Source organism: Trifolium pratense, linkage group LG1 (genome assembly GCF_020283565.1).
Source record: "Trifolium pratense cultivar HEN17-A07 linkage group LG1, ARS_RC_1.1, whole genome shotgun sequence".
NCBI classification, from domain to species: domain Eukaryota; kingdom Viridiplantae; phylum Streptophyta; class Magnoliopsida; order Fabales; family Fabaceae; genus Trifolium; species Trifolium pratense.
Genome location: NC_060059.1, coordinates 49,817,792 through 49,889,880, shown reverse-complemented (window position 1 = coordinate 49,889,880; position 72,089 = coordinate 49,817,792). Strand labels below are relative to the sequence as shown.

At 32.9% G+C, this 72,089-nt stretch overlaps 6 protein-coding genes across 11 annotated transcripts; 2 read left to right on the top strand and 4 right to left on the bottom strand.

Annotated features, from left to right (window-relative positions):
• Positions 1-7,765: 7,765 nt before the first annotated feature.
• On the top strand, positions 7,766-9,519 carry LOC123902547 (isoleucine N-monooxygenase 2-like). The gene is made up of 2 exons (XM_045952306.1): positions 7,766-8,722; positions 8,844-9,519. Exons 1-2 carry the CDS (start codon positions 7,766-7,768, stop codon positions 9,474-9,476), a joined length of 1,590 nt encoding a protein of 529 aa, XP_045808262.1. The 3' UTR covers positions 9,477-9,519.
• An 8,634-nt stretch (positions 9,520-18,153) lies between these two features.
• Positions 18,154-20,109, bottom strand: LOC123895780 (protein MAINTENANCE OF MERISTEMS-like). The gene is made up of 5 exons (XM_045946267.1): positions 19,993-20,109; positions 19,724-19,930; positions 19,129-19,641; positions 18,937-19,029; positions 18,154-18,846 (listed from the first exon to the last, which is right to left on the bottom strand). Exons 1-5 carry the CDS (start codon positions 20,107-20,109, stop codon positions 18,154-18,156), a joined length of 1,623 nt encoding a protein of 540 aa, XP_045802223.1.
• Positions 20,110-27,790: 7,681 nt separating this feature from the next.
• On the bottom strand, positions 27,791-29,971 carry LOC123924815 (protein RGF1 INDUCIBLE TRANSCRIPTION FACTOR 1-like). Of its 2 annotated transcripts, none has more exons than XM_045977792.1 (4): positions 29,665-29,806; positions 29,406-29,585; positions 29,054-29,269; positions 27,791-28,555 (listed from the first exon to the last, which is right to left on the bottom strand). In XM_045977792.1, the coding sequence occupies exons 1-4, from the start codon at positions 29,665-29,667 to the stop codon at positions 28,352-28,354; spliced, it is 603 nt and encodes a 200-aa protein (XP_045833748.1). In that variant the 5' UTR covers positions 29,668-29,806; the 3' UTR covers positions 27,791-28,351. The 2 variants fall into 2 exon arrangements, with proteins under 2 accessions (XP_045833748.1, XP_045833756.1); XM_045977800.1 differs by lacking the exon at positions 29,665-29,806 and adding an exon at positions 29,899-29,971 and having other exon boundaries at positions 27,824-28,555.
• Positions 29,972-41,999: 12,028 nt separating this feature from the next.
• LOC123924828 (nucleosome assembly protein 1;2-like) lies at positions 42,000-47,162 on the bottom strand. 4 transcript variants are annotated; one of them, XM_045977820.1, is made up of 10 exons: positions 47,017-47,162; positions 46,779-46,820; positions 45,997-46,065; positions 45,683-45,788; positions 45,541-45,596; positions 45,279-45,428; positions 45,068-45,185; positions 44,934-44,977; positions 44,645-44,773; positions 42,000-42,217 (listed from the first exon to the last, which is right to left on the bottom strand). In XM_045977820.1, exons 1-7 carry the CDS (start codon positions 47,116-47,118, stop codon positions 45,141-45,143), a joined length of 570 nt encoding a protein of 189 aa, XP_045833776.1. In that variant the 5' UTR covers positions 47,119-47,162; the 3' UTR covers positions 42,000-42,217; positions 44,645-44,773; positions 44,934-44,977; positions 45,068-45,140. The 4 variants fall into 4 exon arrangements, with proteins under 4 accessions (XP_045833776.1, XP_045833768.1, XP_045833766.1 ...); XM_045977812.1 differs by having other exon boundaries at positions 42,001-42,171; XM_045977810.1 differs by lacking the exon at positions 42,000-42,217 and having other exon boundaries at positions 44,431-44,773.
• Positions 47,163-48,388: 1,226 nt separating this feature from the next.
• Positions 48,389-50,678, bottom strand: LOC123924800 (dnaJ homolog subfamily C member 28-like). Of its 2 annotated transcripts, none has more exons than XM_045977772.1 (3): positions 50,386-50,678; positions 48,907-49,237; positions 48,389-48,760 (listed from the first exon to the last, which is right to left on the bottom strand). In XM_045977772.1, exons 1-3 carry the CDS (start codon positions 50,631-50,633, stop codon positions 48,674-48,676), a joined length of 666 nt encoding a protein of 221 aa, XP_045833728.1. In that variant the 5' UTR covers positions 50,634-50,678; the 3' UTR covers positions 48,389-48,673. The 2 variants fall into 2 exon arrangements, with proteins under 2 accessions (XP_045833728.1, XP_045833736.1); XM_045977780.1 differs by having other exon boundaries at positions 48,907-49,201.
• Positions 50,679-60,546: 9,868 nt separating this feature from the next.
• On the top strand, positions 60,547-63,801 carry LOC123895767. The gene has a single exon (XM_045946257.1). It carries the CDS (start codon positions 60,547-60,549, stop codon positions 63,799-63,801), a length of 3,255 nt encoding a protein of 1,084 aa, XP_045802213.1.
• Positions 63,802-72,089: the final 8,288 nt, after the last annotated feature.

Below are 72,089 nucleotides of genomic sequence, written 5' to 3'. Positions count from 1 at the left end.
GTTGTCTAGTGTTAGAGAAAGATCTTGGTTTGGAATAATAACCTTTTTGAAACCTTTTCTTTTGAAATCTGTTATTATTCCAGGATTTGGATTGTTTATGATTCCAGGGTTTGTATTTATCACCAATCCCATGTTCTGATTGATTATATTTACTGACTCTAGAATCATAAATAATCTGAGTCCTGTACTTCATCTGAGATTTGGAATTTGAATTTTTTCTTTTAAAAACTTCTGATCCTTTAGATTGACTAGCTTCAGGTACTGAAGTTCCTTTGGATCCAGAATTTGAAGTCTCAGATGTTGAAGCTTTCAGAACATCTGAACTAATGTTCTCAAGTTCTGAACAACTTCTATCTTCTGAACTTTTCTTTCCAGATCCTGAGGCACTTGGTTCCTCTGAGCTGTCAACTTCTAAATCACTCAGATCATCATTGTCATTTTCAACAATACCAGGATTCTTTCCCTCTTCACTTGGTGGAACAACATAATAAACCCAAGATTTTCCAACCTTTTTGGCAAAGGTCTTCAGCTTTGAATATGTTCTACCATATTCATAGCCAAGTCCTTCTCCTCTATGTCTCAAAACATTATAAATTCTATTAGCAGCTTTGCTCTTCCCAAGGTTGAGATGCACAAACTGTTGAAGAGCTATTTCCTGCTCATCAATAGGTTTGTGACAAACAGCACAACCCTTTTTAAAATCATTTACTTTATTCAGAGTTTCTTGATAAAGACCTTGAAAATGTTCTGCTTGTTCAGTCAGAGTGTTAAGCTTTTCTTGTAAAACTTTTTGTTTACTTAACACTCTGAGATGTTTCTCAATGACCTTGTTAAGTGCAGTTATAAGTTGAGATTTAGAACAGTCAGAAAATACCTCATCTGTTACTTCTGAATCTGATTCTGATTCATCCTCTGAGTCTGCATCTAAGTCAGTTGAAGCCATCAGGGCTAGATTTGCCTCTTCTTCTTCCTCAACTTCTTCCTCAGATGATAGCTCTTCAAAAGTAGCCATCAGACTCTTTTTCAATTTGCTCTTGAATTGTTGCTTCTTTGAGCTGTATCTTTTGTTTTTGTCTTTGGCAGACATTTCTGGACAGTCAGCAATAAAGTGTCCTGACTTCTTACAGTTGAAGCAGTTCTTCTGATCATCCTTTTTGCTGACAAAATTTCTGGAGCTGTTGCCTCTGAAGTTTCTTTTGTTAAATCTGTTCCATTGCTGAAACTTGGTGAATAAAACAAACTCATCTTCACCCATTTCCTCCTCTTGACCATCTGCAGAAGATTCCTCTTCAATGTCAAGAAGCTGAGTCTTAAGAGCTTTAGAAGGAGTCCTAGTTGACTGTAAAGCCACAGACTTGGACTTCTTCTTAGCTTCTGAATCAGCATTCAGAACCATCTCATGGCTTCTGAGATTGCTTATCAGAGCCTCAAGACTCAGAGTCTTGAGATTTTGAGCTTCCTCTATTGCAGTGACCTTAGGTCTCCAAGCAATAGGAAGACTTCTCAAAATCTTCTGAACATGGTCATAGGTGGAATAACTTCTCTTAAGAGCTTTAAGACCAGATACAAGGATTTGAAACCTTGTAAACATAGTCTCAATGTTTTCATCTTGTTGCATAGTGAATAGTTCATATTGCCTTATCAAGAGACTAGCCTTAGCCTCTTGAACCTTTTCATTACCATCATAGGTAGCACACATAGAATCAAAGATAGATTTAGCAGTAGACTTGTTCTCTATTCTGACATAATCTTCATGTCTAATAGCACCAACAACAATGTCCTTTACTCTATGATGCTTAGTGTAGGTTTTTAAGTTAGCTGGTGTGAGTTACTTTCTATGCTCAATGGACAATCTTCCATGTTCATTTAAGTTTTCAAAAGTTACTCCCAGCTCAACCAAATCCCACAACTCATGATCAATAGCAGTAATATTGCTATACAGTCTTTCCTTCCACCACTCAAATAATGATGCATCACCATTGAATATAGGGGCTTTCCTATTGCCACTGTGTTCATGTGATTCATTACTTAAGTAGTCAAAACCAAAAGCATTTCTAGGACCACCACCAACACCACTGGCATCACTGGGTTCACCAGTTGTTCTAGTGCTACTATCGTCTCCTCCAGACATAGTGTTCTCACAAGATCTTTACTGTCTCACTATTAAGTGAAAGTAACAGACCAGAGCTCTAGATACCAATTGAAGGTGTGAAAACACAAGAAGGGGGGTTGAATTGTGTTTTAGTCAAGTTTAAAACTTTTTCAAGTTCTTAACTTAACTACAACAGCAGCGGATAAATAACACAATAAAACAAGTTAAGAGAGAGAGAGAGATCACACAAGCAATTTATACTGGTTCCTCTCACAAAACGAGAGTAGTCCAGTCCCCTTGCACTTCCAAGGGATTTCACTATAATCACACAAGATTACAACTGCTCAAGCACACAAGCAAGAGACTTCTCAACAATGCTCAAGCACACAAGCTTAAGACTTCACACTTAAGCACACAAGCTTAAGTTATCTCAAGTACTAGATGTAGTAAAGTAATGGAAAGTATACAATAGCTCTTAGTCAGAACCTAGGAGAACAAATACTAAATATTTGAACTAAAAGTGCAACAACACAGTTCAGAGGTTCAGAGCTTTGTATGAGGAATTCAGAGTTTGTTCGTGCGTGATAGTAATCCTTAACCAATAATTGTTTTATACAACTGATTCCTTTAGTATATATACGACTAGAAAAGAGTCGTTGCAAAGAAGACCGTTGAAGTAGATAACCTTTTGTCTTCAAGCAGCCTGTCTTGATGCAGTTTGGTTGTATCCAAAACTAAGTAAGAGTTTCAGGTACTTTGACTACTGCAGAGAAGACTTTCCTTATTCAGCTAACACAACTGATGACCCACGTTCTCAAAAGAGAACAGACAGAAAGAGATTAGCTGTTCTGATCAGGCTTGAAAGGTCCTTTTCTTCATTGGTAGAAGAGTTGACTTGCAAAAGAGAATCTTTACAAACTTCAAGAAGATCATCAGAGTTTGATGAAGCTAAGACCTTAAGAGGTTCTGAAGACTCCATCGTCTGAAGAGTACAACTTCTGAGTCTCTCGATCTTCTGAGCGCTTACGAACATCTGAAGTCCTTATCTTCTGATCATTAATCAGAGCTTAATTGAATCTAAGTCCTGCACACTTAAATTAAATTTTTAGTCCTTCCAATTGTTTATTAATACTTTGTTATCATCAAAACCTTAATAGATTTAGGGGCAAATATTTTTAAATCAATTTTGTTCCAACATACGACAAAGAGGTATGATTAGGTCTAAGTTTGGGGGAAAACTGGATTACTTGATTGTAGGATCATGGCTAGATTAAATGATGGGATACTACACAAAAAAAATAAAAATAGAATAAGTTCCTCTGCCCGAAACTGGAGGAACAATAATGAATATGTTGAGTTCCTGTGCCTAAAACTGGAGGAACAAATGCTGTGTAGGGTGCTCTATTCGGAGTAACAGGTTGGACTCATTACAAGTGAGATCCCGTCAGGTGAAAAGGTAGAGTAGCACCTAAAGCATAACTAAAATGAACTTAAGTAGTATCCCTGCGTATAAAAATCAAAAAGCCTGTGAGAACAAGAAAAGAATAGCTTCCCCTCAAGCTGAAATCTAAACTCAAACTCTAAGTTGTAGGAAAGAAAAGGTAGCTTAGTATCTTGACTGTGTAGTTTTTGAGAAGGATCATGTCATGACTCTGGTTGACAATAATAGGCAGTATACACACACGCTTTATTATTATTGACGGTTGATATACAGGAGTTATGCCAATCTTTGAAATACAATCCATGGTTTGAACTTGAATCTTAGAATGTGTTGATTGCATATGACGTTGTATCATGCTTTGTTATCTCTTAAAAAAAAAGTTTTACTTGAGTCTTTAAACTTGAGTTTTGCTCAGGAGAGCAAAATAATAAGTGTGGGGGATTTTGATCGGTGCATTTTGGCACATATTTTATGGCTTTGTACTTTGACACATTGGAAGCTTTTCTAACCTAATATTAACTTTTTACCATGTTTCTAAACTTTGGGTCATAATTGAGCTCTAATGTATTTCTTTGATTAATTTTCGGATTTAATTGCATGTTGATCCTTTTCAGTCCGCAGGTGATAACTTGAGGTACGAGTATCGGATTGAGGTGTGCGAATATGCGTTGGAAAGATAAGAGAAATAGCTACAACTTTCATGTTAAGGCCAGAACCCAGTTCGGAGTGCAAAGCAGTAAAATATTTACGTTTATGTTCCAGACTTGGAATTTTTTTTTCTACCCCTACATTTATATATCTACCCCAACAAATAAAAATAATTTCCTATTTTACCCTTTTTATTATATGGTTTTACCCTCACAAAAATTATTACGGTATGTAAAAATTTCCCGTAATCAAAATTGCAAACCGGAATACTTCATGAAATATTTCTGGAACACTTCTTTTATCTTTTTCGGTGTACAATTTTTTTTTTCACGGAACACTTATCAAAAGAGTTTCGGTTTGTTATCGCTCATCAAGGAAACCACTAATCTTAAGCAAGGGAAAAAGGTTGGCCTCACTTAAAAATCTTTTCTAAGCCAATCAAATTTCTTCTTATCACAATTTTAAGTACTATTCATTGAAATTTTGTTTTGCTTATGTCATCTTCATCAAATACTTGTTCCATTCAAATTATACTCTGTTGTTGTTACAGAAAATTGCTATCTATAAGCTTCAATAGCTACACACAAACAAAAATTCAACCAAAAACAATTGAAGGAAAACTCAAATCAACGTCACAAAAAGAAAGGAAAAAAAACCATGAATAAAAGATCAAAATTTTGATCAATTATGCAATATTCAACACTATTGCACAGTTCAATGATTCATGGGTGTTTCAAATTTCTTCTCTTTTCCACTTTAATTGTGTTTTGCAATTCAATTTCAACTCAAAATGCAATTATTGTGTTGTGATTTGGAAGTAAAGGTAGATGAACCCAACAAAGGGAAAATGTTTAACCCTCATCTTTCCAAACATTCAGAAACTGAGCAGTTTAGATGAAACAATAAGTGATGTCAAACTGAAATCTTGTTTATGAGTGTTCCGATGAAAGAGTGGAAACTTTTGTATACCGGAAAATATAAAATAAGTGTTCAGGAAGAATGTTTTTTGTGGGGGTGAAGTCAAAGGGTAAAATTGGAAATTAATTTTATTTGTTGGGGTAAAAGTATAAATGTAGGGGTAGAAAAAAATATTTTCTCCAGACTTTATGAAAATAATGTAATTTCTGGTCAAACTTATGTTTTTCGACCCGTAGCTTTTTAAGCCCAATTTTCTCTGAGTACTTAAGCAAAAACACAGCTAGAGTTTCATGAATTCTGATTCACGCAAAAATAGAGGCTGCTGCATTCTCATGGAAAACTAGCAACCCTAGGTTGATCCATTGGTGTACGGGAACATCGTTCATGACTTCTTGAGGTTCAATTCTTAATAGTAATTCAGTTTATTTATTTATTGTCTTCTCTTATCAATTCATGCTCTTTATTTATTTATGAAACTCGAATATAGTGATGCTTAATCTCTGTTTCGAGTTATATATTGTGAGACTTTTCGGATTGATTCATCGCTTGTATGATTAGTTCGAATAGGAATTGATATAGGTTTTTTCGCGCTTAGCAAAAAAGGGTTGGTCGAATTCTGTCATGATACAAACCGTGTTCTAAGTGACGCTTGTTCACTACCCATGGTTACTAAGTGACGCTTGTTCACTACCCATGGTTAGTTGAACACATTCTTTGCTTAATCGAATGAATTCATATAAAACTTTTTCTCGCTTGTATAATCGGTCTTATAAACATCCAATGCATGAATATATAAACAATATTTTATGTGAACCGAGGATAGAATCATAAACGAAGTTTTCCTAAAACCAATGGATTGATCGTCTTTTTATCAATTGAATTTATAATACTCTTTCGATCTAAACAAACTCAAAACCCCATATTTAATTGAGTTATTCATCATTCTTATTTTTACTAATTATCATATCAGAGGTCCTTGTGAGACGACAAAGGTTTAACTACCTTGTTACTACGTTTTATAATTATAATACTTATTTTTGACCGCACACGACAACGATCAAATTGGCACTGTTGCCGGGGATCTCTGATTATAACATCACTAACATTTGTTTTGAGTTTTTGGTGTGTTACAGGTTCTGACGTTGAATTTTGCATTGAAGCCGAACAAAATTCTGTTTTTGGTCAACTGTTCAGATTGGCCCGAAATTTGGTCACAAAATCAGAAACAAATCGAGGAATAATACTTTCGTATCAAAGATACGAAATTTCAGGCTGAAAATCCAGAATTCCTTCGTTTAGACCGCTTTATTATTTTTTTTTATTTTCCATTTATTTAAAAAAATCCGAAAAAATTATATTTAGATTTGTTTGATTTTTAGAAATTTTAGGTGGTACTTTATTTTTTTTAGATTTTAATTGACACGGTTTTTAATTTTTCTCTTCATTTTTTTTAACAAAAAGAAAAAAACCTAAATAAAAAAAAAAATTATAAACATGGGTAGCTCATTGGAGGAATTGGCATACCTTGTTAATTTGATGGAAGCAAGCGAACAACAAGCATGCATTCAAAACCATATCTCACTTGCGATTTGTACTATTTGCTCTTCAAATTTTCATCGTATTGATGCATGTCCTATGTTGTATACTAATTTTTGTGGTGAGACTCAATTTGTAGGTAATTTTCAAGAACAATATTGCGAACATAATTCATTTCTTGAAGAACAGCCTATTTGGCCACATCAACAGTTTCAACAAAATGAATCGTTGGGGGCTGAAACACGATCCTATTGGGAAGATTATATCAAGCAGATGGTTGAAAGTAATTTGCAATTTCAACATGTCCAATCTTCTCTTCAAGATATAGCAATCCAAGTTCAGCAATTAGTCTCCACCGCCCATCAAATTCAAGCGAACAAGATAATTTGAGTCGGTCAAAATAATTTGTTCACAAATTTTCTATGGTTTTAATTTAGAAATTAAAGATTATCTTTTGAGTCAGTCAAAATAATTTGTTCACAATTAAATATTTAATATTTTAATTTAATCAAAAGTAAATTCAATAAAAAAAAATTGATTTTTTTGACTAATATTATCATTTGGTCAAAATAATTAAAAGCAGTCATTATTTTTTTTTTACTATATTTTTTTTAAGGTCAAATTACTTTTATGCACTCCACAATATTTAAAAATTTTGTTAATGGAAGAAATGGAAATAATTAAAAATGGAGAGGATTCCAACTCTTGGGACGAGTCAGTCAAAATTATCTTTTTAGTCAGTCAAAATAATTTGTTCACAAATTTTACATGGTTTTAATTTAGAAATTAAAGATTATCTTTTGAGTTAGTCAAAATAATTGTTCACAATTAAATATTTAATATTTTAATTTAATCATAAGTAAATTCAATAGAAAAAAATTAATTGAGTTTTTTGACTAATATTGTCATTTGGTCAAAATAATTAAAAGCATTTATTATTTATTTTAAAACAAAGAATGCACTGAATTGATTCATCATATCCAACAAAGAATGCACTGAATTGATAAATCATAGTATTTTAAAAACAGTCATTAAATATCTAGTATATATATAAAACAAAGAATGCACTGAATTATATCCAACAAAAAAGCAAATAAAACCTAGTAGCTTTAACAAAATTGCTGAGTCTCATGGAATCTTTTATTGTTTCAGACCAATTGTTGCCATCATTTTGGTGTCTCATACTCGTTTTTCTTGTTTCTACACTCCTCATCAAACATCAAAGTTGCAACCAAAAATCTGAAAAACCCAAACTCCCTCCTGGTCCCACACCTTGGCCTATAGTAGGCAACCTCCCTGAAATGCTTGCAAATAGGCCAACATTTAGATGGATACAAAAAATGATGAATGACATGAACACGCAAATTGCGTGCATCCGTTTAGGTAATGTTCATGTCATTACAGTGACTGATCCTGAAATTGCACGTGAAATATGTATAAAACAAGATGCAATTTTTGCTTCAAGACCGAGTAGTTGGTCCAATGAATATGTTACTACTGGATATCTGACCACTGCACTCACTCCCTTTGGAGAACAATGGAAGAAAATTAAGAAATTAATTAGCAATGAATTAGTTTCCCCTCTTAGACACCAATGGCTTCATGATAAAAGGGTGGAAGAGGCCGATAACATTGTACGGTATGTCTACAACCAATGTACGAAAATTGGTGGTGATGGAATTGTGAATGTGAGTGTTACTGCAAAACATTATACAGGGAATGTTATTAGGAGGTTGCTTTTGAATACCAGGTATTTTGGAAATGGTAGCGAAGATTTTGGACCGAGCTTTAAGGAAGTAGAATATGTTGAAGCGGTTTTTACTGTTTTGCAATACCTTTTTGCTTTCTCTGTTTCTGATTTCATGCCATGTCTGAGGGGTCTAGACTTGGATGGTCATGAGAAGAATATTAAGAAGGCTTGTAAGATCATGAAGAAATATCATGACCCTATAATTGAGGATAGAATTCGGCAATGGAAGAATGGGAAAAAGACGCATAAAGAAGATTTGCTTGATGTTCTCATTTCACTAAAAGATGCTCACAACAACGACCTTTTGACAGAGCAGGAGATTAAGTCTAATGTTTTGGTATGAGTATGACAAAGTATTTTAAATAAGTGTTTACAAAAATTTGTCCTGATCGTCAGATTAAGTTATTTTGATATTTGCATTATTGTCTTGAAAATGATTGTGGAGTTAAATTTTACAGGAATTGACACTTGCAGCTGTTGATAATCCATCAAATGCACTTGAATGGGGACTTGCTGAAATGATTAATCAGCCTGAGCTACTTAAAAAGGCTACCGAAGAATTAGACAGTGTTGTTGGAAAAGAAAGGCTGGTGCAAGAATATGATTTTCCCAAACTCAACTATGTGAAAGCTTGTGCAAGAGAAGCTTTTCGCCGCCATCCAATTTGTGATTTCAACCTTCCCCACGTCGCGATGAAAGACACAGTTGTTGCTAATTACTTTATCCCAAAAGGTAGCCATGTCTATTTAAGGAGACAAGGACTTGGCCTAAATCCTAAAGTATGGAAAGAACCACTGAAGTTCAAGCCAGAACGGCATCTTAAGATAGATGGGTATAATGTGAGTTTGACAGATCCGAGTTTGGAATTGGTAACATTTGGTACCGGAAGGCGTGGGTGTTCAGGCATCATGCTTGGATCTTCAATGACTATTATGTTATTTGCAAGGTTGCTCCATGGATTCACTTGGAGTGCACCACCCAACTGTTCTAGCATTGATCTCTCTGAATCTCATGGAGGTACCACAAAAGCTAAGCCACTTGTGGCAGTGGCAAAGCCAAGATTACCAATAGAGACTTATCGATTATATTAAGTTACCGAGAATGATATGTTTGCTGAAAAATAATTTAAGTAGGATACTACGGTACTCATTTCCTCGTTTATGTACGTAGTTGTCCTTTATTTTGCTCTCTTCTGATGATGTTGCATGTTGTAGGATTTTATCTTCCCTGATGTGTTTCCCATTATGTTATTTTGCACCAGCCTGGATGCATTTAGACAAAAGAGTACTATCTTTGTCTCAAATTAATAAATTATGTTCCATTCTATCAAAACATATTTGTGTCAAATTATAAGTCGTTTCCCCGCATCTCCACAATTTGGAAATTTTTTAATATTTATTTATGAGATATAGGCAAAGGAATGAGGGTGAAGTCTTTGCTGAGCAAAAAAAAGAGTTTAATTGATATGCACTGACAGTATAAAATAGTTTTACACGATCGTCTAATAAACAACCATCATTTTGTCATGTCAAGAAAGTGGGGTGATGTGGCGGAAAACATGGTTGGTATTGGTTGATTGTGTAAAATTATTTTACACCGTCAGTGCATATCAATTAATTAAAAAAAAACAATATCAATAAAATATTAATGTTCATTTGACCATTATACATTATTTATTTAGGGCTTATGCATTATTTAGGGCTCGTTTGAATTAAGTTATTTTTGAGGTTATGCTAAATAATTTAAATAAATAAGATTTTATGTATTATTATAACTTCGAGGGTATAAATGAAAGAAAAAAAATTGCCAATAGAGACTTATCGATTATATTAAGTTACCGAGAATGATATGTTTGCTGAAAAATAATTTAAGGACGGTCGTAAAATAATAATTTCTACTTCTAGTTATGAAAACAAATGTTTGGTAAGTACTTTTGGTCAAAGTTTTTTGTTAATTAGTCTCTTTGGTTTCAAAATATTCTTCACTTTAAAATTTAGTTAGCATATAGAGATGACAATAAGTATGTGTTAGTTTTCGGTTTTGAAAATCGATTAAAAATAGCAACAAAGAAATTACTGGCCGAGTCGCGGTTCGATACGCTTTCTTTAAGACGTTTCACGGCACTACCGAAATTGTGCAAGGTAGACTAGCAACCGTGAAGTCCCCAGGATAAAACAGTCAGTTCACTGAAAATACCGTTCTCTACTGCACTGTAGAAAACGGGCAGAAAAACACCTTCCATGGTCGTACAACAACCAGTCTAATATTGATAATCGAATTATCAATTCGAAGTGGCAACAACCACTTTCTTTGAAACAACGAAAAATAAATTTTTAAGTAAGAAGGAAGAAGCGAGAGAGAAGAATGAAGATTTCGGGTTGTGAAATCGGAATATCAAAAGGAGGAAAAAGTGGGAGCCAACAAAGACTTGGTCGAAGCACATAAAACATGTGCGAATTAATTTTGAAACGGTCACATTAGCACACGAAAAATAATTAATTTTTTCTTTCTGGGTATTAAAAAATAATATATCACCAAGCCCAAGCCCGACCCGACGGATGGCGGCGCGCGTGTGATATTTAGCATGGTGTGTCCCGTTTACAAAACTGGGTACCCATTGGGCATACCCCAAGTAGTGACCTTCTAGTATATAAACACTACTAAAGTGTGTGTCCTAACCAATGTGGGACTCAATGTGAACTTTTTCAAATTCACACAATCTAGCTCTTTCACTTGTATTTATTTCAATATCAAGTTCATCATACAAGTTGTTTACTTGTTCCAACAATCCCCCATGATCAGTGCATTTTGGCACATATTTTATGGCTTTGTACTTTGACATATTGGAATCTTTTCTAGCCTAATATTAACTTTTTACCATGTTTCTAAACTTTGGGTCATAATTGAGCTCTAATGTATTTCTTTGATTAATTTTCGGATTTAATTGCATATTGATTCTTCTTAGTCCGTAGGTGATAACTTGAGCTACGAGTATTGGATTGAGGTGTGCAAATATACGTTGGAAAGATAAGAGAAATAGCTACAACTTTCATGTTAAGGCCAGAACCCAGTTCGGAGCGCAAAGCAGTCAAATACTATACGTTTATGTTCCAGACTTTATGAAAATAATGTAATTTCGGGTCAAACTTATGTTTTTCGACCCGTAGCTTTTTAAGCCCAATTTTCTCTGAGTACTTAAGCAAAAACACAGCTAGGGTTTCATGAATAATTATTCACGCAAAAATAGAGGCTCCTACATTCTCATGGAAAACTAGCAACCCTAGGTTGATCCATTGGTATACGGGAACATCGTTCATGACTTCTTGAGGTTCAATTCTTAATAGTAATTCAGTTTAGTTATTTATTGTTTTCTCTTATCAATTCATGCTCTTTATTTATTTATGAAACTCAAATATAGTGATGCTTAATCTCTGTTTCGAGTTATAAAGAAGAAGAAACACAATTTTAATTCCCATTAAATCATTTTAAAAATAATAATGCTATTGTCCCTTGTAATTAAATGGTTTAAAGGGTGGTGAAGTTGAGAAGAGTTGGTATACTCATACAAACAAAAGAAAACAAACATAAAAAATATAGTGCTAGTGGGTGAGAGAAAAGAGAAATAGCTCATGGGAGAGTGAATAGAAGCAAAGGAAGGAAAAGTTTAACCTCAATTTAGGGAGTTCACTGCAATCCATGTAAGGGAGCTTTATACTCTTGAAACTCTGAATTCAATAGGCATACTTGTTGTGTTTTAAGTTGTTGGTCTGATACTTCCTTTTTCCTATGTTGTTTTACGTGTTGTTATTTATGTTGATGTTGTGGTGTGTTGTTTGTTTGATTAAATCAGAATTCTTGTGCCTTATTATTAAGTGGTTGAATTGGTGTGATGTTGTTAAACTAAATTCGTGATTGTCATTGAGGATAGATGAATTTCTGAATTCATCAATGAGTAGTTTGGAGTTTTCCTTTTTGAAATAAAAGTAAATAAAACGGATTTTTTTTAACTCTAATAGATTAAAAGAGGTGTTGTTATGATGTTGTAAGGTCCTAGGATAATTAGGACGGATTTTTGGAATGTTTATGAGTCAAAAGAATATCAAATATCGAAGCTTTCAAACAACTTCAATGGAGTTTTTATCAAGAACTCGTATGAACCTTTGTCGTATTTAAAACGTTCGTTTCGATGAGCGAATATTAAAACTAATACCATATATCCTTTCTAAATCGAATGACGATCAAAACGATATATAATACGTCGAGTTTCGATGAATATTGAGGGAGAACGTGTCGGGTCAAACCACGGGTCGCACGACCCGTTCTGCAGAAAAACGGGTTAAAGAGATGATGAACAGTGCGCGAGTGGCATCGCCCACTCGCAGCACTGGCGCGTGAGGGCGCGTGAGGGGTCATAGGGACTCCAATTGTTTTAAATGTTTTTATATAAAAATAGTAATAATTTTCTTGAAATTTTGGTACCTCTTTGATAATTTTTGGACACTCGTAGCTATTTTTAGTTAATTATTTGGAGTAAAAAGGTGATTAAAAATATTATAATTTCGTGAAAATTTCCCAAAATTTTATGTAGGGTATTTTGAATATTTTGGAACCCTCTGGTGTATCTCACTCTCCCTGGTTTTATATAATATTAAGGATTTGAATTTATTTCACAATTATTATTAATTAAATTGATTTAAAATTCATATCTTTCGTTGATAAACTAAACCGAGTTAAATTGGGTTAAAGGTTCTGTTAAGATGAGTAATAAGTTGTTGTCATGAGAGGAGTGAATGACTAATTGAGTTATTAAATTTTAGTTGACGTTGTAATCGAAGTTACTAATAATTGTTGTGTATCGATGTTGTTTTAAGCCGTTGTTCGTTTGTAGTAATTGTGTTGTCGAATTGTTGTTTTGCTGAATAGTGATGTTGAATTATTTGGTTATAACGATGTTGAATTATCTAGTTTAATGATGTTGTAATAGTTGTTGTTCTTGTAGTTATTTATCGACGTTATTTATTGATGTTGTTATAATGATGATGAAGTTGTCTATTGAAGTTGTTAAATGATGTTGCCTATTGATGTTGCTTATTATAACATGCATTCATTCATGTGTTCAATGACGTTGCTTATTGGAGTTGTATATATGATGTTGAAAATGACGTTGCTTAATGAAGTTGAAAATGACGTTGCTTATAATGATGTTGATCCTCCATGATGTAAAACCGGAAATGACGTTGTTATTGGTACCACATGCATTTAGCAAGTCTAGGCGCATTGCATGCATTTTAATTATATTTGCTCATTTAAATGTTGTTGTTTATTTCTCTTTATTTAATTGTTGATTGATGATTATGGTTGACTGATGAATGTGCGTGGCCATCCGCTTAGGTGGTCTTGTTGTTGTTTATGATGTTGCAAGTTATGATGTTGTTTTAATTCAGTTATTTTCTTGATGTATTGTCGCTCACCTTTACATTCCCCCTTCTGGCTTGGCCCTACGGTGTGCAACCGTAGATTTTCAGGTAGGTGATGAGTCATATAGCTGATGCGTTCGGATAGTTGTTGCTTTGCTATTTATTTGGAGTCGCTCTGTTAGGATGTTGTTGGGAGAAATTTTTATTTAATTATGTTGTTAAATTTTTATAACAATTGAGCTATGTCACTTGATTCAGTATTTTCAACTCGGACTTTGAAACTTATATTATTTTTGTAATTTCCGCTGCATGATTTTTAATCATTTGAGGAATTAGTTAATTGGAGTAAGTGTGACATCCTTATTAAATAAATGAAATTAACTTTTTCGAAAATAAAATAAAGGGGTAAATTAAGGGTGTTACAAAAACCGTGCATCCAATTGCACGTGTATATATGTATTTTCAGTCATTTACCTTCTTGTCCTTTACTTTATTGTCATTTACTTTTATGCAAAACTCTCTCAAACAAACAAAGTGAATGCAAAACAACTTTAGTTTCTAAATTCCTAAGCGAAACTGGTAATTTTGGCACAATCCCTGTGGAGAACGATAACTTATCACTTTATTACTTGGGTGCGACTCTGTGCACTTGCAGAGCCATCATTACCCCCGAACCTGATTAAATTGGTGGTGAAAGCCAAAAACTAAGTTATTCAATTCATACCGGTGATGACAACCAATTATATGACGTTTTTAGTAGTAGATTAGAGTAGTTTCTATAGTAAATAAAGACCAAAAGCAAGTAAATATCGAGAAAAGTGAAGACACAAGAACCAGAAGCAAGAAAAGTAGAAAAAACAGCAAAAAGGGCAAAAAATGGAATAAAGAAGCGCACCATCGTACCCATGATGAATCTGGGCTTGGCATCGAAACCAATAAAAAAAAAATTAAATAAAATTATTATGAAGAAATGTAATATAATGTATTATAAGTTTTTGTGTCAAAAAATATATTATGGGTTTTGTTCAACCATACTCGCTCATATTACTATTAAAAGTTTTTTTATTGTGCTTGTAAAATATTAGTATTGGGAGATTAAACTTAAGCAGAGGTGTATGCAGTTCGGTTGAACTAATTTTAGCCAAATCCCTTATTGGATCTGATCAAAAAATTTATTTTTGATCATTGAAATTAATGTTTGTCATTGAAATGAAACATCTAATTTTTATTTTTAAGGACTAAAATTAAAATTTACTATAATTGTAGGGATAAAAAACTTATTTAAATTTTTTTATAAAAATAAAAGTCATTATATTAGTTATTTTGAAGATTTTTTCTTTTTTAAAGAATTTGGAAGAGATTTATGAAAATTAAAAAAATAGCAAAGATAAATAAATTTGTATACAAATCAACCATGCTCCAAAAAAAAAAACCATTAGTTTTTGACCCTTTAAAAAAAACCATTAGTTTTTTTTTACGGAAAAACCATTATTAGTTTTTGGAAGCAAGTTTATTAAAATAATGAAAATATTTTTTTTTAAGAAAACCCTATAAATAACAATTGCGTTGCAGGCTGTAATTTTTTTTTTTTTTTTGACTAAATAAAAGATATTCATTCATTCAAATTGATAAGAGTACATCGATGCAATACAAATCAAAATCGCTAAAAACAAAAAGGATGAATCTGCGAACAAACTCACAGCATCCGTGTTAATAGCATCAAACGGCATATTGCAAAAGCCTACATATTTGACTATATTGAAGTTTCCGGAACATTCATGTCGCCGGATCTGTAGCGTTGATGGTACAAAAGTCATTGATTGGATCTGCACTGGATCAACCTTAATCTTCAAACCTGAAACAAATGAACACCGCACTAAGACAGGACAACAATACTCCGCACTAAGACGGGACAACAATACTCCGCACTAAGACGGGACAACAATACTGAAAATCAAAACAAAGGATAAAATCGCAAAGATGAAAACAAAACTATAAGACTTAAACTATGTGAAAATCACTTATTTGTATTAAAAAGCAAGAAGAAAAAAATGTAAAGGGGTGATTTTAGGCCAAAAATTGACCTAAAACCACCCCTCTATGGGTGAGAGAAGAAGAAGAAAATCAAAAAGAGTTTTAGGGCCGGCGGTGGTTAAAGAAGGTTTTTTTAAGGATAGATATTTAACTTCTTTTATTCTTTGTTGGAATTTGGAACATTGGGAATTAAATCTGTCAAAAAAAAAAAGGGAATTAAATCATTGGGAACCTCCGTTTCTTAAATACATATGGGGTGAATCTATAATTATGGAAAATTATATTACCACAATTAAAAACTAACAATTTTTTAAATGACATTTTAATTAACCACTATATGTAACACACCTAGGATGGGTTGTCCAGCCCAATTTCATGAAATAGGTAGGCAAGTTGTCACCTAAAAATTAATTCATAGGACGCTTATTATATTGACTTAAAGTGAGGTAACAGAAGGCATGATACAATTGTAAACCCTAATCGCTTGTCAATTGCTCATATATAATTAAAAATAAAATATAAGTAGTAGAGTAGGGGGGGTGTTTAAATCTAACTTCCAGAAAGAAAAGAAAAATAAATAATAAAAAACAAAAAAAAACACCCTACAGTGAGATAAGATTGCTTGTGACAATGATAATATACTTCCATCATTTTAAGACGGAGTAGTAATGTCGATTCATATTACATCTTGCAAGCATCTTGCAAACTTGCAGTTACTTTTATTAAACATCATTAATAAATAGTTTAGTGTAATAACTATCATCAATAGTAAACTCTATATATGTCATAAGTTATAAGTATTAGGTATGTATAAATAATATTTGTCAAAAAAAGAAGATAAAAAGAAGAAAAAAGACATGTATAATGTTCGGATTGGACTAATATGCCCCAATACTTCTTGTGAGGTCCAAGATAGCTCTCTGCAGGACAAGTTACACGTTCTTACACATGAATTTTACTTTTCGCGCCCCCTGGCAGACACGAGCACCCCCCGGTATTCCCAAAATACCCCCTCGTTGCTTACGAAGTGAGTGTACAAATTTGCAAAAGTAAAACACCGTTGATCGCTTGGTACGTAGCGAACGATATGATAATGTATGGTTCGCTTGCCAAGTAGCGAACGTGTCGATAGTAAAAACACAGCCCCCAAGCAGTTAAAACTGAATGCCACGTGGCTAATTATGATTGGCTACAAGGGAGGTGTGAACAATAACTCAACCAATTAAAATGCAGCAAAATTTCTATAAAATGATGCATTTGTGTGAAAAAAATTTACACCAAAAATCTCTTCTTCCTCATTCAGTCATTCTCTTAATTTTTTATTTTATTTTTTATAGTTTTTATTGTTAGTTTTGTCACCATAGTTGTGAATGTTATGTTAATCAACATTTGATTTTTTGTGTCCATATTAATTAGGAATGTTATAAGTAATCGAAATCGGTGTTACGTTGTATGTTGTTGAGGTTTTCCCATCCGTCAACTTTTCGGTTTTGCATGTTCGTGTTTTTTCGTTTTTATTAATTTTTTATGTAATTTATTTAGGAGTTATTTGAGTAACCGAAACCGGTCTTACCTCACTTAAAGTTGGGTCCATGCAAAACTTTTTGGATCAAACTACCAAAGTTTTGGAATGGGTCCTTTGGTTGAGGCTGTTTATTGTATTTTTTTTTTTTGAGAATGTTATAAGTAATCGAAACGGGTACTATCAAAACTCATATTTGAGCTACGCAGTTGGGACTGTAGCGGACACAAATGAGACTCTCCCATGGATATTGAAAGAGAAATAGGCCCGTATTTATAAGTTTCTTTTCGGCTCAGGTGCGTACTCGCCGAAGGTTTCAGCTGAAGAGGAGATTGAGATTGTTTAGTTTATTAAATTGGAATGAAAATGCTGACTGTAATATTCGAAATGATGTAAGTTTTTTGCCTAATTATAAAACAAAATTCTTTATCTCTAAAATTTATTATTTTCGTACATAACGTTCGCTACCTTGAACGCGAACACGCTCATAGTTTGTCGTATGTAACACGAACAGCCTCCAAGTTCGGTATTTTAATGGCGAACATCATCATTGTTCGCCATCGGTGAAGCGAACACCCACTAGTTCACCACCTTAGGAGCGAACATCCAAACGTTCGCAATCTACAGAGCGAGCGTACTTAATGTACATCAGAGGCAGATTGCAGATTGTGTTTGCTTGCATAATCAATCTAGGAAAATACTTATTTACATAACATTAAACTAATTAATATCCAAACAATTCCAAAGCATCAAATAGATACAAAATAAAACAACCAGAGTTAAAAATAACCTTTCCTAGGACTGACTACTAGAACCGGGTCCACCCTGATTCGGTACAAATGTCAAGGTGTATGCATACTTGAATTCGTTGTAAACACGAGAGTCGTTTGGAACTTCATCCTTGTGCATAACACTGTTGAGTATGTATCGAATGCTAGCCAATATACCAAGCATAGCAGCATCAGACTCAACAGGCATAGGCTGCATCAGACTCGTCGAGATACAGACGATGTAAGGATGTGATATCCTGAAATACCACGACATGTATCCGGGGGCGATGTCTGACGGAATAGTAGAACGGCTGCCAAGCATATCATAAGTCAGAACGCGATCCGTGTAATTGAGCCAATGCTGATCAATACGATATACCGTGTCCAATATATTCACTGTGGAATCTGGATGACGGGGAATGGTCTCCATGTAGCCAAATTGTCGTAACACCCGCTCTGGTAGATACCTTACTTTGATAGGCCCACACCCGATCCAATCGGAGTACAAAGTTATATCCTTAAAGGGGCAAACATCTCGGTGGTCCTTGTAAGGAGTCCATGTGATGTCGTGTGGAAGCAACTGATCCATCATTTTCCGCATTGCCATTTGGCTAGATTGCCCCTTTGTCGGATCATATTTGGTAGCTCGGGGGTATTGTTGTTCGTATTGCGTATCCAAAGACCCTCTGATGTCCACAAAGTAGTTGTAGATCCAAGTCTATAAAAAAACATCAATACAATAGCATACAAAGTTTCAAAAAAAAAATTAATCGACTTAAATAAATAAAGTTAAGTTATATAATTGTACCTGTAGCAGCGTCATGTATCCAGCCACATATTTGTAGGACGGAATAGTGGCGTTTGTCAACTCCCGATAAAGGAACGCCAGTGCAGCAGCGCCCTACGCATATGTGTGAACTTGATCCAGATCTATGAAATATTTCAAGTATGTCAGGTCCACATTGTTCTTTGCCTTGTTAGAGAAGATAATGGTTCCAACCAACAACAAGAGGTACGCCCTCGTAATATATCCCTTATACCTCTCAAAAGTGTCCTTATCACCGTCCACCTCAGCTTTGTTGACTACTGACATGTGTTTTTTTATGAGTTCCTTCAAATATACGAACCTTGCATGTGCACCCTTGGTTGTTTTAACCTCGTGCTCAGCTTCCTCCCGAGTTGATCCCATATGCTTAATCATTAGCTCAACACCCTCAGTTTTGGTCGGGATACCTTTATGGTCTAGCAAACGTCCCTTAATGGGTAGACAACACATGTCATCCAGCGTAACTATCATCCCTCCGCTCGACATATGGAAGCTATTGGTCTCCCCATGCCATCGCTCCACAAAAGTAGACAACAACGTGGGATCAAGAAACGAGTATCCAGTTAGTTCCAGCCTATACATTCCTATGGTGTCCATGGTTGTGTGCCACCATTTGAAGTCATTAACAAAATAAACAATCGAATTCATCTTTCCCTCGTTGCTGACCGGCATAATCATGCCACGGTCCTATTAATAAGTCAACAACTATTTAATAAATGTGAAATTGCAATTCATAAATATAACATAGCAAAATTTAATTTTTACTTACTTTGTTGTCATAAACGCATCTCTCAATATGTGGCGCTCCATAATCATACAATACTGACGTATCCAACGGCCCCCCAGGAAACTCCTCAGGCACAGGCAGTCCCTCATAAGGATTTACCCGAGCCAGGCGTCGAACCTTCACCACTGAACCTTCATCACCTTCCTGCACCATCTCCTCTTCCTCCATCTCACGCATTACATCATTGCCCTGAATCTCCACATTCGTAGCCTCATGCTCAGGGTGAACAGTCTCAGCAGCATCTAAATTGCTAGAGCTTTCCGCGACCGCTTCTTCAGAGGGTTCTGAGGCGCTTTTTCCTTCATGGAAGATGCACTAGCCTTAGTGGAACGTTTCCCTCTATCAGCATCTTTGGATGTATTTCCCATATTTAAACGTCACAAAAAAAAAGCAATTTATTCCTACACCTACTATCCAAACCAAATGACAACAGAAGAAACAACAGGCAGAATATACGCTCGCTTACTGTGAAGCGAACGAATATTCCGATCGCTTTCTGGTAAGCGAACACTGGTTCACCGTTCTCCGACCACAATGCGAACCAACACAGTCATGCATGCAGAAAAATAAAGGGGAAGGAAGCTTTTACGTTATATTACTCTTTGCTCCTTTGATTATTGCGACCCTAAATGACCAAGAAACCTTCAATTTCGACGAACTAAGGTTTTGGGAGAATTGAGGATTTGGGCAATGGGTTTGGGAGTATTGTGCTTTAAAACATAACTTCCATTGTTGTTTTCAACCACAAACAGCAAATAAACCTTCAATTTTACTGGTTTAGTCTCGCGAAAGGAGTCATTCCATTTTGTCTGAAAGAATAAAAATATAATAATAATTAGTTATAATTGTAGATATATTTGGTAGGAATAGTAAAACATTATAGTAGTATATGAGTTAAATAAGTTTTTGGTTCCTATAAATATCTCAAAAAAACTTATAGTCCATATAAAAAATTTCAGTAAGTTTTGATCCACCAAAATATGCAACGTCACATTTTTTGTCCCTACTTTTAAGCAACTCATGTGTATTTTTCACATTTTTGAATGAGTTTTTGTATTCATGTTCATAACATTTATAAGAATCTCTCATACAAAAATTCATAATTTTTAACAAAAAATAATTAAATATTCATCTCTTTATAAAAATAAAAAAAAAAACATTTTACAAGAGAGATTTCTATAATGTAGTAAATATGACCGCAGAAAAAATTTCAAAATTTCAAATGATATACAAATAAATTGATTTAAAAGCAGAGACCTAAAGTTGTGACGAAAAATATTTTAAACCGAAACTTGTTGAAAGTTTTAAATAGAAAATATTCTTTTTTGTTTTTTAAATTCTAAGGTATTATTTTTTTAAAAAAAAATTTAAGGTATCAAATGCACTACTTTCAACAATTATATTAACATTTTATATAGCACGGCCCGACCCATTATATATATATAACAAAAAAAAAATTTAAAAAGTGAAAGTGTGTCATATATCTTTTATCTTTTATCTTTTATCTTTTACTAGTAAAAGGAATGTTGAGTTGCTCATAAGCAAACATTGTGATGAAGTGGCATGCTTTAGAAAGCTTCTCATATCTATTTAAAATTTGTCTCACAATTTATTTTGTGTGTCCATTCATCCTCCAAAGTAATTATCTATATGTTACAATAATAATGGCTCTCAATAATAATGAAAGAAAGAAAAGAAAAAAAAGATCAAATTACAAAAGAACAATAAATAAATATATGCTCTTTCATATTTTACACTACCAAACATAAAATATAAATCATCCATGCGTAAATATGATTTGCAATTTGCAAAATTTTACTTTAAATAAATAAACCAAATAAAAAAATTACTCCTCAAAAAAATTTCATGCTTGACAAAATAAATAAATAAATTTTATGAAAAAAAATACTTTAGTTATATTGTTTATTAATTAATTACTATTGTGCTATTATTTAAAAAAAATATAACTTTGTCACACCAACTTTTAAACTATCATTCTTTCATATTCCTTAACTCTTCTTCCTTAACTATGACAAATAAATTTATCATACAATCCTTTAAACCTCCATCTTTTCCCATCCCTAACCATTGTGTGTATAAATATATGATTTTGTGCACAAATGCTAAATGTTAATTTGTAGTGAAAATTTGAGTTTTCATCATCACTTTTCCCCAATCAACTATTGGATGACAGCTCTTCAATAGGTTTTTCATCTCTTCACAATTTATTAGTTTCTATATATATAGCAACTTATTAATTATGTTACTCTTACATATTGTGTGAAAATTTTAGACATCCTTATTTTTATTGATATAATGTTTGTTTTCTAACTTTTTTCTTATTTTTTATTTTTTTTTATTTCTTAACGTAGATATGACAATTTTTTCATGTGAATTAGGATAAAAGAATAAAAGATGGACTTCTATTTTTGTCTTTGTTGCATCTTTGATGCTCAAGAAAGTCGATGAAAAGCGACAATTTATGTGAGTATATATATCTTTGAGTGCATTTACACTATGTTATGTTATTATTCATAATACCTTTTTTTTTGTACATTTCATAATACCATATTTATATGTACTAATTTTTTTTTTTTACAAACTAATTTTTTTTTTTTTTTGTTATTATTCATCTGTAGTAAAGTATCAAACAAGTTTGAAGACAATTTTTACTTACTACCCATACAACAATATCACTTATTTTTTCAAGGAAAATATTATTAAAATTATTAAAATAACAAAACCATCATTTTAATTGTAACAGAAAAAAAAAACATTTTAATTTTGATATTACCTATTCTTTGTGATAGAGCAGTTATTCATTTATATTCAATTAAATTTGTCTTTTGAAGTAACCGTGAAAATAAAACCACAAATCCACCTTAATTCATTTGTAAAGTAGTTAAAATAAGAAAAATGAATGCATGAGAAGATCAAGTTTCTTATAACGATAATAAATCATTAAAAAATTTGTGGTAAAAATTACTCTATAAGTATAAATTAGTCTATCAACTCTTAATATTTTATATATGTATTTCTTTTTATTTTGTGTGTTCATTCTCCATTGTTAAATATAACGATTTATATATTAGTAATTGATGGTTATTGTTGATTTGCACTAACAATGGTGATGTTGATTGATGAAATATATATATATATATATATATATATATATATTTCTTGGTAATTTGATGATTATTATTGAATTACACTAACAAATTACTTTGTAATTATTTAAAAAATCCACACTTCAATTACATAAACAAAATTGGACGGAGGTAACTCGCAAAGGAAAAAAAAACTAAAAAAAAAAAAAGAATTAAGCAATTAAAAAAAGGTAAACTGGACAATAAACTAAAAAATTCTCACAAATAAAAGTTGAGATAAAATTTCATCAAGTAAAAGTTTGAGAGGAAAAAAAGTTAATATATCAACACAAAAATTGTATTATTGTTAAATATAAGTTATGTTTAATTACATAGAGTAAAATAAGATCGCGGCTATGTTATTTGGAACATACTTTCAAATAATGTGATCAAATGATGAAAAAGGAAAAACTAATATCTATGAATCACATTATATTCTATAATTGAAACTTATTTCAATCTTTCTCACGAGCAATATTGTTAGCAAACCGCCTCTAACTCTTTTTGAAAATAATAAGAAATATACCATAGTAAAAAAGCAAAGCAACTTACGACTGCTCCATAAAAGGAAATTATGATGCATCTCTTCAAACTTATGAGATATATTAGTTTTTCCTTTTATTTATTATTTTATACGAACACACTTAAATTTTTAATTTTATTTTATACGATTACACTATTAGAATAAAATATGATACATCTCTTCAAACTTATGAGATATTATAAGAGACTCGCTAAAAATTATATTCATTGTGTCCTTAATCTACAATATAAAATCTCATTTTCCTAAACAACTTTCTTATTTTTAATATAACATAATTACAACTAAATCATGTTACTATAATTTAAATATATATGTCATTATACTTATCATAATTATTATTTTTCATTTGTAATAATATATTTTAAGTATGTTCTAATCAAACATGCATGCATTCATTTGCAATTTCTTTGGTAGTTAAAATAAACTCCACCAAGTGAAAGTTTGACATAAAATTTTAAAAGAACTCAATATATCAGCACAAGAATTTTATTTTCATAAAATATAAGAAAACATAAATTGGATGGAAGATATTGTTAGCAAACCACCTCTAACTCTTTTTGAAAATAATAAGAAATACACCGTAGTAAAAAAGTAAAGCAACTTACGACTGGTCCACAACGATCCATAAAAAGAAAATATGATGCATCTCTTCAAACTTATGAGATATATTAGTTTTTCCTTTTATTTATTATTTTATACGAACACACTTAAATTTTTAATTTTATTTTATAAGATTACACTATTAGAATAAAATATGATACATCTCTTCAAACTTATGAGATATTATAGGAGACTCGCTAAAAATTATATTCATTGTGTCCTTAATCTACAATATAAAATCTCATTTTCCTAAACAACTTTCTTATTTTTAATATAACAGAATACAACTAAATCATGTTACTATAATTTAAATATATATGTCATTATACTTATCGTAATTATTATTTTTCATTTGTAATAATATATTTTAAGTATGTTGTAATCAAACCTGCATGCATTCATCTGCAATTTCTTTGGTAGTTAAAATAAACTCCACCAAGTGAAAGTTTGACGTAAAATTTTAAAAGAAGTCAATATATCAGCACAAGAATTTTATTTTCATAAAATATAAGAAAACATAAATTGAATGGAAGATAATAAGTCGTTTTGCTATTTTATACATAATTTCATGGAATATAAGCAAAAGATGAAAAAGACAAAACTACTATATATATATATATATATATATATATATATATATCACATTCTATAAGTTGAGTTTGGTTTTTTCTTTCTCATAAACAATACTTTTAGCAAGGATGCCTGCTGCTATAATTCTTATTGAAAAGAATAAAAAATATACCAAAATATAAAAACAAAACAACTTGCGAGTGCACTAATGAGACCCATAAAAAAATTAAATTAAAATTACACAATTAAGATACAATATAATACATCTTTTCACACTTATAAATAATATAAGAGATCATTTTTTTTTGACGGAATATTATAAGAGATCATTAAAAACTATATTAATTGTCTTTAAAATATATTTTTGAGCAAAAATATATATAAAAATAAAAAATCAATTATATAAACCAATACAAAATTTCATATTTCTAAATAACCCTCTTATTTTTAATATAAATTAATATTAAACCTATCTATTTCAGTATATTTTAAAATATTATCAATCATTTAATTATATATAATGATACTTATCATAATTATTATTTTTCATTTATTAAAATATTTTAAGTGTGTATTTTAATCGAGCCCGTAATTAAATTTTGGGTTGATATATTTTCCTGAAAATCGAGACTAATAAAATCGGGATAAAATTTCACCAAGTGAATAATTGATAAGAAACTTCAAGAGAATGAGAGGGAGGTAAGTAGATAAGTTATTTGGCATATTAAATTATATAGAAGGGAGTAAGCAGTAACGTTGCTATTTGATAGGTAATTTTCAGAACACGAGATCACGTGATAAAAAATGTCAAAACCACCACTTCTTAGTTCAACATTACTCATGAGCAATATTTTCACCAAGTATAAGTATGTATGACCTCCAACTCTTATTGAAAATAAATAAATAAATAAAGGATACATTAAAAATAAAAAAGCAAAATGATTTGTGACTAAAATTGTAACTCATATAATGAAAACTAAGATTTTATACGATGACACAATTAAAACAAAATATGATACATCATTTCAATAAAAAATATTTTAAGTCCGAACAACTTTTTTTATTTTTACACATAAATAATATTGAATATAATCATATCGTAAAAAGTATTTAACAATATATTTTAATCGAATGTGTGATTATACTTAACACAATTATTATTTTTAATTTATAAAAATATTTTAATTATGTATTTTAATCGCACGGGTTTATCCCTAGTATCATATAACCATAACAAAAAATGAAAAAAAGTGGAAGTACGCGGAAGAAGCCAAATGACAAGTGGCTAATTGTAGAGCAAGGAGAAATAATTTTGAATTTTGTTTATAAACCTCAAATATCTATTATATCCATGAGTATTATTAAAATAATTATTTATAATTATCAATAATAAAATATATATATATATATATATATATATATATCGTGTTAATTTTATACATAAATAACTATCATAGTCATTAGTCTTGTGTTTATTTGTATTAAATCATATTGTACTACTTTTTTTTAAGGAATTGTTAATTTAAACAATTTTTTAATTAATAATTTAAACAAATTTATGACTATATTAATATATACGTTAAATAAATTTTTATTGATATAGATATCTCAAATTTCTTTTTCGGTTCTATAAAAAGGCTACTGATGTTTATTTTGTGAGCTTGTGTAGACTAACATTAGTAGTAGTGAGGTGTCAATAGTGGGTAAAATAGGAAATTCATATGTATATGATTTTTTTTTTTGTCAAGTAGCCTAGTAGTTAGAAAATACATTTTAAAGGTGAATACGTGGAGTGTTCCGGGTTCGAATCCGGACTCCTGCACTTATAATACGATGTATATGATTTTATTAATAGATTTATTATTGATAATAATTACAGCGGTGCTATATATTACGAACGGTTGATCCACGAATTCAACGAACGCTCACTTTCTTCACTTTTTTGATTTATTTTATTTTATTTTATTTTAAAATAATGATATTTTGATGCAGTGCTAAAACTCTTTGCAAAATAGGAACTCCACTATGTCGTGTAACCCGTCTCTTCTGGTACAGTCCCACAATTTGTTTTAGATAACCACTACCAACACCGTAAAAAACTTGTTTGTTGTCACCATTTTTGTCTGATATGACTAATCTCTAATTTCTTCTTTATGCTTACTTTCCAACAAGTACAAGGTTTCAATTTAGTGCTAGTAAGTACAAGCTTCTTTTTTCCTTAACATAAGGTTTCCATGCGGCTAATCTTGTGAGTAGTAGTAGTTAAAGATATGAAAATATTTTGCCAATTTTATGTTGTCGTTGCCTTGGCGTTACAAGGCTTAGAAGCACAAGAAAATACTCCCTACTAAAAATAATGAAGAACCCAAATCTCAAGGGAGAGAGATAGTGAGGAAAGAATAAGGATAGGAAAGCAAGAGGGTGATAGAGGGGTTAATGGAAAGAAAGAAGAAACACAACACTTCACCGCTTGTTTCAACAAAAAAAAAAAAACACTTCACCGCTACAGAAAGTACATATAGCGCTAGGAAACAAAGCAGATTGATTTTTGGGCCCACAAAAATTAAGTCATTTGAAGGAACACGTCACCTATCGCATATTTCGTGAATGGGAGCTTCGTTACATTAAGCATTATTCTAATAATTATATGATGACATTTTTTTTAAGCATATTTATACGATGATATAACTCTTTTTTTGGGTACATATGACATGAAGAACTTTAAAAAGTGTAATTACCTTATGTAAACAGCCCATGTGGATGGTGTGCCATTGAAAAACTATGAAACGGAGTTCACCAAGTATTGCTTTTTTTATTACTTACCTAATTTAAAGACATTTGCATTCGCACGGGTCATTGACTTTAATTTGATATTTAAGTTTATCATTATATTAATGTAGAAAATTTATTTAGAATAAAATATTTAAATTTGTTATAAAATATTTTTAAATATAAGTGAAACTATTGTGTTATTTTTTGTAAAACTTATTTATCCTATTTTTTATGTTTCAGAGACAAATAATGGTCTCTATAATCTTTTTATTGTTTTTTTTTTGTTCATATTTTTATGCATAGATTCATATTTTTTTTTTCTATATTTTTTGGTATTTTTTTTGTATTTATCTTATATATATATATTTTTTTTTTAGTAAAATTATAATGAATGATATAAAACTTGCAATGTGATTAAAAACAATAAAGATAAATTAGTAACTTTGGTGATAATCAATTTTACTATATTAGTAATAGATTACAGTATTATACACCTGCACTGCAACTATCAAACATTAAACAAAGATGCATTATTGGTTCTTCACAAGGCCCAATTTGTTGTTTTCGGACCCATACCCCAAAAGAAGGAACTTTCCTATATACCCCTTTTCTTTCTTTTAACTTTCCCTCAACATGTACAATAGACAACTGGAACCCTCTCCACCAAAAATAAATTGATTATACTAACAAGATTCCCCCAAAGGGGGTTTAATTACTTGTTTCATAAGTAAACTAAGAATTTGTGACCGGTTTGAATTTTATGTACCAATTTTGAGGAATGTAGATACACCCTGGAATCAAGGACCGCGCTCACGCATTTATAACATCGATGACAAATCAAAATATTTAAATTGAAATGAGACTGTCTGATTTTAATCAAACAGCAAGTCATGTCTGACTGCACGGATGTGTGGATTCCTCGGATGCAAGTGAGCCGATCCAATTTTGATGGTGCAAAAAGAAATTAAAGTAAAATGATTAGGATCCAAAAGGGGCCCTATGAGGAATCCCTTTTCTTCTCCTTGAGTTTGAAGGAGGGGTGGTTGGATCCATGCCTTGTTGTGAGCCTTCACGCAACTCTTCTTCTTGTTGTCTTGACATCCCTTCTTCCATTGTTGATACTTCCTTGTTATTAGCATCTATAACAAAGCTTGCATTCCCATTTATCTTTATTCCTACAAGCTAATTCAGTCATTGCCAGCACAACAATTAATTCGTATCAAATAATTAGTCCAATAATAATTATTTTATATACATTATGTTCCTATCCATTATTTAATAATAATCTTCATAAAAACATACCCATATTTACTTGCTAGCTATTATACTATGGTTATTTTATAAATGTGTTGAAATGTCAATGGAGGGAATTTTATTATGGTGTTGATGAGCTTTCCAAATAATGTAGGTGGTGGGTGTTATTATATATTTTCGGTAACAAAATATAAGTAAAAATAAAAATATATCTGCATACAGTTCAAATTTTAGATCAGATACATTTTATTTTTTATATTTATATTTATATTTTGTTACAGAAGGAGTATACTTAGGGATAAGGTTGTCTTTTGTGTGAATTATATGCACATTTTTGTGATATATGAAATATGAAAAATGTGTTTGTGAAAGAAAAAAAATCTAAAAAATAATATTCATAATAATAATGATTTAATAAAATCTTACCTTACATCCCAAAGAACAGAACCGAACATGATCTAAAAGGCTTCTTCCACAAATCTCACAAATGTAAGAAACTGCTTTTCCAATTTTTTGTTGAGGCCTTTCATTCAGAAACAAAACTCTAGCACTATTAATCACATATGTTTGAACTCCACTAATGTCCAACATTTTCTGAATTTCACCCACCCTCACTACATCGTGATACGAAGATCGTCTTATCTAATTAAATCATGAATATCATACTTTAGGATAAAGAAGATCATGCAACATTAAAACTTAAATTGATCAATCAACACCATTATATAAAATGTGCATAAGAAATTAATTAATTAATATAGCACACTCTTAATTTTACCTGAATGACTTGATGATCCTTGTGTCTTGAAGAACGACAATAGAAGCAAAAGGCATCAACATTGCAATCTAGACAAAACATGTTACATTCACTTCTTGCGGCGTCACCGTGAATCCGACACACATTGAAAAATGATGTGTTAAGAAGTGGTTTGAGCCATGGAGGAACCAACATTGTATCCTGCTCAAAAAAATAAAAAATCAATCATATCATCAACATTTATAAATTTAAATCATAAGTTAGATCATATAATATATACCATTGTCTAAAGTGATGAATGATATATAATGTAATAATGTAGAACACATCAATGGTTGAATGAAAAATGGAATTGGTATTGAACTAAGAATTCAACAAGACACAAGAAGCTAAGACTAAGAAGACAAATGATGAATATAAAATTAGGGGTGGTATTAATTGGAGGGTGGAGATTAAAAGTTGTGGTTTGTATAGAGGAATAAGGAGCGTTGGATGAAAAGTGTTTGATGCTTACGCTACTTTGGATGTTTGTTTGCGTCTATACGTTGGCAATGGCACAATGTTGGGTCGGCTATGCATCAGCATCACACCTTCTTCTATATAGAGGTGGGAACAGGCCAGGCCGGCCTACATGGCCTTAAGGCCTAGCCTACATAGGCTCAGGCCAGGCCAGCCTATTTCTTTAAATAGAGCAGGCCAATGCTTTTTTATAAGTCTATTTAGCTAAAAAGGCCAGGCCGCAGGCCATTAAAAAAGCCTTTGAGGCCTACTAGGCCGGCCTATTTAAGTTAACATGAATAATATTTTTATTACGATTATTATTTATATATTAAAATTTATACTTTGATTAAATTATAAATCTATTAACTTTTTAAGTAATTTAAGTTTATTAATCTACATTAGTTTTTAACATATATAAATGTATTATTATAAACTAGAATTGAAATATGATGACATATATAGTCAAATTCTCTAAAATATCAAATGGAACATTATTTTATTAGTTCATAAGTATATTTCAAAATAAATATAATTATTTATTTAAATATGTTCATATGAAATAGGCTTTTAAACAGGCTAACAGGCCACATCAGACTTTCAAAAGGCCAGGCTCAGGCCTAGAATTTAAGCCTATGATAGGCCACAGGCCAGGCTCAGACCTTCGATTTTTTGACAGGCCAGGCTCAGGCTTGGCAAAGCCTAGCTCGGCCTAGCCTATTCCCACCTCTACTTCTATATAGTCGTATCTCCTAAATTCATCCACGATCAATGAACTCACTCTCCACGTGGCATCATCTACACGGTCTATCGTGGGTAAGTGGTCCCCAAATTCAATGCTATGGTATCGCCTAGGCTAGCAACTATTATTTTTAACAGTATATAGGCTAGCGATGTGGATTCCTATGGAAATTGTCCAGTTTGAAGATTCGAAGATGGAGAAACTTTTTCCGCAGGATTGGAATGATAGAAAAAGTCCCCCGAAAGATATTTGGAGATAGGATGAGATTTTATCCCCCGCTCCATTGAGTCTCTGTCCCCAAATAATTTATTAAAATAATTTTTATGTGTATATTTGAGTACTGTATATGTTATATTTATTTATATTTTCACACAATGTTTACATAAATTTATTTTTATGTGATGTTTATTACAGTCACAAGACTCACAGTAATGTCATAACTTTTTATTTGTTTTATGATTAAGTTGTTTTTGACAAATAGTTTGATTGAAAATAATATAAATTTGATATTTTTTTTACTATTGATCAATCCTCGCGGGAACTATGGAGATCGATGGGAATGAGGACGGAAAAAGAATACTTTCCAAAGCGGAGAATATTGAAAACAGGAATGGGGATCATTTTAAATGGTGGAAAATTGTACGGTAAAGCATACTGTCGACATTTTTCTATATGGAATAATAATAGACATATAATATCTGGTCATTGATGGAGGTTTTCTGCAAGTGCACAAAATCGCTACCAAGTAATAAAGTGATAAGTAAATCGTCTCCACAGGGATTGTGCCAAAGCTACTAGTTTCGGTTAGAAATTTATGCAATAAAAGTAAATTAAAGTAAAAGACTTTGCATTCGCTTTGTTTGTTTGAAAGGGTTTTGAACAGTTGAAAGTAAATAGCAATTAAAGTAAAAAGTGATTGAAAGTAAAGGTTTTAGTTTAGATGAGAACAATAGTTAAGTACTTTTCGAATCCCTCCCCTTTCCGGCTTGGTAACTGACGCTATATTTGCTCACTATTGAATTAATATCTGGTGATTAATGTTTATTAAGACAAGTTCAGTGTTACCATATTCTTTATCTCTATTGCAATTTGAATAAGATTTAGTCAACCGCTGGTAGGTTTCCTCCTTGTTTTTATAGTATCCGCACCTTTAACGAATTTAGCCTTTAAAAAGGCGCTCTTACCCTTAACAAGTTCAATGTTTAACAAGTTGTCCCGTGTTCTCTCCTACCTTGTTTGATTAACCCTAAACATGCAGAATTTAACTAAGTGCAAGTCTCAATCACAAACCTAACCTCATATATTGAATTTAATGGTCTCATGTTGGTTGGTTAAATTATCTCTTTGATTCGGAGTCTCAGATGTGTCACGGGATCCACTTCGACTGTAGATACTATCAAAATATGTGTGCATTCATATAGGAAAGTGTATAAATAAATAGAGATAATAACAAATAATAAATGAATAACAATTGTAAATAGTCTTGTTCGAACCAAATTACATGTCTAAAAGAGTCCTAGGGGAGTTCATCTACTTGACCTAACCTAGAGGGATTTAGCTACTAAATACCATAACAAAACAATAAGGAAAAGAAAGCATAAAGATTACACCTATGCCTCAGGAGAACCCTGGCCCCCCTTGTCTCCTCCTTAGATTTCTCCTAACTCTTGCTTGAATATTGAATAGCCTCAATATTTCTGAATGAATAATTGTGAAAGAGGAGGACTCTATTTATAGTTTTTCAGTTGGATTTGGGCTTTTCTACGCTCCATCGTATGCATAGTGGCCATGAAGGCATTCAAATTCGCCTCATCGTGGCCACGATGCGTCATATCGTGGTACGATGAAAGATTTACTCCAGATTTTCTCAATTTATTGACCGCCTTCATCGTGCTACGATAGACTTCATCGTGGGTACGATGAATACGCGCTTTTCTTCCTTTTTTGATATTTTTTCCACTTTTCTTGCTTCTTGGTCAAGTAACTTAATTTCTCTACGTATTTGCTTGCTTTTGGTTTTCAATTGCTACTAATACTACTAAAAACTACTCTTAAATAGTACTAAAAACGTCATATAATTGACTGTCATCAGTCATGTCTAACAAGAAAGAGTGATTCAAGTGGTACATGGTGCACAAGTCATGAATAATTATAACGATATGAATTTTAAAAAAAATTATCGTTAGATTGAAAATTTATATTATATAGATAATCTATAAAAAAAATTGAAAATCATTTGATATGTTATCGAGACCCATCAAGATTAACGATATTCAATAAAAAACCCATAAACCATTAATATTCCTGATTCCTAGTTAGGCAAAGCTGCGTCTGCTCTGTGTTATAAAGTGATAAAGATCCATTTCCTTTATTTGGGTCTTCAGATTGGGGGTGATTCGAGGCGTCTGAGTTTTTGGGAACCGGTGCTGAATCGCATAAAGAACATCATCTCATTATTGTTGATACTACTCTTTGAAAAGTATAATGTGAATTTAAGCTGTTGATTTTTCTCCATATCATTTCCTCTATTAACTTTTCTCTTAATTGTTTGTATACTCATAATTGGTTTCCCTTTTGATATTATTTATTCACAACAATATATCGAATATATTATATAAGTTTATATATGTATTATTCAATCAAATAAAAAATATGGTTCTACAACAAAATTCACAACCAGTGTAATACCCATGCATCGCACGAGTGAAATATCCGGTAAAAATTTAAAATCATTATGTGGTGGTCACCAATTTAGGGCTAGGTCAGCCTGTGGCACATTTTAGCAAGAGAAAATCTTACATGGACATAAAATCTGGACACAATTATATAGCACTCACATAAAAAATAAAAACTGAAAAAGAAAACATTAAGTAATATATACTTTTTAAATAATCAAATGATATTCCATTGCTTTCTTAGAAGATTATTTGAATTTTTAATAACAGAAAAAAAGATTATTTGGGTTTAAATTTGAAAGTTCACTTTTTAAGAGAAAATTAGGAATGCTCAAATTCAAACAATTCAAAAAAATTGAAAAATGCATAAAAAAAATTATGTATTTTGTTATAAAATCGTTAGATCATATCAGATTTTGTATTGATTTTATAAAATTGAATCAAACCGCATAGGAAATATATCAACTGAGAAGAGTATTTTATTGTGAGAGATGGGAGGATTAAATGGAAACATTATGATTGAATTTAGTGTGAAATGAATAAACTTGAATAACAATAACAACTAGACTTGAGCTCAAATAAAGAAGGATAATAGCACTGTTTTATTAATAATCAAGTGATGATAGATCCGGAATCTTCAACATAAGATGCTAGGAAGAAGATAACGATCACAAAATCACGATTACAACTAAGATAATAAGAAAACTGAGGATTGTAGATCCAAAATCTCTAACCAAAAAGTAGTGGTTGAAGATGATGATCACACAATCAAGGATGTGTATAAGAAGGAGAGTTTAAGGGAGAGAGGATAACAATTCATTCAAATTACACATAAAGATACTATCCTACCAACTCCCTCTATATAGCTGTCAATAGCTAAACAAACTCCTTCCACTTGTTGTGCGTTTTGCGCATTCTCATGCTCCTACGTGGTCCAATCATTCCCCTGCTGCCACTAACAGAATTTCCTTCCTGCACATTCTGTGGGCCCCTCTGTGATTTTGCTGAGTCATCATTCTCTAGAATTTTGGTGGTATTTGGCCTCATTACAATACCCTCCCCATTAAAAACAACCTTGTCCTCAAGGTTGAGAGTAGGAAACTTGAACTGCAAGTCATGCAAGTCTACCCAGGTAGCTGCATCTTTTGAATTCTGCTCCCATTGAACTAATATTTGATGGACTTTTTGTGTCCCCTTCCTTATAGTTCTAGCTTGTAAGACTGCAACTGGTTGTATAATTGGGCCAGTATCATTCATGGTTAAAGGTAATGGTAAATAGTGTTCAGTAACATTACCCTTAAAGGGTTTGAGTTGGGATACATGAAACACTGGATGTATCTTGGCATTGTCAGGCAATTTCAATTTGTATGCTACATTACCAACACAAGCTAAAATTTCAAAGGGACCAAAATACCTCATTCCCAATTTTTGATTCTTCCTTAAAGCCACAGATTGTTGTCTGTAAGGTTGCAATCTAACCAATACCATTTCACCAACTTGAAATTTGACATCTTTTCTGTGTTTGTCAGCTTGATGTTTCATATATTGCTGAGCCTTTTCCAAATTACTTTTCAACTGTTGTAACAACTTATCTCTTTCCTTGAGCTCCTCTTGAAGTGTTGGTGGATCTATCTCTTGAGCTTCATATTTAGTCAGATATGGTGGGTCTCTTCCATATAGTGCTTTGAATGGAGTCATGCCTATACTGGTCTGAAAAACTGTGTTATACCAGTATTCTGCCCATGAAATTACTTTAGACCAAGATTTAGGATTATTGAATGTAAAACATCTGAGAAATAATTCCAAAACCTTGTTAAGTACTTCTGTTTGTCCATCAGATTGTGGATGGTATGCAGATGACATAGCCAAACTAGTGCCCTGTAATTTGAATAATTGCTGCCAAAATGAACTAGTGAAGACCTTGTCTCTGTCAGATACAATGGATTTAGGCATGCCATGTAACTTCACAATGTTGTGCATAAATGCCTCAGCTACTGATTTACTAGAGTAGTCAGATTTCATTGGAATGAAATGTGCATACTTAGTCAATCTATCCACTATCACCATGATGGTAGTGTATCCAGAAGAAGGAGGAAGGCCTGTGATAAAATCCATTGCAATATCTTCCCAAACTTGTGCAGGTATTGGCAGTGGCTGTAACAAACTAGCAGGAGAGGTGTTAGTTGTTTTGGCTTGTTGACAAACAACACATTTCTGCACATACTCAGTGATATCTTGCTTCATATCCTGCCAGTAGAATTGAGATTTGATCCTTGCTATAGTTCTTGTTATACCAGCATGTCCTCCAATTGGTGATGTGTGGAATTCAAACAATATCTTGTTCAACAAGTCACTATCTTTAGGAATCATTAACCTCTATTTCCAGTACAATAATCCATCTCTAATAGAGTATTGTATTGGAGCTTTGCCTGACTTGCATTTCCTTATGATATTTGACATGTCATGATCACTCTGCAATGCTACTTTCAACTGTTCAATGAAATGATATTTTGGCTCTGACCATGATAATGTCATCACTCTAGATAGAGCATCAGCTGCTATATTCTCTTTGCCTGGTTTATACTCAATTGTGAAATCATATCCTAGAAACCTGTGAAGCCATTCTTGTTGTTCAGGTGTTTGTAGGGATTGTTCCATCAAGCTTCTCAAACTTTTTTGATCAGTTCTGATAATAAATTTATGCCCCATCAAATAATGTCTGAATTTTGCTATTGATTCAGCAATTGCAAGCATTTCTCTAAAGTAAGCAGACTTCTTTTGATTTCTAGGGACTAGTTTCTTTGAGAAATAAGCAATAGGGTGTCCCTGTTGTTGTAATACAGCACCAATGCCTACCCCTGATGCATCTGTTTCTAGAATAAAAGGAAGTTTAAAATTTGGTAAAGCAAGGACTGGTGCAGATGTCATAGCTACCTTGAGTTTTTGAAAGGCTTGTTCTGCTTGTTCATTCCACCTGAATTCTTCTTTCTTTAACAAGTCAGTTAAAGGTGAGGCTATTTTAGCATAAGATTGGATGAATCTTCTGTAATAGCCTGTGAGACCCAAAAATCCTCTCAGCTGCTTCACATTCTTTGGAATAGGCCAGTTCAACACAGCTTGAACTTTCTCTTTGTCCATTGACACACCTTGCCCTGTGACTATATGTCCCAAATATTCAATTTCCATCACTCCAAAGCTGCATTTGGATAGCTTCACATACAATGTGTTATCTTGCAAGACTTTTAGCACCATCTCCAAATGTTGTATGTGTTCATGCCAATTGCTACTGTAAACTAATATATCATCAAAAAAAACCAATACATATTTTCTCAAGGCATGTTGAAAAATATGATTCATTAAGCTCTGAAATGTTGCTGGTGCATTAGTGAGACCAAAAGGCATTACCAGCCATTCATAGTGTCCTTGATGTGTTCTAAAGGCTGTTTTGTATCTATCTTCAGGTTGAAGCAGTATCTGATGGTACCCTGATCTTAAATCCAGCTTGGAAAAATATTTAGCACCACACAATTCATCCAACAATTCATCTACTGTTGGTATTGGAAAGCAATCTTTCACTGTTATGGCATTTAAGGCCCTGTAATCTGTACAAAATCTCCAAGTGCCATCTTTCTTTTTAACTAAAATGATTGGAGATGAAAATGGACTTGTACTGGGTTGAATGATGCCCTGCTGTAACATCTCCTGTATCATATGCTCAATCTGTGCTTTTTGACTGTGTGGATATCTATAAGGCTTAACCTTAACTGGATTTGAACCATCAATCAAAGGAATGGTGTGATTATGTGTTCTGTTTGGTGGTAGTGCAGATGGTGTTTGGAACAAGTTTTTGTATGTATGCAGGAGTATAGCAATTTCAGGGTCTATATTGGTTGGCAAGTCTTTGAATATATCTTCTGTATCAGCAGATTTAAGCCATTGTACTGTGAAACATTCAGATATGGAATCAGTTGTTGCTAACCTTTTGAAATGATGGAATTGAGCAGGGATAGGTCTAGGAACAGCTTCACCAGAAAGTGTTATAAATTTGTCTTTCCAAAAGAATTTCAAGGTCAGTGATGCATAATCTGCAACATGAGGACCCAATGTTGCTAACCAAGATGCACCCAATATCACATCAGCTCCAGCTATTGGCAGTAGAAACACAGGCACATCTAGCTTATGACCCTGTATTTCTAATGGTAACTTTTGAATTATGCCTTCAGCAGTCATTGTTTCACCATTTCCTACTAACACATTGAACTGTGGTCCTGATTCAATTGGCAACTTCAAGAATTTTGCAATTCGTGGTTGCAAAAAATTGTCAGAACTTCCTCCATCAATTAGAACTTGTACCTTAATTTGTTCAATGGAACCTGTAAATCTGAGCACACCCATGTTACTAGTCCCTTTCATAGCATTTAGTGAAAGATGGTGTTCTGTTTGATTTGTGATGGAACTATTTATGGTTGATTCCTCTGGCTGAGTCATTGGTTCAAACATCTGATCTGCATCACTATCATCACATTGAATCAACATTAATTGTCTATTTGGACACTTGTGTGTGAAGGAAAATTTTTCATCACACCAGTAACATAGACCTTTCTCACTTCTCATCTGTCTTTCAGCTGGAGATATTCTTCTAATGTTGGGATTCTTTTGAAATTGACTCATAGGCCTCGTAGGGGGTGTGTTGAGGATAGGAGCTGAATCTCTAGTTAAAATTTCTGGTTTATTGAAGGGTTTGTTGGTGGCATAGTTGGTTGTATTGAACTTTTTCTGGTTTGTGTTTGAAGTATACTTCTCTTCATACACTTTAGCTAGGGAAAAAGCTCTAACCAATGATGGCGGTGTGTGAATCATGACATCACGACGAATATCATTGTTCAAGCCACTAATAAAACAATCAATTAAGGCATCACTACTCAAGCCATAGACACGATTTGCTAATGTAGTGAATTTCAAGTAATATTCAGCCACAGTACCACTCTGATTCAACTTAAAAAGAGTAGCTCGAGGACATTCATAGACAGATGGACCAAAATCTAACTCAAGAGCACGCGTAAATTCAATCCAAGATTGGAAAGGATGCGTGCGTTGTACCATCTGGTACCATGGTACCACATCTTTGTCCAGATGAACAGAGGCAATAGTCAATCGATCTAAATCTGGTGTATCATAATATTCAAAAAATTGTTCAGCACGGAAGATCCATTCATGAACATTCTTGCCATCGAAACGAGGAAACTCAAGCTTAACATTTCTCACCTGAAACGGGGGTTTGTTACTAGTTCCTGCACCATATGGTTGTTTCGGAGATGATTGACTTATGAGAAGGTCCACAGATTCATAGAGTTTATCAATCCTTGCAGCAGAGCTAGCTTCCAATCTCTCCATACGTTCCAGTATTTCAGCTTGAAAGATCTGTATCTCGTTATCATTTTTGCTAGCCATGATGCAGATGAAAGCACCAATGAAATGAATAAACTTGAATAACAATAACAACTAGACTTGAGCTCAAATAAAGAAGGATAATCGCACTGTTTTATTAATAATCAAGTGATGATAGATCCGGAATCTTCAACATAAGATGCTAGGAAGAAGATAACGATCACAAAATCACGATTACAACTAAGATAATAAGAAAACTGAGGATTGTAGATCCAAAATCTCTAACCAAAAAGTAGTGGTTGAAGATGATGATCACACAATCAAGGATGTGTATAAGAAGGAGAGTTTAAGGGAGAGAGGATAACAATTCATTCAAATTACACATAAAGATACTATCCTACCAACTCCCTCTATATAGCTGTCAATAGCTAAACAAACTCCTTCCACTTGTTGTGCGTTTTGCGCATTCTCATGCTCCTACGTGGTCCAATCATTCCCCTGCTGCCACTAACAGAATTTCCTTCCTGCACATTCTGTGGGCCCCTCTGTGATTTTGCTGAGTCATCATTCTCTAGAATTTTGGTGGTATTTGGCCTCATTACATAGTGTATACACGGTTCAACGTTAAAACCCAACAATTCGAACACAATTTTTCATTTGCAACTTTTCTAGTAGACAATTTTTCATCTAAACCCAACGCTAATTTTTCATCTGCAACTTTTTATTCTTGAAAATCTCAGTGTTCTTTTTATTCTTGAAACCCTCGGTCATCAATCCCACAAGTGGTGAAACTCCACTCAAGTTCACACATGCATGTTTTCCTCCTACCCACCCCGTACACCAAGAGTGGGTTGAGGTGGGCCACAACCCACCACAACCCTTAAAAAAATAATTTTTTTAGGCAGAGTATTAATTGGGGAACTCGTTGTCATTTTAGTCACTCGGTGTGCAACTCGCTGTCATTCTGGTCCCTGACTAAAGAAAAAATACAAAATATTCTTCAACTCTGCAATCCGTTAGTCATTTTAATCTTTGTTTAAATATTACTAAATCCGATATTTGTTGTAGTGGTTGTTATGGTTTTGGTTGGATTTATGGTGATGAAGATTGTGGTTGACGCAGTACGAAAGCGCTAGGTTAGCAAAACGCTAAACCTAATGGATAAAGACAAGCCGCAAAGACAAACTTGTCAAAATAGGGTTTCGGAGTCCACCGAAAGAGTAATTTGGAATCCACCAAATTTGAGAAAAATCTCTGAATTTTTATTGAATCAAAAGGTTGCCTTCAAGGCTACAATAATTTAGTTTAAATAGGAGTGAAAAATAAAATTAACAAATCTACCTAAAATATAAAAAAATAACTAACCTAGGTGAAATATAAAAATAAGGAATCAACCTAAAATATAATAAAACTAAATCTAACTAAAATAATAATATACAGAAGAAATCCTCCTACATCAGTCTCCTCTACCTCAAAAGAACTCGACCCCGAGTTCTCGTCTTGATAAAGAGCTTCCTTTGCAGGTTGACTCCTCCAATGAACAAGAGACCACCCTCCTGGATCCCATTGAATTAAGTGAGAGGACCTGTCTCGTGTCAACACATCCAAATAACCACCGGGGTTCCATTGCTCAAAGATAGAACACAGAATTCGAAATTTATCACAAAAGGGTATTTGACCCAACTCAGTTAACATGTTTGAGCTAGTGCCTAAACCATAAGATTTCAGGTAAAATCCGAATTGAACCCGGTCTATAAGCAAATCCTTGAGTTCAATGTGACGGCTGTGATGCGGAGGTTTTGCTGAGATGGAAGTCGCCGCCCGCATCCTAGTGTCCGGAGGTTTTAGCGGCGGTGAGGTTGTTGCCGGATTTCGCACAAATACATCTGGCCTAAACGGAGCCGCCACAGGTAGGTCGACATCAAGCTGTGGATCGTCAGACTTGCACAAGACAATTTTTTTTATCCTAGTTGGATTCTCTTTACCTCCCTCTTCGGACACAACTTCCTCATCCTCAGAACTCGAGTCATGAATAGATGGGTTGTTGTCGCCGTTTCTATTGTTGTTACTGTTTCTATTGTCGTTGTAGTTTCGATTGTTGTTGGATAACGTTGTCACCTGTGTTGTCAGAGCTGTGATGGCCGCGGTTAAAGCCGTCATGGCACCGTAAAACTCTGCTTTCGTCACCGGTTGATCTCCCATCTGATCACGTTAGAAAAGAACAGGAGAAACCTGCTCTGATACCAACTGACGCAGAACGGAAGTGCTAGGTTAGCAAAACGCTAAACCTAATGGATAAAGACAAGCCGCAAAGACAAACTTGTCAAAATAGGGTTTCGGAGTCCACCGAAAGAGTAATTTGGAATCCACCAAATTTGAGAAAAATCTCTGAATTTTTATTGAATCAAAAGGTTGCCTTCAAGGCTACAATAATTTAGTTTAAATAGGAGTGAAAAATAAAATTAACAAATCTACCTAAAATATAAAAAAATAACTAACCTAGGTGAAATATAAAAATAAGGAATCAACCTAAAATATAATAAAACTAAGTCTAACTAAAATAATAATATACAGAAGAAATCCTCCTACGTCAGTGGTTGTGTAGGAGGAAGAGATGGAAAGAGTGGGGGAAAAGATGGAAGAAAAGATTTGGTAAAATGAAAAAAGACGAAGAATGAGAGGAAGAAGATGAAGAAATGGAAAAAAAGAAAATTTCATTTTGGTCCCTGGACATGTCATCACGCCATTAATGTCTACCCAGCACGCCACGCGTCTCCAAAAAAAATGTTACATCAACTTTTTTTAAAGTTAACGGCCAATTTTAACGACAAGGAATTAAATGGGATTGCATTGGAGACTATTTTGTATTTTTTCTTCAGTCATGGACCAAAATGACAGCAGGTTGCACATTGAAGGACTAAAATGACTGTTTCCCCGTATTAGTTCAAATATATTATTAATAATTTTACGTCATTCGCTATACATATTCGTACACATGTTAATATAAATATTAGTTTAAAGTGTTTTTTTGAACAACTATTAGTTTGAAGTTTATTATTGAAAATCGTAAATCACTCGGTACACATGTTAGCTCATGTATTCGTGCAAATATTATTTCATAATCTATTATTAATGATTTCAAGTCACTCGGTATAAGTAATTATTTTAAGTTATACAGTTTAGTTTTATAATATTTAACTTTGATTTTGTCTGTTAAAAAATAGCGGGTAACTAATTAAACTTGTAATATTGGGTAAAATTAGCAATTGAACTAGGATATAAATATGAAATGATATAAAAATATGTTTAATTAATATTTAATTTTTTCAAGTAAGATAATAGATATAAAATTGGAATAAAAATAATAAGTTATAAGTTTGAATTAACTTATCAAACTATAACTTAGTATAAATAAACTAAGGTAACTAAAGATAGTTTTTATGTAGATCTCCCCAATAAGTCGGTCAAGAAATTTACTGGCACCCTGATATGATTTAAATAAGATCACAAGGTTAAAAGTTAAAACAGATCTGCAGCAACGTTTCCAAAGCAAGTTAACATGGGACAAGTAAAAAACAAACGAGTTAATTTGAGTACAAACTTCAAACAAAATAAAAATAAACAAACCGACAATTCAGCACTTCAAAATACAAAATACTATAAATTTATTTGAATTCTGCTACATGCACTATACTACTATAACACCAAGACAACATTGTTCAAATTTTGCAACACTTTATCACTATAGAAGTGGTGCCTGTTGGGAAAAACCGGCATAGAGAAAATAAAAGAACGCAATCAACAACACAAGAATATAACGTGGAAACTCCAAATCGGAGAAAAAACCACGGTCGTTGTCAAAACCGACAACTAAAGAATAAACACTATGTGAAAATTGTTACAACACATAGACTACCCTCAACCTTCCCTTGGCCCCCAATACACCCACACTCTCCAAAGCAAATACCTAACTACATCTCTCAACCCTCTAATACAAGAGTACAAGAGAAAAACAAAAAAGTCAGATATAAGCTTAAAGTGCTACTGACTGGTGCAATTATAAACAAAGAACTTAGGTCCATTATATAACCTTGATTCCCTCATTGCTTCACCATTCTAAGCGATGTGGGACTTCTTCAATATAATTTCTTTGACCTTTTTTTTTTCTTCATTAGCAATGTGGGACTTACATTGCAATCAACCCCAACAATCTCCACCTTGATTGTAATGGTCTTCAATCTTCATTGTCTATACCGACAATCATTATCTTATGCTTCCATTGTCTATACCGACAATCATTGTCTTCACCGACAATCATAATTCTCATTGTCTATACCGACAAATTAAATTATCATACTCCACCATAAAAAAGTACACTCCACTTGGAACTAAACCATCCCAAGAATTTCATTCACTTGGAACTAAACCATCCCAAGATTTTTCTTCACTTGGAACCAAGTCATCCCAAGAATTTCATCTCGAAACCTCGCTGACAATTTATGGTGCAACTTCCATGTTGGCTTTCTCTGGAAGTTCATCAGCCATCGAGATAACCGCGTACATTGCATCAATGCCAACCAATGCCCGCACGCTATCATCACACACCTTGCATCCATGTCAAACGATGCCCATGTGCCACTTGAACAACTTCAAACTGTTTTGAAACCATCTTCAGGCCATTGTTAGGCTCCAACAATTCCAGTTTAGTTACATCACCTAGTAAACCTTGTTTCACTAGTCCAACTAAACTCATGTCACTAACAAGTACCCACCCGAAGATCCACAACTTAACCAAAACATGAGAATCACCACTAGTAACAGATGCATAACCAATAATAGTAGAACTATCTATGCATCAAAGTTAAAGAAAATACCTCACATCGTATTAAAACAAACTCACTCATACCTTGAACCTTACAAGTTTTCCCGTCTCCAAGATGAACAACTCCACCTTCAACTAGCTCTATGGATTCAAAAGTATTTCTTCTTCAAACACATGTGATAGGAGCTTCCAAAGTCCATGACTCAACACTCCATTGATTCCCAACTTCCACTAGCACCTCACCTCCGCATCCTCATAATAAGTTGTTGTTTCAGACGTAACCCGAGTATTCTTAGCACCGCCTCTCCAGACTTATGTTGAGTATTATTATCACCGCCTCTCCAGGCTGACCTTATGTAACCCAGATTGCATCACCACATAGATTCTTCCATCAATTTTCTCTAGCCTAAACTTCACAACGGAACTCCCTCCTCCTGAATCAAACCAAGAGCTCTGATACCAGTTGTTGGGAAAAACCGGCATAGAGAAAATAAAAGAACGCAATCAACAACACAAGAATATAACGTGGAAACTCCAAATCGGAGAAAAAACCACGGTCGTTGTCAAAACCGACAACCAGAGAATAAACACTATGTGAAAATTGTTACAACACATAGACTACCCTCAACCTTCCCTTGGCCCCCAATACACCCACACTCTCCAAAGCAAATACCTAACTACATCTCTCAACCCTCTAATACAAGAGTACAAGAGAAAAACAAAAAAGTCAGATATAAGCTTAAAGTGCTACTGACTGGTGCAATTATAAACAAAGAACTTAGGTCCATTATATAACCTTGATTCCCTCATTGCTTCACCATTCTAAGCGATGTGGGACTTCTTCAATATAATTTCTTTGACCTTTTTTTTTTCTTCATTAGCAATGTGGGACTTACATTGCAATCAACCCCAACAGTGCCAACACTCTCTTTAACAAACTCTTTAATTATCACTGAATTATTAATTGAAATTGATGTGTTCCACCATTTATGATATGATGGAGAAGGGTTCAAAGAGTGTTGGTAACACTTCTCATGTCATCAATGTTGCGTCAGGCAAATAAATCCAAAAAGAAAGAATATGACTAATATGATTTCATTTAGACACAAAAGTTAAACCAATTGAGAGATTATACCTTTATGTCTCAGTTGCTTCCTCTTCTTCATCCTCCTCGTCAGACTTTGTCTCAGTCTCTTCATCAGTCTCCTCCTCCTCCATAGTAAACCATGACACCGGATGGGGGATCATCTCTCTTATATTTTGACTATAAAGATACATTAGAAAATATACATAAGCATTCAAGATTACAAATTCAAAAAAAAAAAAAAAAGCATCATGAGTCAACAGTTATACTATAACAGCATATGAGCATGATACATGTTGGACACAGCTGAGACAAACAATTAAAATGCAATTAAGCTTACGCAATATAATAGTAGTGTGTGATCTCAGGATAATGTTCCGAAACCTGTTACAAAATAAATTAAATTGTTGAAGCAATAGTATAAAGTTTCATATTTATATTGAGCCTTGAGTTTATATAGATAGCCTGCCATACCATATATTCATTAGTCTCTTCTTCTCCAAATCTGTTATTTATATCTTCGAAAAAGTTGAAGAAGCTTTTCTCTTCATTCAGTGTCCACCGGTATTCTGGTTTCCAGGAAATTCCGGTCCTTTAAAACCAAAATGCAGCAATTAAACCTTATTCATGATCAAGCCAAACAAATTAATAGGACAATAGCATCAGGTAAAAAAGAGCAGCTTACCCAAATATGAAATGTCTGTTCCAAGTACGGGTCGTAAAAATTTGGATTGGATTTCAAAGAGAACTTAAGCACCAATCCTTTCGGGTCCTCGATGGTGGTACACTCAATATCTTCGAGATACTTTAGAACATCTTCATCAGACTCCATAATCTGGTTTGTAGAGAACATCGTGAAAACACCATTACAAAAGTAATTTTATGGCTAAAAATATCTCAAGCATTTAATGGTACAAAGTTAGCAATTGAACCCTTTTTCAAATTACCTCTTCAGCTAAGACGATTTTCATGGCATTGAGCCAAAATGATGGCACTCCATTCTCTGCATAAGTCACAAGAAAATTGCTGAAGAGTGAAGACAAAGAACTGAAACAATAAATTTGTAAGGTGTAGACTCCTAGTTACTACCTTCAGCCTCAGCTTTAGTTTCATTGGTTACCTCCACTTCAGCCTCAGTTGTAGTCTCACTTGTTACCCCTTCCGCTTCAGCAACACCATTCACAATTTTATAGCGCTGCAACCATTCATATATGATTTCAGTGATTAAAATATTACATATAAAGTTTCCATATAGATTAGATTCGATAACTTCAAACTTAATAATACAAAAGTTAAACATGATTAAATTTGACAGCGGAACCAGTAATGTCTGTCTCATTAAATAGCATCATGTCTGATATGCAATTTTCTCTGTACAATCAATAAAAGAATCCTTGGGATACCATTGTGTAATATGATTGAATCGACTTTTTACAAGCTGCTATAATTTTCAGTAAATCATCGTGCTTTTCCTGTACAGTCATAAAACAATTTCAGAAGCTGACATCATCTGAAAACCTCATCTTTGCTGGGTAGCTAATAAGAAAAGCAAAAACAGATTAATATCAAGGGAAGATTAAGTACAAACTATTAGAGCAATTGACAGATTCATTCAACATTATACAAGGGAGAAAAGGTTTATTCACAGAACAAACTTAAATTTGCAACTCAGAATAAAAACTGTTTTAGCCACAGAAGATACATAGTCAGGATCAAATTTTCAAAATTTATAAAATAATAGATTAATAAAATGAAATAATGGAATAGTCTTGCCTCAGTCCAAATAGATTTCCATGTGCATAAAAGTTAAGATAAAAAAAATACAAAAGTTCAGAAATCAGTTCACCCCGCCGAATGTTAATTACTTCTAATTTGTAAATGAATGCTATTCATTTTATTCAACATAATGATTTCGCTAAGGAAAGGAGAGCCTCAGGATAATGATTGGAGGCCGATGTTGTGTGACTAGCGGCGTTCGAGTCATGAAATCAACCTTGCAAATATAATAAAAGATTGACTACAATAAACCCACAATGCATGAGAAGAACTTTATAACAACAAATCTCCCATATCTATATGACAGATTCCAGTGATAAAGCAGCACTATCAATAAATCATAAACATAGGGGGACAGATTAAACAATTAAAATCTAGAATCAAAACTATAAAAATTTAGGGAATATACCTGAATCTCTTTGAGATGCTTAATCTTCTCCATGGATAAAATCTTAGAACAAATTCAATCGAAAAACAAAAATTAATAAATAATAACTCAACAAATCATCAAAACAAAAACCTTAAAAAATGACGTACAAAATTAGGGTTTTGATTAAAACACGAAACTTTACAAAAAAAAAAAACAGATAAAAAAAAAAGAGCCTACACTAGAAGTAAAAGAGTAACTGATGAAGAAACATGCAAACCATGGGATAGTTAACTGAGTCTGCTCGATCCTCTTCATTGAAAAGACGCATAATAGAACTAATGAGATCTGCCACGTTGGAACCTTTCTTCTTGTTAGTCATTGAGAAAGGCAAGGAGAAGAAAACCTAGGAGAGATATATAGAGAGAGAGAGAAGAGGGTTTTTGATTGATTTTAAAAGCCCTATCAATATTTGAAATGCGCGGCAGACTATGAAGCACGGACTCCGATACAGACACCGCGACACGACACGGACACGGACATCACGACACCGCTAATGTAAAAAATATAGGACACCGACACCGCTACATATTTATAAAACATATAAATTGATAATCAAAATATATACATGTAAATCTAATTTGAGCAAGTTATTTTTAAAAAAAAATTTAAAACAAAATATAATAGTATTTTACCTTTATTTATCCATCTACGATCGAAAAAACTAAAAATATCGTAATCAAAATGTAATGTCTTCAATCTCACATTGATCAATATTGTTGTTTCTACACATCTTTAACTCTTGTAGATATGTCTAATATGTGCCTAAAGAGAGTATAAGCAAAGAAAAAATAATTATTTTTTGGGACACTTGTCCGACACGTGTCATCCGAGTGCCTTACAGGTGTCGGACACCGATCAAAGGAGTGTCAAACTAAAGAAAAAATTGAATTTTTTCCGACACCGATATGAGCTATCCGACACGTGTCGGACGAGTGTCATACGAGTGTCGGACACCGACACATGCCGGACACCGTGACATGCCTAATCATAGAGGTGTCGGTGCTTCCTAGGCGGCAGATATTACAACCTTGAATTAAAAAAGTCAACCCTGAATTAAAAAAGTCATGTGAATTTACTTCTCATTAATCCATAATTTAGAAAAGGAGGATGCTAACTAATGAGGGAATATAAGCATTTCATTTAAAAAAATATTTCAATTCTCAATGCTTTGATTTCACACTGTTTCATAAAAGTTTCATAAAAACTTACTATTTAAGGTTTCAAGGTGATTAAAGAGTGTAGAAGGCAAGCCATCAAGTGGCTTCGTCCCTGGAAGCTCCAAACCCTAATTTGAAGAAGGGAGAAGGAAGAAGGGCAAAAGTGTCATTTTGTTTGTTTACATGGTCATTAAGGGCAATTTTGTCTGATCTGTTTATTAACCAAGAACATAACTGAATCAAAAGAATAACTTCATTTACAAAACACAATCTCTGTTGTTTTGGTAGCTCTATATTTGTGGCTAACCTACCTAACATAGGGGTTAGTGTTGCTGGTCATGCATTTGTATCACTCTTTGAAGTTAGTTCACTACAAAGATATACGTTTGATATTCAAATTCAACTCAGACATCTCGTAGCATCAGTAAAATATTGTATAGAACAATTTTCAATATCACTTGTCCAAAGCTTGCTATGTTCTCAAACATTTTCACTATACTTTCCCTTCTGCTTACCCAATTTGTACATAGAAAAAGGTAGGGAGTATTATGTTGATTGAAGGTAATAAACCATACTAGTACAGATGATTATATCATCTGCAAAGTTGAACTATAACTAAAGCCAGGTGATTATTCAGCTGGCATGACCATCCTTTAGGAAAATAAAAAATTACAAGATTCTGAAATTAAAAATCAATTATCCCAACAATGAATTTCATCATTCTTCTAAATAACTTAGCTCTTTCTCCCAATTAAGGCCAGACATTTGCCGACCAAAAGGCACAATAAGGTTATACCGGAAAACCTGTAAAAAAAGAAGAGAAGATGCATTACAAGCGCATTACAAACATCAGAGAGACAGAGACAGAATTCAAGACTTGCAAGAACCATATTCAAAGTATTCAATTTCCTGCAAACATTAACATGAAAAGAATGACCTGGCTAGCTCACCTTATTATTGATTTCTTTTAACTGCGATTTCAAAATCTCTGAACTTTCAACCCACATAGAGTGATCTCCACTGTATTTATTTGCCCAAGCTTTCTTCAAGGAAATCTTCCATTCAGATATTCTAGATCTTATCTCTTTGTTAAGCTCAATCCACTCCGGTGCACATCCATTTTTTGAGAGGATTCTGTATAAGGTGTCTTCAGCTGGATCTGCGTGAGGATTTGTGTCAAGTTTAAGCGGCTTTCCTTTCCCAGGCAAGTTCTCAAATTGACCATCTTCCATTGAATGCCATATTCTTTGCTCAACAACATTGATCAAGTCAGTTTCTGACCTGTCTAGCAGCAAATTTGTGTTAAACAAATCCAGATAATGACCAAATAAACACAATCATCAAAAGCATTGTGTACAAGCAAGCAAGGCCAATTATAGTGTATTGTCCTAACTCTTAGTGATATACTGTATATGTCATTTTCTAATCTATTTTCAAAATATATACATGCTATGGTCCATACTGACATGACTCTTGTCCACAGATCCCTGCAACTATTGGCATTTTTTTAGCAATTGGGAAGATATGAAAAGAGGTGATAAACATATGGACAAAACTTATGCGCATTTTCTTATGTTATGGTTCGTACTAACATGCCATGTCTGTCTACCAATAGTATTAGTAAACATGGTGTTGGCAACTGTTGGCATTTTTTAAGCCATTGGGAAGGTATGAAATGAGGTGATAAACATATGGCCAAAACATAGTGCATTTTCTTATGTGTTTTTCATGCCGTTCTTAACATAACTACCTATGATTCATTCAAATCCGTAATATTATCGAAGTTTGTTATAACGACATAACAAAAAACACGTAAGGAAATGCACTAAGTTTTGTTCGAACCATGTTGACACTAGAACTCGCCTGGTTTCAATGATCTATTCAAAGTGTATTTGGGGTCAAGACGGTCTTACTATTATTTAGGGACCGCGGTAGTACTAGAACTATTTCGTAAGAAATTATAAGTACCTATTTGATTGACAAAAATTTAAATATCAATCAAATTGTCAATGATGATTAATTAAAGTATCTCTAGATTCTCTACAGATCACACCCTAAAAATAATTAATTTAACTAATAGTTGAGGATATCAAACTAGTGTTTTTCATTTCTTATAGACCAATTAATTAGATATTGCATCTTTTTTAGTCAAAGAACAATTTGAACTTTCACTCTTGTAAACATATGAAAAATTCAAAGTTCTTATTTCATACATTTTGTTTGTTTCACATTCATAATTAACAAAAGCAAACAGAGTATCATACATACATAATATTTGTTAAGGAGTCAAAACAATAATTTAAAATAATTTTATAATTTAATGTGTTCACTATAAACATGAATCTATCATCAAATTAAAGAAAAAAAAAAGAGATAATTCTGATGAATTATGATTCTAAGAGAGGAAATTGTATGTGTATATGCAATACCTAACATTGTTGCGCTGGCCACGAAGTTCGGGAGGTAGTTTACGATCGTTGACGGCGTCGATTACAGACGAAAGACGATCACCGAGCTTCTTTTTATCCGGCTTAGACTTAACGGAAGATGACGGCGACGAAGAAGAAGAAGAAGAACAGTATCTGACGGTGGAAAGAGGCGAATTGTGGAAGTGGAGGAGGGAGAGGGAGTTGAGAGAAACACATCTCCCAAGGCGAAGATACGTTGCCATGCTCATCTACACCGACTCTTTCTTCATTCTTCCTCCTTTCACTAATTTCAGTAAATGTTTTTATTTTTTTATTAGTAAATGATTTTTTTAAAAAGTAATAATAATAAAAAAAATATCAAAAAAGTATTTATATTTTCTAATTTATGTGAATGCATTTTACATCTCCTATTTTTAAATAATTAGTATTTTGGTTTTTTTGTAATAGCTCTCTAATTTCGGGAAAAGAGGCATCTGATAACCCAAAGTTAATCACGGAATAAGTAAAATTTGGTCGAAAATTGTTCCCACAAAAAATTAAACTCGAATTCTTTTTTTTTTTCACCTTTGTTATTTTTATCCAACTCATATGTTTTGTCATAAAAAATACTCTTTTTTGCATAAATAAAGTGAATTTTAATTACAAAAGTAATATATTTTCATTCAATTGAATATTTAGGCAATAAATTACCTCTTTTTTGAAAGAAAAAAAATTACAATTTTTAGAGGATATTTTGGGAGTAAATTTACAACAAATATAAAAATTGTCCAAAAAAGTAAATAAAAAAGGGAAATTATTTTCACAAGTTTAATAAAATAGGAGATCAACAATAAAATTATATCACTAATATTAATAATGAAATACTAATATAAAAAAAGACAAATGCTAAACAGTGCCCCAGTTTAAGGAGGAATAAATTCTGATGGGTTCCCCCTGTTTTACATGGGAATGAATTCTCTCAAGTGTAATTTACACTTGAGAGAATAAAGTGCGGTTTGTTACCATTGATCAAAAGAGAGAAACATATAAAAATTTAGAGAAAATGAATTTAGATTGTGTTAGATTACACTTTATTCTCTCAAGTGTAAATCACACTTGAGAGAATCTATTCCCGTTTTTACATAGATGCAATGAAAACTAGCTTTAGTAATTAAAAAAAGAAAAAGTAAGAAAGAGAAATTTAAATGTTCAACTTTATACATGCGTTAAGTCTCTACACATTCCTCTTTCTTCACATATTTGCTAAGTCTCTACACATTCATTTTTCTTCACATATTTGTACGGTACCACTTTTCTAGAAAGTGTTATGCAGATGTATTTTGTTTCTTTTCTCATATACTGTACTCTTTCTTTTCTCATGCTTAACTTTTCCTGCAGCAACTCATATCTATAAGGTACTAATATTCAAGCTTAAATTTTCTTCTTTTTTCCCATCGTGATTGGTATGAAAAATATGGTGATGTTGTTGTATTTGATACTACATACAAATTTAATTCTTACGAAATACCATTTGGGATTTTTGTGGGCATGAATAATCATGGAAAGACCGTACTCTTTGGATGTGCACTCTTACGGAATGAAACACGACTGCATTTTATTGGTTAATTAAGGTAATTATTTCTTACATTATTGTTTATTTAAGGCTTAATTAGTAAAATGGTCCCTTAAAGATATTTTTGGTTTTATATTGGTCCCTTAAAGAAAAAAAGGTCCAAATAGGTCCCTTAAACAAAAAAAAGTCTGAATAGGTCCCTTAAAGACATCTCCATTAATCAGTTTGGTCCTATTTAGACCTCTTTTTAGGGACCAAATTGATTAACAGAGATGTCTTTAAGGGACCTATTCGGACTTTTTTTTCTTTAAGGGACCTATTTGGACCTTTTTTTTCTTTAAGGACCAATCTGAAACCAAAAATATCTTTAAGGGACAATTTTACTAATTAAGCCTTTATTTAATTTCATCATTAATTATATGATTTTTTTTTTATACAATAGACTTCTCATTTTTATTTAATAGAGAAAATTTAAATGTTTTAAAAATTTTATAGACTTTTAGATCCTTGATGAAGAAGGCACCAAAGACTATATTAACTGATCAAGATCCGTGGATGAAAGAAGCAATCTCAAAAGAGTTGTCATCGACAAAACATAGTTTTTGCATATGGCACATAACTTCCAGGTTTAGTAGTTGGTTTAATGCTATACTTCGAGGTGAATATGCAAAATGGTGTTCTGATTTTTATGAGTTGTATAAGTTGGAGACACGTGAAGACTTTGAGCATCAATGGCCACAAGTTGTTGCTAGGTATAATTTGCAGTCAAATAAACATGTGACGGGATTGTATGAAATCAGAAATTATTGGGCACTTGCTTATCTTCGTGACTATTTCTTTGGTGGGATGACAACTGTAACACCCAAACCCATTAATGCTTTTATTATGGCTTAAAAATTTCTTTTCTCAAAAACGACGCAGCGGATAAAATAAAGTTCTAGACTTAAATCAATTGATTGATAAATTGTTTGGTTCGAGATATTACACTCCTCTTTACGAAAATAATACTAAGTTAATTAATTAGTAAAACTCGCTTTATACAAAATAAATCTTCTTTATAAAGATACATTTTTCAAAGTAAATACAAATAGTCATGAAGACTCTATATAGTAAATACAACCCTTTCCCGTGTCACAATCAGAGCAGAGCTTCACCGACGACTCGACATCGATAACCACAAAACCTGTGAATCTGGACCCCCAACGGTCCAGCACATAACACATAAAAGAGAGTTAGATAACATACTCAAAAATATACAAGTGTAAGTAAACGATACTTAAACACTTCATCACAAATCATGCATATTCTAACTCATGCATATACTTCATTTATCACATATAATTAGGAGTTACAACCTAATTGTACTCACACTTCATTTATAAGCATACATCATTAGTCTCATTTAATTATAAGCTACGATAAGTTATAACATGTTTAACTTTCTCAACCCCTAAGCTACGAAAATGGGGTTGAGAAAGTTCGGGTAAGGAGAAATCGACATTCTCCCCTTTCTCGTATCACCCGCGAATATGAAATCTACTCTCTTACCCGGATTCGAAGAAAACTCGAAGATTTGCTCTTGAATCCCTTCCTTTTTCTAAACCCTAGCTCCTTGAGCTCTCCCTTCTCTCTAAGCTTCACAAGAACAAGAGAAATAATGATATTTCTCTCTCTATCCTTGCCCATATGGGCGCCCCTCACACACACACAAGGCCCATTGGGCCTCAAGCCCAATAACTTGATCCAACACGCGATAACTCTCACTACTCGCTTAATAACTAAAGTATACGATAAATAACTAAAGTTATTAACTTACTTAAAAACCATGTCACCAAATAATTAAATACTTACGTAGTGAATAATAAATTTGGGTCGTTACAACAACCACTGGAAGATCAGAGAGTATTAATGCATTCATTAAAAGATTCATCAATTCTCACATAAGCTTAAGTGACTTTGTAAAGCAGGTATGATATATTTTTCATTATATTAGTACTCATTAGTTTTAAAGCTATGATGTGTATTGATTCATTTGAATTAATTTTTAAACAAAAAGAAGAGCACAATATATAGTGTCAGCGAAGTGCAAAGGATCAAATGCAAAGTTCATGTCACCTTTACAAGAGCAAGCTCATAGTGTTCTCACTCCTTTTTCTTTTCAAAAGTTTCAGGAGGAGTTTGAAAGGTTCGCCCAATATTCAATTGATCATGAAAATGATAACGTGTTTGTGTTGCGGTTTTATAAAGACATTAATAGGTAGGAAATATGAAGTCTTTTGGGATGGTATGCTAGGTTTTAATAATTAATTTACCAATTAATTACCTACAAGTCATGCTCTTATACAAATAGTGCGGAAGCTAGATAGAACAGAAGGAGCATGCATATAAAACAGGATCTACAACATGTTGATTTATGAAGAATTAGTATTAGGAATACCTGGATAGAAGAATCCATTAGATACTAACCATCAGATGGAAGTAGAACAAACTGATCCTGAAACGTAAAGAGAGAGACGGACGACAAGTATCTGTTGGCTAGTGTGGTTCTTCCTCAACCGGTACTCCTTATGCCTTGAATTCTCTTCAGATGGGGAGAAGAGGTTATTTGTTTGTGTACGGTATATTGGGGACCATAGCCTATATATAGTGTGATGACCAATTAGGGTTCCCATTATTCCGAAATTGGTCATCCTGACATCCACTCATATTTTCGTCCATATCCACTAATTAGTTCATTAATTAATATCTTAATAGAAATCCATTTAGCCTTTTAACTTTATCTGATCACTTATCAATTAAGGCTCTTATTATGATAAATAGCTAATATAATTAATTTAAATATAAATGCCCACATAACAATTATTGGAATATAATAATTAAATATAAAATATTCCAACAATCTCCCACTTGGGCAATATATATTGATAATTATATCATGGTTCTTTAGGCGCGCTTCTGAATGCTATTTATCTTTTAGATTTCAACTTTACAATCCGGTCCACCTCACACATTAATAATGGGACCACCGCGGCTCTAGTCACTGACGTATAACGTGACGGAACCCCGACGACCACCACATCAATGTGCTTGATGACATAGATCGATATGGATGAGTGACATGGAAATTACATGCAATGTGATCTCTAAATCATGTCAATTTCCAACTAGTCCAACTAAAAACTTTAGTGAGATCAAACTGAAGTTTGCAAATTCAATATTTGCACAAAATGTACAGAACCGGTTATAACAATAATAACCTTAAACTTTATTTCTGCAGAAAACTTTAATAAAGTGTCAAAACCAAAGTTAGAACATAACGAAGGAGAGACTCCCACTAATCCAAGACATCCTTAGTGACAAAAATAATATGAAAGACCTTAGGTGTCACGTCTTTGATTAATGAGTCAGCTAGCATAAACTTTATCTCTATATGTTCTATCATTCAACAACAACTAATAAGTCACGAAACTTTATAAAATAGATGTTGAAACATTATCCGACCGATGTATGTCACAATATAACTTGAGTTATCTTTCAAAATCTTTTACTTTATGCAACCAAGTGACATAAATACTTACAGTCATTTCTTGAGCTAGATTGTCCATTATATATAGACATTTAAAAGGATCGGAGTTGAACATCCATATGATCTCCAAATTGTTAAATCTCCGATATGTGAGCACAAATTATTGTCCTCTATAACAATCTTTATGGTTGCCTCATTTCAACAATTCAAATTTTTTTGAATTGCTCAAGTATCTGCCAAATGATCTTATTATATACACTATTTCCGGATGCGTATAAGTAAGATTATACGTAAGTTTCTCAATGCTAAAGCATATAGGAAAATACTTTATTTTCTAAATTTCCAGATTTTCTTTTGGACAATGATTGAGACTAAACAATCTCCCTTTGTGATTAAGGCAATCCCTTACTTTATTGACTTTCATGTCGAATTTACTTTCAACTTTATTGATACAACTCTTTTGTGATAACCGAATAATACATTGAGAAATCTAAGTATCAAAGTGCCTAATACAAAAGAGATGTGCCCAAGATCTTTTGTCACTAAACTTTTGTTAGTGATTTCTTGGTTTCACACAACAATCATATATCAATGTTGACTAAATAAAATAAAATCGACTCATTAAACTTATTAGAAATATAAGCATACTCCCACTGAATCTGTATAACCCACAACTCTCCATAATGTGTATCTCAAAACCAAATGAGACAATCACCTTATGAGACTTTTGTGTGACAATATTTCTTAACAAATAAATGGATTTCTTTTGTTTGCACATTATCTACTTTGTGTCTATTGACATAAAGTTTAACCTGATTGCACTTTATTGTGTTTCTTAATGTTGCCATTAAAAACACTATCTTGATATCCATATTATTTACCTCCAAAAACTATAATAAATAACAAGTGTCGTGACTATCCTAATAGAGTTTTCAAAATAAAACGAATATGATTTCTCTTTTCAGTCAATACTTTATGACACTTGATACTTTAATTCTTGAAGGTATTGAGTTTGATCTTAATGAATTAATCTTTTAACTTTAATTGAGAGGAAGAACGTTAATGTCCTTATGAGGATCCAAATTTACTATATAAATAGTAACTATATGAATTGATTTAGAAACAATTCTTCCTCACTCAATTTTGTTCTTTTACCATATCTCTCCCCCAAACTCAATATCTTCAAGAGACTTGTAGTTTTTGTCTCAAAATGTTCCTTAACTTGGGACCAAAGTTTATATTTCTCAAGGTTTTCAACAATTATAGATTGTCACAAGTCATAACTGAATTGATTATAATAACATTTGAATTTAAAAGACAAATTGAATCTCTCGTTTAAAATAACAATAATAAAGAATTTATAACATTAAAGCAAAAACTTAATTCACATGAAGATTCACCAAATTGTCTTTTAAATACAAATATAAGTTAGTAACAACAATCTAACAAATAGTTGAAAAACCATCAATCTTCACCGACTTATTTCCCCGCCAGATTGATGTGTCTTTCAACATCATTGGAAATTTGTCAGTTTAGATCAAATTTTCTTATTATTCTTGATTTGCTTTTATTCTTTGAGGTATTTAGATAATGAGTACTATTTTATTTTCTCTTGCTTCAACTGTTTCTTTATTGCACACTTTATGAAATGATTCTATTAAAGAATCATTTCTAACTTTAATAGTTATAAGACAAATTGTGCAAATAGAACACTATATGCTAAATTTTCGACAAAGTAACTTGATTGTCAAAATTATATCGTTTTATCAAGATTAAATAGTTACCTGATGTGCTCTTGAGATTTTCTTTGCTTAATAACCCGAATGAAATATTATCTCTCCGACGAGAGCTTATTTTTCGCTTTATTGCTTTAAAAGCACTTTAATTTAAGCAAAGAAAACATGACAAAAAATTGTGTCATCTTAAATAATACCTCAAATGTCTCTGGAATTCAAAACTTTATGACCATATGACTTATGTGATTTGGAGTATACTCACTTTGTTAACCTGAGTCTCACTTAAAATATACTAAATTGTGAGAGAATTTGAGTTTCTCCACTTTTACATAAGGTCTAGATCCAAGAACACAATGTTCTTCCTATATTCCTAATAGTTAGAATTTTAAGAATTAAAATTCTAACATGAATTTGCAGATACATAAACTATATTAGTTTATAGAGAACAAAAAATTACTCACCAAGATACCTAGTGCACCATTGATGTCAAGCCCTTAGAAAATCACATCAATTGCTAGTGGTATTTCGTGACAATGATCAAACATTGACAACAATCTAGAATTGTTGAAAATTTTGAGAAATATAAACCTTGGTCCCATGTTAATGAACATTATGAGACGGAAATTGCAAATTCTCTTGAAGATATTGAGTTTGGGGGAGAGATATGGTAAAAGAACAAAATTGAGTGAGGAAGAATTGGTTCTAAATCAATTCATACAGTTACTATTTATATAGTAAATTTGGATTCTCATAAGGACATTAGTGTTCTTTCTCTCAATTAGGTTAAGAGATTAATTCATGAAGATCAAATTCAATACCATTCAAGAATTAAAGTATTAAGTGTCATAAAGTATTGACTGAAAAGAAAATTCATGTTCGTTTTGTTTTGAAAACTCTATTAGGACAGTCACGACACTTGTTACTTATTATAGTTTTTGGAGCTAAATAAGATGGATATCAAGATAGTGTTTCTTAATGACAACATTAAGAAACATAATAAAGTGCAATCAGATGAAACTTTATGTCAATAGACACAAAGTAGATAATGTGCAAACAAAATAAATCCATTTATTTGTTAAGAAAGTTGTCTCATTATTGATACCACAAAAGTCTCATAAGGTGATTGTCTCATTTGGTTTTGAGATGTATATTATGGAGAATTGTGGATTATACAGGTTCAGTGGGAGTATGTTTATATTCTAAATTTAATGTGTCAAATTTATTTTATTTAGTCAACAATGATATATGATTGTTGTGCAAAATCAAGAAATCACTAACAAAAGTTTAGTAACAAAAAGATCTTGGGCACATCTCTTTTGTATTAGGCATTTCGATACTTAGAAATTATTCTCAATGTATCATTCGGGTATAACAAAAGAGTCGTATCAATAAAGTTGAAAGTAAATTCGACATGAAAGTCAATAAACTAAGGAATTGCCTTAATTATAAAGGGAGACTATCTAGTCTCAATCATTGTTTAAAAGAAAAATCTGGAAATTTAGAAAATAAAGTATTTTCATATATGCTTCAGCTTTGAGAAACTTATGTACGATCTTACTTATATGCATCCGGAAATAGTGTATATAATAAGATCATTTGGCAGATACTTGAGCAATTCAAAATTTGAATTGTTAAAATGAGGCAACCATAAAGATTGTTATAGAGAACAATAATTTGTGCTCACATATCGGAGATCTAACAATTTGAAGATCATCAGGATGTTTGACTCTGATCCTTTTGGATGTCTATAAAAAAATAAAAAATAAAAATAAAATAAAAATAAAAAAATTCCTTATAATCGTCACATGTTTACCATTGTAAGTGTCAATGCAATCCACTAATTAAATACTTGTATAGATTTACACCAACACCACTTTATTCGACATGTCAATAAATTATTATAGAGACATGTAAAACTTTATTTGTAAATTAAAAGACTCAAACAAGATACCAAACGCACCATCAATCCTCAATCTTTGGATTGTAAGAATTAATTGCAAGCGGTACTCTCAATGCAATAGTCAAACATTGATGATAAGTCCGGTCAAATAATAGTCACCTTTGGGCATCCCACTATCCACATGGAAAAAAAAAAATCTTTATAATCATCACACATTTACCATCACAGGTACACTAGTAGAAAAATGACTTTTGGTTTGGAGATACCACTACCGGTATGTGAATACCAGTAGTGAAATACATTTGACCAAAGGATTCCACTACTGATATTTTTAAAACGGTAGTGGAAAGTTCAGAGACAAGGGATTTCACTACCGGCTTTGCTAAATCCGTAGTGGAAAGTAGACACGGTGGCAATGTCGTAATTACGTACAAATTTGTTTTAATTATCTTCCACTACCGATCTAGGATTCACCGGTAGTGGAATCCTAATAGTGTTATTATTTTTTTCATATTCCCACTTTTCACTACCGATCTAGGATTCACCGGTAGTGGAATCCTAATAGTGTTATTATATTTTTCATATTGTTATTTTCATTCCCAATTTTCATACGCGTTCAATCTCCCTCCCACTGCAAACTCTCCATTCTCAATCGTCCCAAGTTCTTCCAAATCGTCCCAAGTTCTTCAAATCAAACACTCCAATTTCCCAATCATTCTCCAATCTCTCCATTCTCCATTCTCCATTCTCCAATCTCTCCAATTTCATTCGGTTTCATTCTCCAAACCCTAGAATGCTTGAATCGCCTCCAAATTTCTTCGTTTTTATTCGGTAAAGGTATGAATAAATCAAACTTCCTCCAAATTTCATTCGTTTTCGTTTTCATTCATTTTCATTCTTGTTCATTCGTTTTCATTCGCTTGGGTTTTCATTCGTTTTCATTCACGTCGTTTTCGTGGGTCTGTGATGTTCATTTCTGTGTGGGTCTGTGTTTTTTTGTGTGGGTTTTCATTCTTCTTCTGCTTGTGGGTCTGTGTTTTTTTTGTGTGGGTTTTTATTCTTTTTGTATAAACATATTTATAAAATTATCAATGCTTGTGCTGTGCAGGGGTTGCTGTGTTAGGCGGTGATTGCTGCTCCTGCGTTAGGCGGTGATTGCTGCTCCTGCGTGTTGCTTGTGCTGTGCAGGGGCTGGTGTTGCTCTTTTTTGGTGTTGTCATCTTTGTTTGAAGTTAGAAGGTTCAATCACGGTCTCATCTACAGGTACCGATTCTATTTCAAAACATAGAAGCTATAGGCTATGAATTTTTATTAAAATAGAATGCATAATCTAGTCATTCTGTTATAGGCTATGAATTTTTATTAAAATAGGGCGAGAGAATGTTTCGCAATAGTAACAACCTAGTCATTCCTTTAACTTAGAATGCATAAATTTCGAAACGTAGGTATGGACCGTAGTTGGATGAGAGCTAATCGATTAAGTACTGAGTACAGACATGGAGTGATGGAATTTCTACAGTTTGCGGAAAGTAATGCTGAACTAGAACGTCCTCCTCCTGAATTTCCTCCACTTTTTCTATGTCCGTGTATAAATTGTGCAAATAAAGAACCAAAACGTACTAAGAAAGAAATCATGAATCATCTAATTTGTGACGGGATTTGTCAAAATTATACACAATGGATATGGCACGGTGAAGTAGTTGCAACGCCAAGTGTGTCCCATAGAGAAAGTGGTAGTGTGGATATCGATGATCGACTGGAAGACATGATGCGTGATATTGGAGAAGATTCGTTTAAGAGGGCGCATGTGTATGAAACTTTATGCAGTGACAAGGATGAACCATTGTATCCGGGATGCACAAATTTTACCCGTTTGTCTGCGGTGTTAAAATTGTTTAATTTGAAAGCAAAAAATGGGTGGACCGACAAAAGTTTCACTGAATTGCTTGAATTGTTGATACAAATGCTTCCAGAAGGTAATGTAATGCCAAATCGTTATTACGAGGCGAAAAAAGTATTGTGTCCAATGGGTTTGGAGTATGAAAAGATACATGCATGCCCTAATGATTGTATATTATACCGAAAAGAGTTTGTAAACTATAATCATTGTCCGACATGTAAGGCGTCTCGCTACAAAAAGAAAGATGGTGATTCTAGTGATGATGAGGTGACCAAAACGGGTCCTCCCGCGAAAGTCGTATGGTACCTACCAATAATTTCAAGGTTCAAGAGATTGTTTGCTAATGCAAATGACGCAAAGAATCTTAGATGGCATGCAGAAGAGAGAAAATGTGATGGCCAAATTCGCCATGTAGCTGATTCTTTGCAATGGAAGAAAATTGACTCTTTGTTTCCAAATTTTGGCAAAGAGTCGAGAAACCTTAGACTTGGACTTGCTACTGATGGAATGAATCCGTTTGGTAATCAAAGTACTAACCATAGTTCATGGCCTGTTCTCCTGATGATTTACAACCTATCTCCTTGGTTGTGCATGAAGCGTAAATATATTATGTTATCGATGATGATTTCAGGCCCAAGACAACCAGGAAATGACATAGATGTTTATCTAAGTCCACTAATTGATGATTTGAAAGTGTTGTGGGAGGAAGGAGTGGATGTTTTTGATTCGTATTCTGGTGAACAGTTCAACATGCGTGCCATGTTGTTTTGCACCATCAACGACTTTCCGGCATACGGCAATTTGTCTGGGTATTCCGTTAAAGGGCATAATGCGTGTCCCATATGTGAAAAAAAAACATGTTATAAGCAACTGAAAAATGGAAAGAAGACTGTTTATCTTGGCCACCGAAAATTTCTAAATCGTTATCATCCATATCGTAGATTGCGAAAAGCTTTTGACGGAGACCAAGAGAATGGTGTTGCTCCAACGCCCTTAACTGGAGAGGAAGTTTATGAACGACAACGAGACATTAATGTTGTCTTCGGAAAGTGCCAAAAGCCAAAAGGGAGAGTGCCAAAAGCGAAAGTGCCAAAAGCCGAAAGTGAAAGTGTCAAAAGGAAAAAGCAGCCTGTTGTGAAAAGTATATGGAAAAAGAGGTCAGTGTTCTTTGATCTTCCATATTGGTCTAGTCTTGATGTAAGACATTGTATTGATGTGATGCACGTGGAGAAAAATGTATGTGATAGTGTAATTGGAACACTTCTCGACATTAAAGGCAAGACAAAAGATGGTGCACATGCTCGTCTTGATATGGATTTGATGGGTATACGACAAGAGTTATTACCACAAAAAATCAATGACAAGACATATTTGCCTCCCGCGTGTCACACTTTGTCTAAAGACGAGAAAACAAGTTTTTGCAAGTGTTTACAAAGTATCAAAGTGCCACATGGTTACTCGTCAAATGTCAAGAGCCTTGTATCAATGAAAGATCTCAAATTAATCGGCTTAAAATCTCATGATTGTCATGTCTTGATGCAACAACTACTACCTGTGGCTATTCGTGGGATATTGCCCGATAATGTTAGGAAAGCTATATGCAGGTTGTGCTTATTCTTCAATGCAATATGTTGTAAAGCAATTGATCCATTGAAGTTAGACGAGTTGGAAAACGAAGCTGCAGTTATCTTGTGTCAATTGGAGATGTATTTTCCTCCTTCATTTTTTGACATTATGGTTCATTTGATTGTTCATCTAGTAAGGGAGATTAGATTGTGTGGCCCAATTTATTTACGGTGGATGTATCCAATAGAGCGATACATGAAGATCCTAAAAGGGTATACAAAAAACCCACACCGTCCGGAAGCTTCGATTGTTGAGAGGTACATTGCAGAAGAAGCTATTGAGTTTTGTTCAAACTATTTGTCAGAAGTGGATGCTATAGGGGTTCCCAAGTCTCGTCATGATGGAAGATGTGACGGTGTGGGCACGCAAGGTTTAAATGTCAAGAGCATGCATATTGATATAATTCTTCAAGCGCATTTGTATATATTGAATAACACTGATGAAGTTCAACCTTACTTGTCTGCTCACAAAAGCATCATAAAGAAAATGCACGATAAGATGAATGAAAAATGGGTGTTAAGAGAGCATAATAAGAAATTCTCAGAGTGGTTTAAAGAAAAGGTCTGCCAAGATGATAGTGTTTCCGATACAATAAAGTGGTTGTCCTATGAGCCTAAATGTAACATATTGACTTGGAGTGCATATGATATTAACAAAACTTCCTTTTATACAAAATCAAAGGATGACCGCAGTACCATGCAAAATAGTGGGGTTATGATTGTGGCAGAGTCCATGCACTTCTCTAGTTCCAAAGATAAAAATCCGGTTATGGCATCTACACCCTACTTTGGGGTGATTGAAGAGATCTGGGAGGTTGATTACGTTGTGTTTAAAGTGCCTTTATTTAAATGTAAATGGATTGATATCAACAATGGTGTGAGAATTGATGAATTAGGATTTACAATAGTTGATCTTTGCAAGTTAGCTTATAAAGACGAACCTTTCATCATGGCATCCCAAGCAAAACAAGTGTTTTATGTCAAAGATCCTTCTAATGAACGGTGGTCGGTGGTTCTACAAGGAAAAAATGTGCATGGTAGTTATGAAAATCAAGAGCTTGATATTTCCGAAATTCCTCCTTTCTCATCAGATGTGCCTACCTTCATTGAAGAAAACGAAGAGGATGATGTGCATGCAGCTATTCGTTTAGATCATGACGAAGGAATATGGGATTAGAGAAGAAAAAGCTGCAGATGCTAGCATATCATTGCTTTTCTCCTTTTATTTTGATTATGTTTTGATGTGCTGTTTATGTAATGCATCTGTAATGTTTTGAATATGTACTGTTAGTTTTTAGCTTTTATGTTTTGAAAAAAAAACTTCTGCTACTGCTGTATTGTTTAAATACTTGAACCTTAAGAAATCTGTTTTGAGATTCTGGGCAATATAACTTATGTTTAATTATGAGCTTGTGCTTATTTTTTTTTCTGCATAATTTGATATTTAAAATGGTTAGAACCATTTTCTGCATAATTTTTTTTTCTGCATAATTTTTTCTGCATAATCTGATTCAACCGACAATATAACTTTTTTGTGTTTTGTGTAAACAGATACGATATGGCTGATTCAACCGACAACTCTGCTGAAACTAGTCAACGTAATAAAAAAAGTGTTAGAGGTCCCACTATGTTGAAAGCAATTGAAAACGTTCGTAAAACGGGTATAAAGATCCCTCTCCAGTTTGATCTAGAAACTGGAGAGTGTTATGGTAACAATGCCTCCCATTTTAAGAGTTACGTAGCACTTCTTACTCGAGAAAGATGCAGTATTGCGAAAGAGTTGTGGAAACATATACCTGAAGGAGTAAAAAATGCTATGTGGACAGATATTAAGGTATTTGAAATTCAACATTTTGTTATATTTTATTATCATATCAAATACATCTTATGCTAACACCAAATTTTTTAATGTAAATATTTTAGGCTATTTTTGTTATACCCGAGTTTGATGATGCAAAAAGGAATGATCATTTTAAGAAAATATGGTTTCACTATGCGGCGGAGCGGTGGAAAGATTTTAAATCACGGTTGACTAGAACTTATATCACAGACCCCAAACCAGATGACGTTCCTCCATACGTCAAGTATCCTTACATCAAAAAAGATATATGGGAAGAGTTTGTGAAGTATCGACAGACCTCTGATTTTAAGGTTAGTGTAATTTCAAAATCATTAAACTGTGTTGACTGCTGCTACTGCTGCTACTGTGTTAAATATTGTGTTTTGTGATTTGTGATTTTGTGATTTTTATGTCTTGACTGCTGCTACTGCGCTAAAACCGCGCTAAAACTGCGCTAAAACTGCGCTAAAACCGCGCGAAAACTGCTGTTTCTGTCTTTAACATTGCCTAAAACTGTGATTCTGCTGAAACTGCGTTAAAACATTGCCTAAACTGCTGAAACTGTGACTGAAACTGTCTTTAACATTGTTGGTAGTCTGCTGAAACTTGACTGAAACTGAAACTTGACTGAAACTTGACTGAAACTGTCTTTAACATTGCCTAAGTCTGCTGAAACTGCTGAAACTGCTGAATGTGATTTTTACATTACTAATTATTTGAGTTTATAATAGGAAAAAAGTCAAAAGGGTAGGGAGAATCATGCAAAGAATGTTTACCCACATGTATTATCCCGTGGAGGGTATAAGAGGCTCGAGGAGCAGATGATCAATGAAAAGAGATTGTCCTTATCGAAAGATAGTTCTGGCTTAACTGATGATGATCGTCATCCATCTCCACCGGAACGCTATGAGACATGGACGAGAGCACGACAAAAGAAAGGGGGAGAATTCACATCCGAGCCTGTAAAAAAAGTTGCTGAGAAAATTGTAAGTAACATTATAATCATGCTTTTGCTTCAAGTAACACAATTATTTACTATATTGTGACTTTGTTTGTGCATGTTGTAGGAGAAAATTGTTGAAGACTCAAAAAAGGGTGACTTTGTTCCAACGAGACGTCACGATGTCCTAACAGAAGCCATTGGAACACCTGAGCATGGTGGTAGTGTTCGTGGTGTTGGAAAAAAACATAACATTACCACTTACTGGGGAAGATCAAAGGTTTCACGTCAAAGTCAAGGTATAGATGTCAAAGAGCAACTAGCAGCATTTAAAGCAGATTTGGAAGCTAAGTTTGAGGAAAAGTTGGCGCAAGAGCGTAAGATGATGCAAGATTCTCTTATGGAGACACTAAAGTCCATGGGTTTATCCCAAACCTCTGATACAAATAATAGAGTCATGGTACCTGAAGCGCAAACTGAACAACTTGTTGTCACCGGAAGCGCAAAAGGGAGTTGTTCTCCTGCACCGGTCAAGATGCAAAATGAACTCAAGGAGGTTGTTGTCACTGAAAGCGCAAAAGGAAGTCGTTCTCCTGCACCGGTAGCAGAGGCTCAAGATAACATGGACGATGTTCAGAAATTGTTAATGATGGTTCTGAAAAGGGGTGATGATCATTTGAATGTAGAATTAATTCATTGTTCAATGTGTACTAATTTTCTCATGTCTTGCAAGTGTATAAGAGAGTTGTTGGTGGGTTTTATTTGGCTCGACATGAGTACTCTAAGTGTTTGGTGCTCGTAAGTGTACTTTCTTATTTACTACTATCTCAATATCTGTTAATATGTTATATATCTCTCCTAACTTTAAAATTATATTCAGGTACATTCATCGTTTATGCATTGAAAACAACACCACAAATGTATATGGAATTTTGGAACCAACTTTTCTGAACATTGTTGGTGATGCTGGGAAAAAAAGTGATCAGAGAATATCTCAAAGTAAATGCAAGAAATACATCCAGTATAAGTTACAAAATGAAAAGAAAGAGTGTCAATTATTACCATTTAACCATGGGTAAGTTTGTATGAATTTGTGTATTTTTTTAATACTTATTTATTTTTTATAACTCATAGTTATTAACAATATAATACTGTTCTTCCACGCACGCGTACAGAGGACATTGGCAGTTGATAATACTTTGTCCAAAGATAAATACCGTGGTTGTTATTTGTTCACTACATTGGAAACTTAATCCAATAATGGAGAAAATTGTTTCAAGGTAATTAAGTTTATACTTTAGGGGTTTTGGTTATATACTATAAACATAAATTATTACAAATTTTATATGATTTTATGCGGCTTTTTTTTCTTATGAATTAGTGTTTTTACGGTTGATCAAATGGCGAATGGCAATAGAAAGAACAATACCGTATGGCTTTATCCACAAGTAAGTGTGGTATTCTAACTTTATATATATTTACTTTTTTGATAAGTAAGTGTGGTATTTTTTGATCAAATGTTACTATATATAATTTGTAGGCGAGGAAACAATATAATTCAAATGACTGTGGATACTATGTAATGAAAAATATGTTGGACATTGTCACTGCTAAGATAACTGATTCTTGGATGGAGGTAATAATTTTTATTTTTTATACATCAATAATTTTTTATAACCGAGTCAAGAATAGTTTTATATTATTATTTACTTATTGTAGGTATTTAATGACCCAAAAGAGTTAACAGCTGAGGAGATGTATGAATTGCGATTACGTTGGTCAACATATTTTTTGGAGTTATTGGAGGGTTAAGATTTATCTGGTGAGTTATAGAATAGTTAATTATTTGAACTTTGTTTTTGCAAATTGGTCTATTCAATACATTGCAGCAATTTTAGTTTACACTTGTTTATTTGAACTTTGTTTCTGTCAAATTTGAGATTCTGCAGGGTGATGAATTGGTTATTAGCTTTAGTTTGAGTCTTGGAAGCAGATCAGGTGATGGAATTGGTATTTTGGCTCGGATGTGCATCTCACTGTTTTGGACTGTTTATTTTGGACTATTTTAGGATGGTTTTATGAAGGAATTGGTATTAGAATTGGTATTTTTGTGATGGAATTGGTATTTTATGAAGGATTGGTATTTTAGAATTGGTATTTTAGGAATTGGTATTTTAGGATTGGTATTTTAGGAATTGGTATTTTAATTAGGACTGTTTATCAGGTGATGGAATTTTATGATGCTGTTGCATGAGAAGCATAGTTTAACTGCACATGAATTGTTTGATGGAAATGATCTTGCTACTTTCTTATCTAATTTGCATCAAGATGTTGGAAATTTAAAGGCAATTGTTGTGTGGTTATTGGTTGCTAGTGCAACTGATTTTTAACATATAGCTTTAGCACTAGCAGCAATGGCTCATTCTTTGGGGTCTGTGATGAAATTTGGTCATGTTACAAAACTACACACCACTACTAATATGCAGGCACAGGATATTTGTAATTTGGTCATGTTACAAAACTAACATACCACTACTGATATTTATAACAATCAGTAGTGAAAACTAACATACCACTACGGGTATTTGTAATTACCCGTAGTGGAATCCTCAATTCTAAAAAAAAAAATGGAATAGCATACATACCACTACCGGTATTTACAAATACCGGTAGTGGAATCCCAGATTCTAAAAAAAAAAAATGAAAACCATACATACCACTACCGGTATTTGTAAATACCGGTAGTGGAATCCCAGACTCTAAAAAAAAAAAAATGAAAACTATACATACCACTACCGGTATTTACAAATACCGGTAGTGGAATCCCAGACTCTAAAAAAAAAAAATGAAAACCATACATACCACTACGGATATTGAAAATACCCGTAGTGGAATCTCATACATACCACTACCGGTATTTGTAAAAACCGTCGTGGAATCCTCATAAATTTAATTAATAATACAGTAGAAACCTGACATACCACGACGGGTATAAAAAGACCCGTCGTGGAAAGTATTGACTTACAACGACGAGTGTGTTTACTACCGGCCGCGGCCAGTAGTGGAATCCCTATTTGGCCGGTAGTGGAATCCCCTTTCTGCACTAGTGGTATATAATTACACGGCCAAATTGTGTCTTCCTTTGGGCCGACAACAACTCGCATGACTAATTATACACCACATCTTTTGTGAACTTAAGTGAATTAAATTTACGCAACAGATGTTACTTTGTCAACATATTGTTTCAACTAACTCAACTAAATTTACTAGACAAATTTAATAAAATAAATGGGAAAGTTCTTTAATTTACAAGGCACTACCCACAAAATGTAGGCCATTTTTCTTTATGATGTCGCTTGATAATCATAAGATTAAATGACATCCCTTATGTGAGAATAAAATCTCACTATTAAACAAATATTAGCATGAAATTAATTTGAAAAGCATGAGAAAAAAAAAATTATTGTAGAAACTTAATAACAATAATCTCATGCTATAGTCCAAATATTCAATTTTAAATCAAATAAGAATTGCATCTTTATGTACTGTCATGCTAGAACTAGTTCACATATATACTCAATGATTCTTTAAATAAATAAATAAAATTCTATAATTATAATTTTTTCTTAAACAAAAGGAAACAAAAACTTCATAACTATATTTAAACAAATAATTATAGAATCTTATTTTCAAAAAGTTTAAAGAATCGAAACCTTTAATTTTGTACATACCAGATTGGATCATAATATTTTTAGAATTCTTTTTTTTTTTTTTTTAATTGCTATTTGACGGCAATTGATTTTCTAAAAAAAAAAATATATATATATATATAATAACCAAATATATATATACCAAATCGTATCTTCAAACGCCTTATTTCTCAAAATAAAACTGATGTGAATCATTAATATTTTCACTTTTATAATGGATCGGATCGCCCAAAATAAACCTTATTTGCTGTAACAATGATCATATTATAACAATATAACAACCTTATAAATAAGTCAAACCCAAAAAACTGATTTGGAAATCGAAAAACACCACTAAAATAAAATTAAAATCCTTATTTTCTGGAAACAGACTTATTTTATTTGCTATAATACTAACCAAATATAGCTACAACAAACTTAACGAAAATTAAGGATCACTCAAATCAAATGAAAGGGGAGCTTTATTATTTTGAATTCAGATAGTGATGTAAGCCTTATTCACATCATTATATTCTACAAAATTTCACATACCAGATAAAGCTTGATTTTAATTAAAATTCCAAAAAAAAAAAAAAAAAATTCACCCGAATTCTTAATTTGCTATAACAATGGCTAGATGGTATAACAATATAAGAAACTTTATAAATAAGGGCAAACTGTGGTTTGAAAACTAAACATTGAAAACTTTAATTTTATTTTTAGAATAAATCAAATCAACTCTAAATCTTTATTTGCTATAATAACAGCAACTTTATAGAAAAATTAAATTGAAAGAATTGATTTTAACGATGAACCAGAACGAAGCAAAGACAATATCACGTTCCAAAACCGAATGAACGTTCCACTAGCCTTAATTTTCTTAATTTGCATAATTATATAATGATCCTTAATTACCGGTTCAAATTCCGTATTCATATGCCAACTGAATAAAACATCCAGAAACATTATAACATGTGTTTTTATGTGCATACATACAATATAACAAATCATGATACACATGCACTGATACACATACGTTTCCAGCAAAAGAAAATTAGAAAGCATTAATTCTTTCAAATTATCAACACACAGCCCATTGATTTTGATTTTACTTGTTAAAAATATAATAAGTAATCAAAGAAAAGTCACTGCAATCCTATTAAATGGTGTATCGCAGTAAACTATATAAATCTGTGTATGAATAACAAATAAGTTTATGATCGCCCAAATATATACAAAGCCACCGAAACATTATATTACCAAATTCAAACCAATACTTTGAGTAATCCCAATAAATCAAACATGAAGACCCGCTCTGATACCAATTGATAGGTTTTAATAATTAATTTACCAATTAATTACCTACAAGTCATGCTCTTATACAAATAGTGCGGAAGCTAGATAGAACAGAAGGAGCATGCATATAAAACAGGATCTACAACATGTTGATTTATGAAGAATTAGTATTATGAATACCTGGATAGAAGAATCCATTAGATACTAACCATCAGATGGAAGTAGAACAAACCGATCCTGAAACGTAAAGAGAGAGACGGACGACAAGTATCCGTTGGCTAGTGTGGTTCTTCCTCAACCGGTACTCCTTATGCCTTGAATTCTCTTCAGATGAGGAGAAGAGGTTATTTGCTTGTGTACGGTATATTGGGGACCATAGCCTATATATAGTGTGATGGCCAATTAGGGTTCCCATTATTCCGAAATTGGTCATCCTGACATCCACTCATATTTTCGTCCATATCCACTAATTAGTTCATTAATTAATATCTTAATAGAAATCCATTTAGCCTTTTAACTTTATCTGATCACTTATCAATTAAGGCTCTTATTATGATAAATAGCTAATATAATTAATTTAAATATAAATGCCCACATAACAATTATTGGAATATAATAATTAAATATAAAATATTCCAACATGGTAAAATAGCCACATGTAGTTGCAAACACTTTGAATTTTGGGGGGTATTATGTCGTCACATTCTTAGTATTTTTATACATAAAGATTGTCATGAAATCCCTTCCAACTATTTGTCATCACGGTGGTTTCTTTAAGCACCAATTGATGATAAAGAAGTGGAGTCCCAAGGTAATGTTGTCATTGAGGAGCAAGTAATAGATTGTAACAATGAAGCTCATTCACAACATGTTAATTGTCCTCCAAATTCCAAAACAAAAGGTCGTCCCAAACGACGACGATTTAAAGGTGGAAAAGAGTTATCACATTCCATGAATACATGTGGATTTTGCAAAGAGTTAGGACACAACATTGTTACATGTACTTTAAATAAGGAGAAAAAAAAGAAGGAACCGAAGAAGCAAAAGAAGAAAAAGAAAGTTTGTGAAGATGTAAATTTAAATCCAATTCTTCTTCCAAAAGTTTAGGTACAAAAATTATTATTTTTTGACAAATTTATTATTCATTTTATTTATTGCAATAGGTAGAAATTTATAGGCAAATGCTAACAGTACCCTAGGGACACTGTTTAAGGAGGAATAAATTCTTAAATATTTAAAAAAACCATAGTGTCTGATGATCTCCTAACAAATTATAAATATTTAAAAGAACCATAGTGTCTATCCTTCTAACTCTGCCCATTGACCTAACTATCAGCAAAAAAAATTTGGAAGAACCAATTCAAGATAACAATAAAACTTAAAAAATCCGCAAGGGTAAATTTGCCTATTATTATAGGATGCGTTTACCGCTCATTTGAATATCACAAAGTTCGAGAGATTAGTGTTAGGGACACACTCTCTAACACACTCTTCTAACACACACCAATTAAATCTTGCCACATCATCCGCTCACTTTCTCTATGTAACTTGTTACCGTTTTCAACTTTCAAGTGTATCCATTTATTTTATTTTATTATTTTTTTTATTTAGATATTAATACGTTTAATCTTCTTCTCTATCATATTTCACAATCCAAACCTGCAAAAAAAATCACAATAACCCAAACCAAAAATCCATTG

Bases quoted from the DNA above. Each gene is read 5' to 3' on its own strand.
- LOC123902547 (XM_045952306.1), top strand. From the start codon at position 7,766: ATGGAATCTTTTATTGTTTCAGACCAATTGTTGCCATCATTTTGGTGT. The intron at 8,723-8,843 runs GTATGAGTATGA...TAAATTTTACAG, and splicing joins AGATTAAGTCTAATGTTTTG to GAATTGACACTTGCAGCTGT.
- LOC123895780 (XM_045946267.1), bottom strand. From the start codon at position 20,109: ATGGGAAATACATCCAAAGATGCTGATAGAGGGAAACGTTCCACTAAG. The intron at 19,931-19,992 runs GCAATTTAGATG...GTGGAGATTCAG, and splicing joins AGCGGTCGCGGAAAGCTCTA to GGCAATGATGTAATGCGTGA. The intron at 18,847-18,936 runs GTACAATTATAT...GTTTTTTTATAG, and splicing joins GATACATGACGCTGCTACAG to ACTTGGATCTACAACTACTT.
- LOC123924815 (XM_045977792.1), bottom strand. The intron at 29,270-29,405 runs GTAAAATTAAGA...TGATTTAATTAG, and splicing joins AGGATCATCAAGTCATTCAG to ATAAGACGATCTTCGTATCA. The intron at 28,556-29,053 runs GTAAGATTTTAT...TGACTGAATTAG, and splicing joins TCTGTTCTTTGGGATGTAAG to CTTGTAGGAATAAAGATAAA.
- LOC123924828 (XM_045977820.1), bottom strand. From the start codon at position 47,118: ATGACTAACAAGAAGAAAGGTTCCAACGTGGCAGATCTCATTAGTTCT. The intron at 46,066-46,778 runs GTATATTCCCTA...ATGACTGTACAG, and splicing joins AGCATCTCAAAGAGATTCAG to GAAAAGCACGATGATTTACT. The intron at 45,597-45,682 runs GTAGTAACTAGG...TGACTTATGCAG, and splicing joins AACTAAAGCTGAGGCTGAAG to AGAATGGAGTGCCATCATTT.
- LOC123924800 (XM_045977772.1), bottom strand. From the start codon at position 50,633: ATGAGCATGGCAACGTATCTTCGCCTTGGGAGATGTGTTTCTCTCAAC. The intron at 49,238-50,385 runs GTATTGCATATA...GCTGCTAGACAG, and splicing joins GGCCAGCGCAACAATGTTAG to GTCAGAAACTGACTTGATCA. The intron at 48,761-48,906 runs GTGAGCTAGCCA...CTTTTTTTACAG, and splicing joins TAAAAGAAATCAATAATAAG to GTTTTCCGGTATAACCTTAT.
- LOC123895767 (XM_045946257.1), top strand. From the start codon at position 60,547: ATGGACCGTAGTTGGATGAGAGCTAATCGATTAAGTACTGAGTACAGA.